A 72089-nucleotide genomic window follows, 5' to 3' on the forward strand; every position below is an offset into this window, starting at 1 on the left:
GGTCATTCTCGAAGAGTCTTGTGCAGATGGAAAATGTAAATTTTGTTTTTCTCGGAAACGACTTAACCGATTCGAAATCGGATTGATTCGTTTGAAAGCCAATAAAAATATGAGCATGTCAGCGAGACTAGAGCAGACGTGTTGTTTTTTGATAATTTATTGAGAAAAAAATTTAACAGAGAAGATGTTGCTATTACTGGCATTCCCTCCAACTAATATGTCAACAAATTATGTGGTGTAGTCTTCAAGATTGGAAAGATATTCGATGTGAATTTAGAATACAATGATTTTAACATCGTACTTAAGCGAGATATTTTGTTCAGTAAATATATGGTCAAAAAAAATGTAGCGCTTTGTCAAATTCTAGTTGTTAATGTAGATTCGAGGATTGTTATTGATGATAATTTAACTCCCCTAGTTATAAATGCCACAATTTAATAAAACATAATGTTATCAAAACCCGGCCGATACGGGATGACTATGAGCACCACTCAGGCTGGAACTTTGAGCTCCGACTTGTGTGGTGCCCATCGTTATCACGGGAAGCTTAGCTGAAAGCTACCGGGTTGCGGATGGTCGAAAGCTCCGCGTTTATGCGGAGTAGCCGCAAACGCGGCCGCGGGCAGTCAGCGATTTTCGAGAGGAGAGTCTCAGTGAGGAGTCAGGTGGCACTGGCTCTTAAATAAATACTGAGTGCCAATGATACTCGAGATGACAAGGCGAGTTATTGGCGCCTTCAAATAACCAATAGCCAACATCAGCGTCTGTTCCCAGGTTAGGGGCGGCTGGCGGCGAGCGTCGGATCTTGGATCAAGCGGTTCCCCACAATGAGGGATACGTTTGCAATCCCACAAAACCCATGCGGTTGGGGAGCTGGGCCAGTAACCCGTCCCCGTAAAACTGAGAACTACAATGAGAAACAAAGGAATAGTAAAAACGGACCCCCCAACGTTGACGACCCACGCAAACGAAAAAAGGACCATGATTTGCGGATCTGCACCTGGAATGTCCGCACTCTTTATAGAGAAGGTGCAGTATACGCGCTGGCGGATGTATTAGAGAAGTAAAAGGCAGATATTACCGCCTTACAGGAAGTGCGATGGACTGGGAATGGCGTTACTACAACACCAAACTGTGACGAACTATACTATAGCTGCCATAACAAGAGGCATGAATTTGGCTGTGGATTTGTGGTTAGTCGGAGACTGAAACACCTTCTCTCCATCTTTACTCCGGTGGATGAGAGGCTAGCCAAAATCCGTATAAAATCCAAATTCTTGAACATCAGCCTTATTTGTGTCCATGCCCCCACGGAAGACAAAGACGAGCACACCAAGGATATTTTCTGCGAGCGCCTAGAGAGAGAATATGACCGCTGCCCCGCCCATGATAATAAAATCGTTCTGGGAGATTTAAATGTGAAAATGGGGAAGGAAGAAATTTTTGGTCCAACAGTCGGAAAATTAAGCCTCCACGAGATAACGTCCAGTAATGGGTTGCCCACTCCATGGAAAATGCCGCGAAATCCGTACTTGGGTAACGGAAGCCTCCTCCAAGAAAACCATGGTCGAGAATGTCGAGATGCTACTGAAGCCAAGAATGTGGCATATAGAGCAACCCTGCATCCAGATCACGGAGAGGTATCGGGAGAAAACGAAAGAGGAGAAACGTCTATTCCGCAGAAAGAAAAAGGAAATGGAAAGACGTGAGTGTGAGCGAATTGAGATGTACAGGAGTCAGAATGAAGTCTGTCAGAATTCTACCAAAGAATTAAACATCAAACCGATGGCTTTGGTGCAGGCACATCCTGCTGCAGAGACAAAGAAGGAAATCTGGTAACTGACGCAGATAATATGCTGAGGATATGGAAAGAACATTTTACCCAACTGCTAGTGTCCAATGTTGGCGGCGAAGAGGATACCAAAGAACCAATCCCTGATGATGGTATATAATGTTTACCTCCTAGTCAGAATGAGGTCCACGAAGCAGTGACCCGACTAAAGAACAACAAGGCAGCAGGAGCCGACGGGTTACCCACTGAACTATTTAAGGCCGAAGGAGACACGTTGATAAGGCGTATGCATCAGCTTATCTGCGCAATCTGGCTAGAAGAACGCATACCCGATGATTGGAACCTCAGCATGCTATGCCCCGTACACAAGAAAGGAGACAAGATGGAATGTGGCAACTACAGAGGAATAAGTCTCCTCCCCATCGCATACAAGATACTCTCGAGCGTACTGTGTGAAAGATTAAAACCTAAAGTCAATGAGATAATTGGGCCCTATCAATGCGGCTTTAGACCTGGTAAATCCACCCTGGACCAGATATTCACACTGCGCCAAATCCTGAAAAAGACCCGAGAAGGACAATTCAACACCTTCCATCTCTTTGTTGACTACAAAGCCGCCTTCGATACTCCTTAACGTTCAAAGGTATTTGCAGGCCATGTCTGGCTTTGGTATACCTGCAACATTAATAAGGCTCGGCAGGATGACCCTTGCTGATACGCGTTCCTCAGTAAGAATAGGAAAGAATCTCTCCGCACCATTTAATACCAAACGAGGCTTCAGACAGCCTATCGTGTGATCTCCTATCGTGTGATCTCTTTAATATCCTGCTGGAGAAGATTATACGAGATGCAGATGTGAATAGATATGGCACACTAATCACAAGAGAACACATGCTACTCGCTATGTCGATGATATCGATATCATAGGTCGGTCACCGGGAGTAGTAACTGCAGCCTTTGAAAGAGTCAGTGAAAGTAGGTCTGGCAGTAAATGGAGTTAAGACGAAATGGATGGTTTCAACTCACAAAAAGCCTTGCACAACCGAGCAGATAAAGAAAATGGAGAAAGTTGGAAAACACAACTTTGAGACAGTCAGTAACTTTATCTACCTCGGTACCGCCGTAACCGAAACGAATGACACCAGTTTTGAGATTAAGCGAAGAATAATACTGACAAACAGATGCTACTTTGGACTAAGTAAGCAGTTTAGAAACAAGGCCATCTCTCGACAGACGAAGATTACACTATAAAAGACACTGATACTACTCGTGCTGTTATATGGTTCTGAAGCATGGGTACTTTTGAAAGCAGATGAGGCAGTGCTTGGAGTATTTGAGAGAAAGATTCGTAAAATATATGGACCAGTTTCAGACGGAGAATATAGGCGACGTATGAACCACGAGCTGTATGACGACGACAGCATAGTTACACGCATCAAAATACAACGCCTGCGTTGGGTACGTCATGTTGTCAGAATAGATGAAGACGCTCCAGCAAAGATGTCTTTTGAAGGCAAAAACGGTGGTACACGCAAATCGGGAAGACCAAAACCCCGATGGAAAGATCAAGTTGTGGGAGACACCTCGAAACTTGGTGTCAGAGATTTTAGAATAAGCGCAGAAGATCGAGGCGCTTGACACGGTATTCCACGTTCGGCTAGTGGAACATATATTCTGTCATAGCCAACTAAGGTAAGTAATGTTATCAAAAAATGAAGTCTAAAAAACAAGTAAAACGTGCTAAGTTCGGCCGGGCCGAATCTTATATACCCTCCACCATGGATCGCATTTGTCGAGTTCTTTTCCGGGCATCTCTTCTTTGGGAAAAAAGGATATACGAAGAGATTTCCTCTGCTATTAGAGCGATATCAAGATATGGTCCGGTTTGGACCACAATTAAATTATATGTTGGAGGCCTGTGTAAAATGTCAGCCAATTCGAATAAGAATTGCGCCCTTGGGGGGCTCAAGAAGTAAAATAGAGAGATCGATTTATATGGGAGCTGTATCGGGCTATAGACCGATTCAGACCATAATAAACACGTATGTTGATGGTCATGAGAGAATCCGTCGTACAAAATTTCAGGCAAATCGGATAATAATTGCGACCTCTACAGGCTCAAGAAGTTAAGATCCCAGATCGGTTTATATGACAGCTATATATCATATCATAACAAAACACGTCGTGCGAAATTTCATTCCAATCGGATAAGAATTGCGCACTCTAGAGGCTCAAGAAGTCAAGACCCAAGATCGGTTTATATGGCAGCTATATCAGGTTATGAACCGATTTGAACCACACTTGGCACAGTCGTTGGATATCATAACAAAACACGTCGTGCGAAATTTCATTCCAATCGGATAAGAATTGCGCACTCTAAAGGCTCTAAAAGTCAAGACCCAAGATCGGTTTATATGGCAGCTATATTAGGTTATGGACCGATTTGAACCATACTTGGCAAATTTCTTGGATATTAAAACAAAACACGTCGTGCGAAATTTCATTCCAATCGGACAAGAATTGCACACTCTAGAGGCTCAAGAAGTCAAGACCCAAGATCGGTTTATATGGCAGCTATATCAGGTTATGGACCGATTTAAACCATACTTGGCACAGTTGTTGGATATCATAACAAAACTGGTAGTGCCAAAAATTCATTCAAATCGGATAAGAATTGCGCCCTCCAGAGGCTCAAGAAGTCAAGACCCAAGATCGGTTTATATGACAGCTATATCAAAACATGGACCGATATGGCCCATTTACAATACCAACCGACCTACACTAATAAGAAGTATTTGTGCAAAATTTCAAGCGGCTAGCTTTACTCTTTCGGAAGTTAGCGTGCTTTCGACAGACAGACGGACGGACTGGCTGGATCGACATAAAATGTCACGACGATCAAGAATATATGTATATACTTTATGGGGTCTCAGACGAATATTTCGAGTAGTTACAAACAGAATAACGAAATTAGGATACCCCCCATCTTATGGTGGAGGGTATAATAAAAATGTTCCTGATGTCAAAATTGCTTACATTGATGAAAATATGCAGACACTAGACGCTGAGAAGCTTACATTGTAAGTTAAGGCATCAACTGTTGTATTAGATAAATAAACTACTGAATTGTTTTTTTATGTTTATATAAAATTTGATTTGCATGCAAATTTTAAAATTTATTTCATAATAGTAAAATGAGAAATTTTATTGAAATCCACATTCTCAGTTTTATCCTTTAGCACTGTCTACATTTTTTAAGGTGTATAGCTTATGTAACTGAATTTCAATATACTTTTTATTCTCTGCTTCGTTAAAATGTTTAGTTTTTTTGTGGATGGCAATAAATTAATATGTACATGAATTTAAGTTTAGATATATTCTTCTTAGCACAAATACGAATGAAACCTTTTTTCAAGTATAAGCCGTGGAGGAACTCAGGTTCAGCGATTAACAAAAATACTATAAGAAATCTTAGGCTTAATGATAATAATCTAAATTTATTTATTTCATTTATTTATTTATGGATTTATTGTCTACACAACAACATGATTATCTTATAGAGTGTAGGTTTATTGTTATATAATACATCCGACTAAAGTAGTTTGTTAATAAATAAACTAGGTTACAATAAAAAATAGGTTACAAAACAGTGTTTACAAATAAAAAGTGTTAAAAAAACAGCCGTATGTAACTGGGAATTTAACAAAAAGCACAAAAAAAATTATTACAAAAACAAAATAATAGTTTCTTATTTAAGTCTATAAATAATAAGTACCCTTACAGACTAATAACAAATGGATCATTATTGGTATAGTTGGTTTTATAATAAGAAATTTTTAAAAGATCAAAATATCTGGTAGGTGTGATAGGAACGTTAAAGAAATTTCGACTCAAAAGAAAGCAGGAATCTATTTGACCATGAATTAATTTAGCCAAAAACGTTATGTTTAGCATGGTTCTACGACTTTTTAATGTAGGAAGCTTTATAAGATTTAATCGGTACTCTTACGAAGGTAATGAACTTCTGTCCCACCCATTTCGACAGAGACAAATAATAGAAATTGTTTTTGAACCGATTCTATCAAATCAAAATGCATATAGTACGGATCCCATACCTCTGAACCGTACTCGAGATTACTTCTAACTAGCGACGTATATAAGTTTTTCGTCACAGAGAAATCATTAAGTTCTTTACTCCAGCGTTTCATGAAGCCAAGAGCACTACGTGCTTTGTTTACAACCATTGAGATGTGTTGACGGAAGTTTAAGTGTTGATCTAGAAGAAATGCTAGGTCTTTAAAGCTCATCTGCATACATCAAAACATTCGAGTGATTTAAAGTAAAAGGGAGATCGTTTATGAACAAACAAAACAGCACAGGGCCAAGGTGACTACCATGTGGAACACCTAAAGATACAACAATTGATTTGGAAACTGCAGTACCAAACTTAACTCTTTGTAAAGATGGACTGAAACCAATAAGATCTATTTTTCTTAACAGAAGGTTGTGGTTGACTTTATCATATGCCTTACTAAAATCGGTATATATAGTATCCGTTTGGTAGCGTTCCCTAAAGCCATCGTTGACCAAACAAGTAAATTATAAAATATTTGTTATCGTCGAATTCGATTTACGAAACCCATGTTGGTAGAAAGACAATATAGAAGAGACTTGATGTGAAATAATGTCAGTCAGAATTTTCTCTAATAGCTTCGAAATAGCATTTAAAATTTAAATGTCCCTGTAATTAGAAAACTCATTGCGATTTCCGGCTTTAAATAACGGTCTTATATAAGATTGCTTCCACAATTCCGGCAGATATCCATGCTTTAATGAACTGTTGAAAAGTGTACAAAGCATACGGGAGCGCAATGCTTTAAAATGTTGGATGGAATTCCATCTGGACCGGGATTAAAAGTTATCTTCAGTGACCTTAAATTTTCAAGTACTACGTTTTCGCCAATCCCAGACACGTCTATAAAAGCTGAATTGTTGATTGTGTATGGATATGTTCCACATAAATCATAATAATTATTTGAGTAGGTAGTGCTTAAAAAAGTCAACAAAGATGTCGGCAATGCCTGAATCGTTATCAGCTACTTTAGCTTTATATCTAAGAAAGTTCGGTAAACTATTACAACGGCGCTTTGAATTCAGAAATTTGTAGAAGGATTTAGGATTTGATTTCAATTGATTTCTAATTTTATTCAATGATGAATACATCGAAAAGTCAGACGTTGACCCTGAGCGTTTAAACCTTTTATATAATTTATTCTTCTTGTTCTTCAGCCTAGAAAGATAGCTTGTATTCCATGGAGGACCAGATGCGAAATAAAGTCAAGTAGCACAGTATAAAAAGTTGAAATCATTTGATTGATATCTTTAGATCTGAAAATTTCATTCCAATGAAAAGATGAGAGTAGTGAATTCAGTTTGATGTAGTCAGTTTTAGCAAACACACTTTTTCAATTGGTACATCTCTTTTAACTTTAAGGGTGGCATAGGGTATAAGCAATTGGAGTATCGGATGATATCTATCCTCAGGACTCAGATGGTTGATTAACGAAAACAAGATTGAGTAATTTAGAAAATGAATTGTTTATGTACTTAATTTGAAAAAGAAAAGAAATGCCATTTGGTATCACGGTTGTTGAATCATTTGACTCGGACGAATGAATCCAGTTAATTTAGGAAGATTAAAATCACCAAGGGCAATCAATGTGTCTCTTGGTTGCGACGACTGAAATGCTGATTAGATTGCAGATACGTGTTTTAAATAAATATCTTCACATGAAGAGGGTGAGACGTAAGAACATGAAATAAATATTGAAACATTTTTCAAAAATATTTTCACGGCTACAAATCCAATATTCAAGGAAGATTCCACTATTATTTCTTCAGAAGGAAATTAAGTGGAGACCGCTATTAGCACACCACCGCCAGATTTTTTCATTTTATCGTTCCGATCATTTGATATTTGGAACGTAATATTTCAGAATCGTATGCCTTATTCTGAAGCCAAGTTTCAATAAAAGCGATGATATGATCATCGAAAATAAAGCTATCTGAGTAAAGAGACAACAGTTTTGTATTTAACCCTCTAACATTTTGATATACTAGAGATATGTGATCAGCAGCAACTGATAAATTCAGTTTTTTGGCATAATTTCAGAGTTGGAGGAGTTGGAAGGTAAACAACATCATATCGAGGCGTATCCTTAAAGATATATTCTCGGATAAATGCCTTAGCGGGCCAAAAATCAGGTTATATAACGACTTCAAAAATGTCTCCTGGAACAATGATTCGGAAAGAAGCTTTGCTACGCCTTTCATGGTATTTAAATTTGTAAACACTCAATTCGACATCAATGTCAATCTTTGATTTTATATAAAATAACATGTCATCAGTGGAAGTTTCAGCAGCGAATTTGGCTGCAAAAATCGCTTTCTTATTCGGGGCAACTTTTAGTGGTTTAGGAGTCGTAGTTGGTAGTTTGGTTGTAGCTTGTGGAGTGTAAAATGTTGTTGTTCCACAAGGTAAGGCAGAGACAATAGGAGCACTTGATGAAGCAGCTGTGTTCGATGGAGTCAATAGGCCAGAAGGCGGCAGAGTATTAAGTCTCGTGTAATCGGCGTCTAAACTGGTTGATGGTTGCTGGTCCATTGGAATTTCAATAGAAGATGGAACTGCGATTTATTAAGATTCAATGGTTTTTTTCTTTTACGCATTGAATCGACGGGTGATTGCAGAAAATTCTCCAGGCATGACGCTTTTTCAAAAACTGTTTTGTATTTGCAGCTTTTTGCATTAAGGCGACGAGTTCATTATTAATTGTTTCGAATTCACTTCGAGTATTTTTAAAAAATACATAAAACTCAACATCGAATACTTTACACTTTGCACAACACCAACGAAGTCCTTTGTCTTCTCTTATGTTATCGGCAGTTCTTGGAGAAAGTTCGACGCACTTTGCGTGATAAGTCGTATAACATAACCAGCATTTCAGCCAAATCGGATAGGAATTGCGCCCTCTAGAAGCTCAAGAAGTCAAATCCCCAGATCTGTTTATATGACAGCTATATCAGGTTATGGACCGATTTGAACCATACTTGGCACAGTTGTTGGATATCATGACGAAATACTTCGTGCAAAAACTCATTCAAATCGGATAAGAATTGTGCCCTCTAGAGGCTCAAGAAGTCAAGACCCAAGATCGGTTTATATGGCAGCTATATCAGGTTATGGACCGATTTGAACCATACTTGGCACAGTTGTTGGATATTATAAGAAAACAGGTCGTGCGAAATTCTATTCCAATCGGATAAGAATTGCGCCCTCTAGAGGCTCAAGAAGTCAAGAACCCAAGATCGGTTTATATGGCAGCTATATCAGGTTATGGACCGATTTGAACCATACTTGGCACAGTTGTTGGATATCATAACAAATCGTGAAACTGTGGGTATTAGGTAGGCAAAATAAGGCTGGATTTGTAGATGTTATTAGTGGCTTTCACACGAAAAAATCCATTTGCAAATCGGTTAAGTCGTTTCCGAGAAACACGAAAATTACATATTCCACCCGCTCAAGTCACTTCCAGAATGACCTAACATATAATTATTCTATATCTCGGAAACTGTGAGTGCTAAGTAGACAAAACAAGGATGGAGTTTTAGATATCATTATTGGCTTTCAGACGAATCAATCCGATTGCGAATCGGTTAAGTCTTTTCCGAGAAAAACGAAAATTACATATTCCATCCGCACAAGTCACTTCGAGAATGACACAACATAAAATTATTCTGTATCTCGGAAACTGTGAGTGTTAGGTAGGCAAAATAAGGCTGGAATTTGTGAGAAAAACGAAATTAACAGTTTCCATCTGCACCAGACACCACCAGACACTTCGGGAATGACCCAACATAAAATTAAAAGCTGTCATTGAGAGTGGACGTGTTCTTTAAAAGCTCGCATTAAAAACGCAATCAAAAACAAATGAGCATATAAAGTTTTTGCAAAGTTGAAAAAGAAGACTACAAACAAAACAATAACAAAAACAAGTAAAAGCGTGCTAAGTTCGGCCGGGCCGAATCTTATATACCCTCCACCATGGATCGCATTTGTCGAGTTCTTTTCCCGGCATCTCTTCTTAGGCTAAAAAGGATATAAGAAAAGAGTTGCTCTGCTATTAAAACGATATCAAGATATGGTCCGGTTCGGACCACAATTAAATTATATGTTGGAGACCTGTGTAAAATTTCAGCCAATTCGTATAAGAATTGCGCCCATTGAGGCTCACGAAGTAAAATAGAGAGAACGATTTATATGGGATCCGTATCGGGCTATAGACCGATTTAGAACATAATAAACACGTTTGTTGATGGTCATGAGAGGATCCGTCGTACAAAAATTCAGGCATATCGGATAATAATTTCGACCTCTAGGGGTCAAGAAATCAAGATCCCAGATCGGTTTATATGGCAGCTATATCAGGTTATCAACCGATTTGAACCTTATTTGACACAGTTGTTCAAAGTAAAAATAAAATACTTCGTGCAAAAACTCATTCAAATCGGACAAGAATTGTGCCCTCTAGAGGCTCAAGAAGTCAAGGCCCAAGATCGATTTATATGACAGCTATATCAGGTTATGGACCGATTTCAACCATACTTGGCACAGTTGTTGGATATCATGACGAAATACTTCGTGCAAAAACTCATTCAAATCGGATAAGAATTGTGCCCTCTAGAGGCTCAAGAAGTCAAGACCCAAGATCGGTTTATATGGCAGCTATATCAGGTTATGAATCGATTTGAACCATACTTGGCACAGTTGTTGGATATAACAACAAAACAGGTCGTGCGAAATTCCATTCCAATCGGATAAAAATTGCGCCCTCTAGATGCTCAAGAAATCAAGACTCAAGATCGGTTTATATGGCAGCTATATCAGGTTATGGACCGATTTGAACCATACTTGGCACAGTTGTTGGATATAATAACAAAACACGTCGTGCAAAATTTCATTCTGATCGGACAAGAATTGCGCACGCTAAAGGCTCAAGAAATCAAGACCCAAGATCGGTTTATATGGCAGCTATATCAGGTTATGGACCGATTTGAACTATACTTGGCACAGTTGTTGGATATCATAGCAAAACACGTCGTGCAAAATTTCATTCCAATCGGATAAGAATTGCGCACTCTAGAGGCTCAAGAAGTCAAGACCCAAGATCGGTTTATATGGCAGCTATATCAAAACATGGACCGATATGGCCCATTTACAATACCAACCGACCTACACTAATAAGAAGAATTTGTGCAAAATTTCAAGCGGCTAGCTTTACTCCTTCGGAAGTTAGCGTGCTTTCGACAGACAGACGGACGGACATGGCTAGATCGACATAAAATGTCACGACGATCAAGAATATATATACTTTATGGGGTCTCAGACGAATATTTCGAGTAGTTACAAACAGAATGACGGAATTAGTATACCCTCCATCCTATGGTGGAGGGTATAAAAATTCCGTAGTTTCATGCACAAATTGAGCTTTGGAGTGATCTAAAAGAAACAGAAAGCCAATTTTGTTCTCATCAATGTCATTTCTGATCGATTCAGCCACTTCAACCAATGCAGTAATGCAACTAAGATCAGAACGGAAGACGGACTGTCTTTCTGACAACAGGGACTCTTGGTGAAGATATACCGACATCTGTCCATGAAGAATTTACTCGAAAACCTTAGAGAAATAGCATAAAATTGATATAGGCTGATAAACAACGTTGAATTTGGGAATGGGGATAATCTTTGAATGCTTCCAAGTAATAGGATACACACTGGAGCTCAAAATTGAATTAAACAGGTACGTAAAGTACAGTAGGAGATATGGAAGTAACATTCGTACAAATCTCGGATCAACTCCGTCCAAGCCAGTTGCATTTGACTTAACACGGACAAAACTCTCATAAACTTCCTTATGGCTAACACATCTAAACTCAAAAGGGCTACGGGCATCAAAAACGAAAGCCGGCTCATCATCATCCTGCAATATCCTGTGTATTAGTCTTTCGATCCTATGTGCTTTTGTTGATGACAGACGTTGATTTTCTCTTTTTTTAATTTGTATTTGTGCAAAATTATACCAATTTTTAAGTTTTTTTTGTACTCTTGTACAGTAATACACTTATTATTTAACAAAGCTTTACAAATTCATGCATTGTTGTTTCTATTGTCGTATGTATAGAATGTTAATCTACATAATCAATTTGGTCGAGTAATAGCTCACCGATTATGTAAATAAACGAAACTAAACGAATAATAACATCTAAATTCCAGCCTTATTTTGCCTATCTAACACTCACAGTTTCCAATATATATGATAATTATATATAGAGTCATTCTTGCCAATAAAAATATCAACAAAACAGCCGCATACCAACCACAGTTTCCGAGATATAGAATAATTATATGTTGGGTCATTCTCGAAGTGGCTTGTGCGGATGAAAAATATAAATTTCGTTTTTCTCAGAAACGACTTATCCATTCACAAATGGATCCGTGATATAGGATAATTTTATGTTGGGTCATTCTGGAAGTGTCTGGTGGTGTCTGGTGCAGATGGAAACTGTTAATTTCGTTTTTCTCACAAATTCCAACCTTATTTTGCCTACCTAACACTCACAGTTTCCGAGATACAGAATAATTTTATGTTGTGTCATTCTCGAAGTGACTTGTGCGGATGGAATATGTAATTTTCGTTTTTCTCGGAAAAGACTTAACCGATTCGCAATCGGATTGATTCGTCTGAAAGCCAATAATGATATCTAAAACTCCATCCTTGTTTTGTCTACTTAGCACTCACAGTTTCCGAGATATAGAATAATTATATGTTAGGTCATTCTGGAAGTGACTTGTGCGGGTGGAATATATAATGTTCGTGTTTCTCGGAAACGACTTAACCATTCGCAAATGGATCCGTGATATAGGATAATTTTATGCTTGGTCGTTCTCGAAGTGTCTGGTGCAGATGGAAGCTTTTAATTTCGTTTTTCTCAGAAATTCCAGTCTTATTTTGCCGACCTAACACTCACAGTTTTTCGAGATATAGAATAATTTTATGTTGGGTCATTTACGAAGTGTCTTGTGCGAATGGAATATGTAATTATCGTTTTTCTCGGAAACGACTTAACCGATTCGCAAATGGATTGGTTCGTTTGAAAGCCCCTAATAATGTCTATAATTTCAGCACTATTTTACCAACCTAACACTCACAGTTTCCGAGATACAGAATAGTTTTTTGTTGTGCCATTTTTAAAGTGATTTGTGCGGATGGAATATGTAATTTCCGTTTTTTTCGTAAACGACTTAACCGATTCGCAAGAGAATTTATTCGTATGAAAGCCACTAATTACATCTACAATTCCAGCCTTATTTTGCCTACCTAACACTCGCAGTTTCCGAGATATATGTAGAATAATTTTATGTTGGGTCATTCTCGAAGTGGCTTGTGCGGATGGTATATGTAATTTTCGTTTATACCGGACACGACTTAACCGATTCGCAAATGGATTGGTTCGTTTGAAAGCCCCTAATAATCTCTACAATTTAAGCACTATTTTACCAACCTAACACTCACAGTTTCCGAGATACAGAATAGTTTTTTGTTGTGCCATTTTTAAAGTGATTTGTGCGGATGGAATATGTAATTTTCGTTTTTTCGTAAACGACTAAACCGATTCGCAATCGGATTGATTTGTTTGAAAGCTAATTATAACATCTAAATTTTCAGCCTCACTTAACACTTACAGTTTCCGAGAATTATAGTAATTTTATGTTTGTTAATTCTTGAAGTGACTTTTGCGAATGGAAAATGTAAATTTCGGTTTTCTTGGAAACGACTTAACCGATTCGCAATTGGATTGATTCGTTTGAAAGCTAAATATAACATCTACATTTTCAGCCTCACTTAACACTCACAGTTTCCGAGAATTATAGTAATTTTATGTTTGGTAATTCTTGAAGTGATTTGAGCAGATGGAATATGTAATTTTCGTTTTTTCGTAAACGACTTAAGCGATTCGCAATCGGATTGATTTGTTTGAAAGCTAATTATAACATCTACATTTTCAGCCTCACTTAATACTCACAGTTTCCGAGAATGATAGTATTGGGTTGCCCAAAAAGTAATTGCTGATTTTACATACAGTCGGCGTTGACAAATTTTAAGCATTAATCGAATTGGATCGTCATGTAAATGAGCGTGAGATAGGAGAGAAGTTAAATATACCAAAATCAACCGTTGATTATCAAATAAAAAGTCTTGGACTGGTGAAAAGGAGTGATATTTGGGTACCATATGTATTGAAAGAAATTCATTTAACAAACCGAATCAACGCTTGTGCACCTTATGCACCTTAAACGCAATGAATTCGATCCGTTTTTAAAACGAATCATAACTGGAGATGAAAAATGGATTGTTTACAATAACTGTTCACTAATAATGAACTACTTGAGTAATTTTTTCATACTAATTTTATTTTAAAACATTTTCTATAAGTACAGCAAATGAAACTCTTAAAACTAGTCTAGAACGAGATACCAACGCGGTGTTATCTCGTTCGTTTTTATCTTCTAATTTTATGACTAACCTAAATGCACTTACGCACACATATGGTTGCCACACGCACAAGCATTTAGGGTAATATTCTATTGCGATCCTAAGTAAACATATACCGCTGCGTCTTATTAGGGTCTACTTAGGAAAGAAGATCATGAAACACAAAGACACACAAGACACTGATAACAGAGACCTCCCTAAGACAACCATATGTACTTAACATACACTATGTCCTGTGGATAATGGCCAACGTGCCCTTCATGTACATTCTAGGGACATAATTATTATCCGCGAAATATCAACGACTGTGATATTCCATGTTCAAAGCATTTGCTTGAACATTCTGCCGGGGGCCTAGAGGCTAGTGAGTATAATTATGATTGATATGTTAGTGGACTGTAAACTTGGCAATTACTAGAAAGATTTCATTGATTAAAGTATCAGTGAATATTAGGTGGAGGAAAATTTAAAGCTGCTATTGCACGCATACTTATATACTTTTTAACAGAATATATCGCTAAAATTACAGTTAATAAGATAACTAAAATGAAAGCCGCATGACAGCTTATATGGTGAAACTGCAACCCCTTTAAGTCGAGATTCGCCTTCTGGACGTCTTTTAACTTTTTCATAACTTCATCGACTTTCCGATGGAAGAAATAGTCCTCTTTAACAGTATCGGCGATGTTATCAATGCGGTCACCTATACTTTTAAAATTCTTATTCACGTCATCTGTTGTTCGGCGAAGAATATTTAAGGTGGGCTCCACTACTGATGTTTGTTGCTTCACCAGATACTTCAGATTATATTGATTGTCAAGTCGATTCTTCATATTCTGCTCCAAAGCTTTTCTATCCTCAGCATCCATAGTACCGAATAGGATATGCTGAAGAGATCCGATGAACTCTCTTTTTATAGTGCGGGAAAAGGTATTGATTTTTTCTCTCCGTATTTAGTAACTGTCGTTCTATGGTATCCAGAATATGACTGCACTGAGCTTCGAACGACTGCAATTTCGTACACATCCGCCGCATACTTTTTAGAACGGGATCCGCCTTTTCAATCACGCCAAAAAAAGGTTCCATATCGAAATACACTATCAAATTCCATTTTGACGAAACTACATCCACCGAACCAATGTGATCGAGATATATTATGGCTGAGTCCTTAATGTTCTTTAGCGATGCTCCAATCGGTGGGTGACTTGATTTTACACATTCAATAAATATCAAAAGTATCGCCTAGATATAAGATATTTTAACTTTTGATCCGCTACCAAGCGTTGTACAGTTGACCCGTGTAACATTCGGTGTTTCTTGTTTTGATGACACATTCTCCAAAGGACATATCTTATTTATTGGCCTCTTTAATGAATTTGAAGCAGTTTTTACTGTGACAGTTCGCACCAAGCCGTCTTTCCCAGGATGCACATTCATAATCCGTCCTAGAGGCCACCTCGCCGGATGAGTTTCCTCGTTCTTCACAATGACCACTTGACCTTCTTGTAGATTTTGACTTGCTGTCTTCCATTTGTAGCTCTGTTGTAAATTGGTCAAATAGTCGTTTGTCCAATTGTTCCAAAAATGTTTTCTCATTTTCTGCACCAATTTCCATCGGTCTAGGCAGCCGATCGCTGCGTCGTTTACAAATTCTGGAGCATCTATCATTGGTCGGTCAATTAAGAAATGATCAGGAGTAAGAACGTCCATACTCTCATCGCCGTTACTGATGTCGCACATGGGTCTGGAATTTAAAATCGCCTCTATCTGAGCCAGAAGGGTGCTCATTTCTTCAAACGTCATCTTGTTTTCTCCAATGACCCTTTTTAAGTGGTATTTCATGGATTTAACTGCGGCCTCCCAAAATCCTCCGAAGTGAGGACTTCCCGGCGGAATAAAATGCCACTTAACCAGCTGATGTTCCAAAACATCTGCTAAATTGACATTTTGCTTTATTACCCGAGCAAACTCCTTCTCCATTGCGCCGGCGGCCCCAACAAAGTTGGTGTCATTGTCTGAATAGATATGGCCACTTTTCCCTCTTCTTGCAAAGAACCGCTTGAGTGCGGCCATAAAAGCATCTGTATCGTCGATATCACACTGCCTTGCTCTTAACGCCTGGGCGCATTCTATTGTCGTATCCAGTAATGTTTTAACTTTTTTAGGGTTTTCGCTATTAATATGGGGTTGGTCCAAAAGCCGATCCAGTGTTGTTTTGAACAAAATTCTCTTATTTCCATAGCGTTGGGTTATTATGTCTTTGGAAATCTTGGAATTCTTCTCTTGCCCGATACTTCATCCGTGCTTCCTCTCCTTTTGGCGGATGGATTTCTTGCACTTTTAAACTATTTGAAGTTCCAGCGTCCTGCAGGAGTGTCTCTTCCTCTTCCGACTTCAAAACTGCAACGATCTCTCCCACTGCAGTTTTCACCGTCAAATAATATTGGTTTTTAAAATAAGGGTCATTGTTGATCCCTAATTGCTCCAATTTGGCATGATTATTATTAAATTCCTGCCATAGTGCCTCCAACTGAAATTTGCAGGTTTCTTTTACAACACCTCGGGCTGTTTCCTTAACACAGCTTCGCTTTAAAACTTCGACCTTTTCGCCAATTTCTTGCTGGTGCTTGTAATATTGCACTTGACTCATTCTGGCTTGATTGTGGTTTTATTTGTGTATATATTTTTTTTAAATTCGTTGTCAAAGACACGAATTACGCTTTTTGCACCAATTTTTTTTTAATTGGATTTTTTTATGTATCTTCTCGTTGTCAAAAGCCACGAGGACGCTTATTCACTATTTTTATTAAGTTTTAGTGAATTATTTAAACAATTGTAATTTGTTATACCCTCCACCATAAGATAGGGGGTATACTAATTTCGTCATTCTGATTGTAACTACTCGAAATATTCGTCTGAGACCCCATAAAGTATATATATTCTTGATCGTCGTGAAATTTTATGTCGATCTAGCCATGTCCGTCCGTCTGTCCGTCCGTCCGTCTGTCTGTCGAAAGCGCGCTAACTTCCGAAGGAGTAAAGCTAGCCGCTTGAAATTTTGCACAAATACTTCTTATTAGGGTAGGTCGGTTGGTATTGTAAATGGGCCATATCGGTCCATCCGATTGGAATGAAATTTTGCACGACGTGTTTTGTTATGATATCCAACAACTGTGCCAAGTATGGTTCAAATCGGTCCATAACCTGATATAGCTGCCATATAAACCGATCTGGGGTCTTGACTTCTTGAGCCTCTAGAGTGCGCAATTCTTATCCGATTGAAATGAAATTTTGCACAACGTGTTTTGTTATTATATCCAACAACTGTGCCAAGTATGGTTCAAATCGGTCCATAACCTGATATAGCTGCCATATAAACCGATCTTGGGTCTTGACTTCTTGAGCCTCTAGAGGGCGCAATTTTTTTCCGATCGGTTTATAACCTGATATAGCTGCCATATAAACCGATCTTGGGTCTTGACTTCTTGAGCCTCTAGAGTGCGCAATTCTTATCCGATTGGAATGAAATTTTGCACGACGTGTTTTGCTATGATATCCAACAACTGTGCCAAGTATAGTTCAAATCGGTCCATAACCTGATATAGCTGCCATATAAACCGATCTTGGGTCTTGATTTCTTGAGCCTCTAGAGGGCGCAATTCTTATCCAATTTGAATGAATTTTGGCACGTAGTATTTTGTTATGATATCCAACAACTGTGCCAAATATGGTTCAAATCGGTTCATAACCTGATATAGCTGTCATATGAACAGATCTGGGGACTTGACTTCTTGAGCTTCTAGAGGGCGCAATTTCTATCCGATTTGGCTGAAATTTCGCAAGACGTTTTTTATTGTTATTTTCAACAATTACGTCAAGTAAAGTACAAGACGGTTCATAACCTGATATAGCTGCCATATAAACCGATCTGGGATTGACTTCTTGAGCCTCTAGAGGTCGTAATTATTATCCGATTTGCCTGAAATTTTGTACGACGGATTCTCTCATGACCATCAACAAACGTGTTTTTTATAGTCTGAATCGGTCTATAGCCCGATACAGATCCCATATAAATCGTTCTCTCTATTTTACTTCGTGAGCCCCAATGGGCGCAATTCTTATACGAATTGGCTGAAATTTTACACAGGTCTCCACCATATAATTTAATTGTGGTCCAAACGGGACCATATCTTGATATCGCTCTAATAGCAGAGCAAATCTTTTCTTATATCCTTTTTTTTGCCTAAGAAGAGATGCCGGGAAAAGAACTCGAAAAATGCGATCCATGGTGGAGGGTATATAAGATTCGGCCCGGCCGAACTTAGCACGCTTTTACTTGTTTTGTCTACCTAGCACTTACAGTTTCCGAGATATAGAATAATTTTATATTGGGTCATTCTGGAAGTGACTTGTGCGGATGGAATATGTAATTTTCGTTTTTCTCGTAAACGACTTAACCGATTTGCAATCGGATTGATTCGTTTGGAAGCCAATAAAATATCTACAATTGCATCCTGGTTTTGTCTACCTAACACTCACAGTTTCCGAGATATAGAATAATTTTAGGTTGGGTCATTCTGGAAGTGACTCGTGCGGATGGAATATGTAATTTTCGTGTTTCTCGAAAACGACTTAACTGATTCGTTTTATTCGTTTGAAAGCCAATAATAATATCTACATTTCTATACTTGTTTTGTCTACCTAGCGCTCACAGTTTCCGAGATATTGAATAATTTTTTGTTGGGTCCTTCTGGAAGTGACTTACGCGGATGGAATATGTAATTTTCGTGTTTCTCGAAAACGACTTAACTGATTCGTTTTATTCGTTCGAAAGCCAATAATAATATCTACAATTCTATACTTGTTTTGTCTACCTAGCGCTCACAGTTTCCGAGATATTGAATAATTTTTTGTTGGGTCCTTCTGGAAGTGACTTATGCGGATGGAATATGTAATTTTCGTGTTTCTCGGAAACGACTTAACCGATTTGCAATCGGATTGATTCGTTTGGAAGCCAATAAAATATCTACAATTGCATCCTGGTTTTGTCTACTAACACTCACAGTTTCCGAGATATAGAATAATTTTATGTTGGGTCATTCTGGAAGTGACTCGTGCGGATGGAATATGTAATTTTCGTGTTTCTCGAAAACGACTTAACTGATTCGTTTTATTCGTTTGAAAGCCAGTAATAATATCTACAATTCCATACTTGTTTTGTCTACGTAGCACTCACAGTTTCCGAGCAATAGAGTAATTTTATGTTGGGTCATTCTGGAAGTGACTTGTGCAGATGGTATATGTAATTTTCGTTTTTCTCGGAAACGATTAACCGATTCGCAATCGGATTGATTCGTTTGAAAGCCAATAATAATATCTACAATTCCATACTTGTTTTGTCTACCTAGCGCTCACAGTTTCCGAGATAAAGAATAATTTTATATTGGGTCATTCTGGAAGTGACTGGTGCGGATGGAATATATTATTTTCGTGTTTCTCGGAAACGATATAATCGATTCGCAATCGGATTGATTCGTTTGAAAACCAATAATTATATCTAAAATTCCATACTTTTTATACCCTCCACCATAAGATGGGGGGTATACTAATTTCGTCATTCTGTTTGTATCTACTTGAAATATTCGTCTGAGACCCCATAAAGTATATATATTCTTGATCGTCGTGACATTTTATGTCGATCTAGCCATGTCCGTCTGTTCGTCCGTCCGTCCGTCTGTCTGTCGAAAGCACGCTAACTTCCGAAGGAGTAAAGCTAGCCGCTTGAAATTTTGCACAAATACTTCTTATTAGTGTAGGTCGGTTGGTATTGTAAATGGGCCATATCGTATTGTAAATGGGCCATATAAACCGATCTTGGGTCTTGACTTCTTGAGCCTCTAGAGGGCGCAATTCTTATCCGATTTGAATGAATTTTTGCACTACGTGTTTTGTTATGATATCCAACAACTGTGCTAAGCATGGTTCAAATCGGTCCATAACCTGATATAGCTGCCATATAAACCGATCTTGGGTCTTGACTTCTAGAGCCTCTAGAGTGCGCAATTCTTATCCGATTGGAATGAAATTTCGCACGACGTGTTTTGTCATGATATCCAACAACTATGCCAAGAATGGTTCAAATCGGTCTATAACCTGATATAGCTGTCATATAAACCGATCTTGGGTCTTGACTTCTTGAGCCTCTAGAGGTCACAATTATTATCCGATTTGCCTGAAATTTTGTACGACGGATTCTCTCATGACCATCAATATACGTGTTTATTATGGTCTGAATCGGTCTATAGCCCGATACAGCTCCCATATAAATCGATCTCTCTATTTTAATTCTTGAGCCCCCAAAGGGCGCAATTCTTATTCGAATTGGCTTTACACAGGCCTCCAACATATAATTTAATTGTGGTCCAAACCGGACCATATCTTGATATCGCTCTAATAGCAGAGGCAATCTTTTTTATATCCTTTTTTCCCAAAAAAGAGATGCCGGGAAAAGAACTCGAAAAATGCGATCCATGGTGGAGGGTATATAAGATTCGGCCCGGCCGAACTTAGCACGCTTTTACTTGTTTTTTCTACCTAGCACTTACAGTTTCCGAGATATAGAATAATTTTATATTGGGTCATTCTGGAAGTGACTTGTGCGGATGGAATATGTAATTTTCGTTTTTCTCGGAAACGACTTAACTGATTCGTAAGGATTAATTCGTTTGAAAACCAATAATAATATCTACAATTCCACACTTGTTTTGTTTACCTAGCATTCACAGTTTCCGAGATATAGAATAATTTTGTGTTGAGTCATTCTTCAAGTGACTTGTGCGGATGGAATATGTAATTTTCGTTTTTCTCGTAAACGACTTAACCGATTCGCAATCGGATTGATTCGCTTGAAAACCAATAATAATATCTACAATTCCATACTTGTTTTGTCTACCTAGCACTCACAGTTTCCGAGATATAGAATAGTTTTTGTTGGGCCATTCTGGAAGTGACTTGTGCGGATGGAATATGTAATTTTCGTGTTTCTCGGAAATGACTTAACCGATTTGCAATCGGTTTGATTCGTTTGGAATCCAATAATAATATCTACAATTGCATCCTGGTTTTGTCTCCTAACACTCGCAGTTTCCGAGATATAGAATAATTTTATGTTGGGTCATTCTGGAAGTGACTTGTGCGGATGGAATAAGTAATTTTCGTGTTTCTCGACTTAACTGATTCGTTTTATTCGTTTGAAAGCCAGTAATAATATCTACAATTCCATACTTGTTTTGTCTACGTAGCACTCACAGTTTCCGAGCTATAGAGTAATTTTATGTTGGGTCATTCTGGAAGTGACTTGTGCAGATGGAATATGTAATTTTCGTGTTTCTCGGAAATGACTTAACCGATTCGCAATCGGATTGATTCGTTTGGAAGCCAATAATAATATCTACAATTCCATCCCCGCTTTGTCTACCTAGCACTCACAGTTTCCGAGATAAAGAACAATTTTATACTGGGTCATTCTGGAAGTGACTGGTGCGGATGGAATATGTTATTTTCGTGTTTCTCGGAAACGATTTAACCGATTCGCAATCGGATTGATTCGTTTGAAAACCAATAATAATATCTAAAATTCCATACTTTTTATACCCTCCACCAAAAGATGGGGGGTATACTAATTTCGTCATTCTGTTTTATCTACTCGAAATATTCGTTTGAGACCCCATAAAGTATATATATTCTTGATCGTCGTGACATTTTATGTCGATCTAGCCATGTCCGTCCGTCTGTCTGTCGAAAGCACGCTAACTTCCGAAGGAGTAAAGCTAGCCGCTTGAAATTTTGCACAAATACTTCTTATTAGTGTAGGTCGGTTGGTATTGTAAATGGGCCATATCGGTCCATGTTTTGATATAGCTGCCATATAAACCGATCTTGGGTCTTGACTTCTTGAGCCTCTAGAGGGCGCAATTCTTATCCGATTTGAATGAATTTTGGCACTACGTGTTTTGTTATGATATCCAACAACTGTGCTAAGTATGGTTCAAATCAGTCCATAACCTGATATAGCTGCCATATAAACCGATCTTGAGCCTCTAGAGTGCGCAATTCTTATCCGATTGGAATGAAATTTCGCACGACGTGTTTTGTCATGATATCCAACAACTATGCCAAGAATGGTTCAAATCGGTCTATAACCTGATATAGCTGTCATATAAACCGATCTTGGGTCTTGACTTCTTGAGCCTCTAGAGGGCGCAATTCTTATCCGATTTGAATGAATTTTGGCACTACGTGTTTCGTTATGATATCCAACAACTGTGCTAAGTATGGTTCAAATCGGTCCATAACCTGATATAGCTGCCATATAAACCGATCTTGGGTCTTGTATTCTTGAGCCTCTAGAGTGTGCAATTCTTGTCCGATTGGAATGGAATTTTGCACGACGTGTTTTGTTATAATATCCAACAACTGTGCTAAGTATGGTTCAAATCGGTCCATAACCTGATATAGCTGCCATATAAACCGATCTTGGGTCTTGACTTCTAGAGCCTCTAAAGTGCGCAATTCTTATCCAATTGGGATGAATTTTGGCACGACGTGTTTTGTAATGATATCCAACAACTATGCCAAGAATGGTTCAAATCGGTCTATAACCTGATATAGCTGTCATATAAACCGATCTTGGGTCTTGACTTCTAGAGCCTCTAGAGGTCACAATTATTATCCGATTTGCCTGAAATTTTGTACGACGGATTCTCTCATGACCATCAACATACGTGTTTTTTATGGTCTGAATCGGTCTATAGCCCGATACAGCTCCCATATAAATCGATCTCTCTATTTTACTTCTTGAGCCCACAAAGAGCGCAATTCTTATCCGAATTGGCTGACATTTTACACAGGTCTCCAACATGTAATTTAATTGTGGTCCAAACCGGACCATATCTTGATATCGCTCTAATAGCAGAGGAAATCTTTTTTTATATCCTTTTTTTCCCAAAAAAGAGATGCCCGGAATAGAACTCGACAAATGCGATCCATGGTGGAGGGTATATAAGATTCGGCCCGGCCGAATTTAGCACGCTTTTACTTGTTTTTTCTACCTAGCACTTACAGTTTCCGAGATATAGAATAATTTTATATTGGGTCATTCTGGAAGTGACTTGTGCGGATGGAATATGTAATTTTCGTTTTTCTCGGAAACGACTTAACTGATTCGAAATAGGATTAATTCGTTTGAAAACCAATAATAATATCTACAATTCCATACTTGTTTTGTTTACCTAGCATTCACAGTTTCCGAGATATAGAATAATTTTATGTTGAGTCATTCTGGAAGTGACTCGTGCGGATGGAATATGTAATTTTCGTGTTTCTCGAAAACGACTTAACTGATTCGTCTTCAAGTGACTTGTGCGGATGGAATATGTAATTTTCGTGTTTCTCGGAGACGATTTAACCGATTCGCTATCGGTTTGATTCGTTCGAAAGCCAATAATAATATCTACAATTCTATACTTGTTTTGTCTACCTAGCGCTCACAGTTTCCGAACTAGAGGATATTTTATGTTGGGTCATTCTGGAAGTGACTGGACTGGAACAATAATAATATCTACAATTCCATTCTTGTTTTGTTTACCTAGCATTCACAGTTTCCGAGATATAGAATAATTTTCGTGTTTCTCGGAAACGACTTAACCGATTCGTAATAGGATTAATTCGTTTGAAAACCAATAATAATATCTACAATTCCATACTTATTTTGTCTACCTAGCACTCACAGTTTCCGAGATATAGAATAGTTTTTGTTGGGCCATTCTGGAAGTGACTTGTGCGGATGGAATATGTAATTTTCGTGTTTCTCGGAAATGACTTAACCGATTTGCAATCGGTTTGATTTGTTTGGAATCCAATAATAATATCTACAATTCCATTCTTGTTTTGTCTACCTTGCACTCACAGTTTCCGAACTAGAGGATATTTTATGTTGGGTCATTCTGGAAGTGACTGGACTGGAACAATAATAATATCTACAATTCCATTCTTGTTTTGTTTACCTAGCATTCACAGTTTCCGAGATATAGGATAATTTTATGTTGGGTCATTCTGGAAGTGACTTGTGCGGATGGAATATGTAATTTTCGTGTTTCTCGGAGACGACTTAACCGATTCGCTATCGGATTGATTCGTTCGAAAGCCAATAATAATATCTACAATTCTATACTTGTTTTGTCTACCTAGCGCCCACAGTTTCCGAGATATTGAATAATTTTTTGTTGGGTCCTTCTGGAAGTGACTTATGCGGATGGAATATGTAATTTTCGTGTTTCTCGGAAACGACTTAACCGATTTGCAATCGGATTGATTCGTTTGGAAGCCAATAAAATATCTACAATTGCATCCTGGTTTTGTCTACCTAACACTCACAGTTTCCGAGATATAGAATAATTTTATGTTGGGTCATTCTGGAAGTGACTCGTGCAGATGGAATATGTTATTTTCGTGTTTCTCGTAAACGATTTAACCGATTCGCAATTGGATTGATTCGTTTGAAAACCAATAATAATATCTAAAATTCCATACTTTTTATTCCCTCCACCATGAGATGGGGGGTATACTAATTTCGTCATTCTGTTTGTATCTACTCGAAATATTCGTCTGAGACCCCATAAAGTATATATATTCTTGATCGTCGTGACATTTTATGTCGATCTAGCCATGTCCGTCTGCCCGTCCGTCCGTCTGTCTGTCGAAAGCACGCTAACTTCCGAAAGAGTAAAGCTAGCCGCTTGAAATTTTGCACAAATACTTGCACAAATACTTCTTATTAGTGTAGGTCGGTTGGTATTGTAAATGGGCCATATCGGTCCATGTTTTGATATAGCTGTCATATAAACCGATCTTGGGTCTTGACTTCTTGAGCCTCTAGAGGGCGCAATTCTTATCCGATTGGGATGAATTTTTGCACTACGTGTTTTGTTATGATATCCAACAACTGTGCTAAGCATGGTTCAAATCGGTCCACAACCTGATATAGCTGCCATATAAACCGATCTTGGGTCTTGACTTCTAGAGCCTCTAGAGGGCGCAATTCTTATCCGATTGGAATGAAATTTCGCACGACGTGTTTTGTCATGATATCCAACAACTATGCCAAGAATGGTTCAAATCGGTCTATAACCTGATATAGCTGTCATATAAACCGATCTTGGGTCTTGACTTCTTGAGCCTCTAGAGGTCGCAATTATTATCCAATTTGCCTGAAATTTTGTACGACGGATTCTCTCATGACCATCAACATACGCGTTTATTATGGTCTGAATCGTCTATAGCCCGATACAGCTCCCATATAAATCGATCTCTCTATTTTACTTCTTGAGCCCCCAAAGGGCGCAATTCTTATTCGAATTGGCTGATATTTTATACAGGCCTCCAACATATAATTTAAATGTGGTCCAAACCGGACCATATCTTGATATCGCTCTAATAGCAGAGGAAATCTTTTTTTATATCCTTTTTTCCCAAAAAAGAGATGCCCGGAAAAGAACTCGACAAATGCGATCCATGGTGGAGGGTAAATAAGATTCGGCCCGGCCGAAATTAGCACGCTTTTACTTGTTTTGTCTACCTAGCACTTACAGTTTCCGAGATATAGAATAATTTTATGTTGGGTCATTCTGGAAGTGACTTGTGCAGATGGAATATGTAATTTTGTTGTTTCTCGGAAACGACTTAACCGAGTCCCAATCGGATTGATTCGTTTGGAAGCCAATAATAATATCTACAATTCCATACTTGTTTTGTCTCCCTAGCGCTCACAGTTTCCGAGATGTTGAATAATTTTTTGTTGGGTCCTTCTGGAAGTGACTTATGCGGATGGAATATGTAATTTTCGTGTTTCTCGGAAACGACTTAACCGATTCATTCTGGAAGTGACGTGTGCGGATGGAATATGTAATTTTCATGTTTCTCGTAAACGACTTAACCGATTTGCAATCGGATTGATTCGTTCGAAAGCCAATAATAATATCTACAATTCTGTACTTGGTTCGTCTACCTAACGCACACAGTTTCCGAGATATAAAATAATTTTATGTTGGGTCATTCTGGAAGTGACTTGTGCGGATGGAATATGTAATTTTCGTTTTTCTCGGAAACGACTTAAGCGATTTGCAATCGGATTGATTCGTTTGAAAACCAATAATAATATCTACAATTCTGAATTTGTTTTGTTTACCTAGCATTCACAGTTTCCGAGATATAGAATAATTTGATGTTGAGTCATTCTTCATGTGACTTGTGCGGATGGAATATGTAATTTTCGTGTTTCTCGGAGACGACTTAACCGATTCGCTGTCGGATTGATTCGTTCGAAAGCCAATAGTAATATCTACAATTCTATACTTGTTTTGTGTACCTATCGCTCACAGTTTCCGAGATATTGAATAATTTTTTGTTGGGTCATTCTGGAAGTGACTTATGCGGATGGAATATATAATTTTCGTTTTTCTCGTAAACGACTTAACCGATTTGCAATCGGATTGATTCGTCCGAAAGCCAATAATAATATCTACAATTCTGTACTTGGTTTGACTACCTAACACATACAGTTTCCGAGATATAGAATAATTTTATGTTGGGTCATTCTGGAAGTGACTGGTGCGGATGGAATATGTAATTTTCGTGTTTCTCGGAGACGACTTAACCGATCCGCAATCGGATAGATTCGTTTGAAAACCAATAATAATATCTACAATTCCATACTTGTTTTGTCTACCTAGCGGTCACAGTTTCCGAGATATTGAATAATTTTTTGTTGGTTCATTCTGGAAGTGACGTGTGCGGATGGAATATGTAATTTTCGTGTTTCTCGGAGACGACTTAACCGATTCGAGGTCACAATTATTATCCGATTTGCCTGAAATTTTGTACGACGGATTCTCTCATGATCATCAACATGCGTGTTTATTATGGTCTGAATCGGTCTATAGCCCGATACAGCTCCCATATAAATCGATCTCTCTATTTACTTCTTGAGCCCCCAAAGGGCGCAATTCTTATTCGAATTGGCTGACATTTTACATAGGCCTCCAACATATAATTTAATTGTGGTCCAAACCGGACCATATTTTGATATCGCTCTAATAGCAGAGGAAATCTTTTCTTATATCATTTTTTTCCCAAAAAAGGGATGCCCGGAAAATAACTCGACAAATGCGATCCATGGTGGAGGGTATATAAGATTTGGCCCGGCCGAACTTAGCACGCTTTTACTTGTTTTGTCTACCTAGCACTTACAGTTTCCGAGATATAGAATAATTTTATGTTGGGTCATTCTGGAAGTGACTTGTGCGGATGGAATATGTAATTTTCGTTTTTCTCGCAAACGACTTAACCGATTCGCAATAGGATTAATTCTTTTGAAAACCAATAATAATATCTACAATTCCATACTTGTTTTGTCTACCTAACACTCACAGTTTCCGAGATATAGAATAATTTTATGTTGGGTTATTCTGGAAGTGACTTGTGCAATTGGAATATGTAATTTTCGTGTTTCTCGGAAACGACTTAACCGATTCGCAATCGGATTGATTCGTTTGAAAACCAATAATAATATCTACAATACCATACTTGTTTTGTCTACATAGCACTCACAGTTTCTGTGATATAGAATAATTTTATGTTGAGTCATTTTTCAAGTGACTTGTGCGGATGGAATATGTAATTTTCGTGTTTCTCGGAGACGACTTAACCGATTCGCAATCGGATTGATTCGTTCGAAAGCCAATAATAATATCAACAATTCTGTACTTGGTTTGTCTACCTAACACACACAGTTTCCGAGATACTTGTTTTGTCTACCTAGCACTTACAGTTTCCGAGACACAGAATAATTTTTTTGGGTCATTCAGGTAATGACTTGTGCGGATAGAATATGTAATTTTCGTGTTTCTCGTAAACGATTTAACCGATTTGCAATCGGATTGATTCGTTCGAAAGCCAATAATAATATCTACAATTCTATACTTGTTTTGTCTACCTAGCACTCACAGTTTCCGAGATATAGAATAATTTTATGTTAGGTCATTCTGGAAGTGACTTGCGCGGATGGAATATGTAATTTTCATTTTTCTCGGAAACGACTTAACCGACTTGCAATCGGATTGATTCGTTTAAGGCCAATAATAATATCTACAATTCTATACTTGTCTTGTCTACCTAGCACTCACAGTTTCCGAGATATTGAATAATTTTTTGTTGGGTCATTCTGGAAGTGACTTATGCGGATGGAATATGTAATTTTCGTGTTTCTCGTAAACGACTTAACCGATTTGCAATCGGATTGATTCGTTCGACAGCCAATAATAATATCTACAATTCTGTACTTGGTTTGTCTACCTAGCACTCACAGTTTCCGGGATATATAATAATTTTATGTTGAGTCATTCTGGAAGTGACTTGTGCGGATGGAATATGTAATTTTCGCGTTTCTCGTAAACGACTTAACCGATTCGCAATCGGATTGATTCGTTCGAAAGCCAATAATAATATCTACAATTATGTACTTGTTTTGTCTACCTAACACACACAGTTTCCGAGATATAAAATAATTTTATGTTGGGTCATTCTGGAAGTGACTTGTGCGGATGGAATATGTAATTTTCGTGTCTCTCGGAGACGACTTAACCGATTCACAATCGGATTGATTCGTTTGAAAACCAATAATATTATCTACAATTCCATACCTGTTTTGTTTACCAAGCACACATAGTTTCCGAGATATAGAATAATTTTATGTCATTCTGGAAGTGACTTGTGCAGATGGAATATGTAATTTTCGTGTTTCTCGGAAACGACTTAACCGATTCGCAATCTGATTGATTCGTTTGAAAGCCAATAATAATATCAACAATTCTGTACTTGGTTTGTCTACCTAACACACACAGTTTCCGAGATATAGAATAATTTTATGTTGGGTCATTCTGGAAGTGACTTGTGCGGATGGAATATGTAATTTTCGTGTTTCTCGGAGGCGACTTAACCGATTCGAATTCAAATTGATTCGTTTGAAAACCAATAATAATATCTACAATTCCATACTTGTTTTGTCTACCTAACACTAACAGTTTCCGAGTTACACTATAATTTTTTGTTGAGTCATTCTGGAAATGACTTGTGTGGATGGAATATGTAATTTTCGTGTTTCTCTTAAACGCCTTAACAGATTTTCAATCTGATTGATTCGTTTGAAAACCAATAATAATATCTACAATTGCATCCCAGTTTTGTCTACCTAACACTCACAGTTTCCGAGATACAGAATAATTTTATGTTGGGTCATTCTGGAAGTGACTTGTGCGGATGGAAAATATAATTTTCGTTTTTCTCGAACACGACTTAACCGATTTGCAATCGGATTGATTCGTTTGAAAACCAATAATAATATCAACAATTCTGTACTTGGTTTGTCTACCTAACACACACAGTTTCCGAGATATAGAATAATTTTATGTTGGGTCATTCTGGAAGTGACTTGTGCGGATGGAATATGTTATTTTCGTGTTTCTCGGAAACGACTTAACCGATTCGCAATCGGATTGACTCGTTTGAAAACCAATAATAATATCTACAATTCCATACTTGTTTTGTCTACCTAGCGCTCACAGTTTCCGAGATATTGAATAATTTTTTGTTGGGTCATTCTGGAAGTGACTTATGCGGATGGAGTATGTAATTTTCGTGTTTCTCGGAAACGACTAAACCGATTTGCAATCGGATTGATTCGTTTGAAACCCAGTAATAATATCTACAATTCCATACTTGTTTTGTCTACCTAGCGCTCACAGTTTCCGAGATATTGAATAATTTTTTGTTGGGTCATTCTGGAAGTGACTTATGCGGATGGAATATGTAATTTTCGTGTTTCTCGTAAACGACTTAACCGATTTGCAATCGGATTGATTTGTTCGACAGCCAATAATAATATCTACAATTCTGTACTTGGTTTGTGTACCTAACACTCACAGTTTCCGGGATATAGAATAATTTTATGTTGGGTCATTCTGGAAGTGACTTGTGCGGATGGAATATGTAATTTTCGTGTTTCTCGTAAACGACTTAACCGATTTGCAATCGGATTGAATCGTTCGAAAGCCAATAATAATATCTACAATTCCATATTTGTTTTGTCTACCTAACACTCACAGTTTCCGAGATATAGAATAATTTTATGTTGGGTCATTCTGGAAGTGACTTGTGCGGATAAAAAATGTAATTTTCGTTTTTCTCGAAAACGACTTAACCGATTTGCAATCGGATTGATTCGTTTGAAAACCAATAATAATATCTACAATTCCATACCTGTTTTGTCTTCCTAGCACTCACAGTTTCCGAGATATAGAATATTTTTTGATGGGTCATTCTGGAAGTGACTTGTGCGGATGGAATATGTAATTTTCGTGTTTCTCGGAAACGACTTAACAGATTTGCAATAGGATTGATTCGTTTGAAAGCCAATAATAATATCTATAATTCCATATTTGTTTTGTCTACCTAACACTCACAGTTTCCGAGATATAGAATAATTTTATGTTGGGCCATTTAGGTAATGACTCGTGCGGATGGAATATGTAATTTTCGTTTTTCTCGGCACTCACACAGCACTCACAGTTTCCGAGATATAGAATATTTTTATGTTGGGTCTTTCTGGAAGTGACTTGTGCAGATGGAATATAGAATTTTCGTGTTTCTCGGAAACGACATAAGCGATTCGCAATCGGATTGATTCGTTTGAAAACCAATAATAATATCTACAATTCCATACTTGTTTTGTCTACCTAGCACTCACAGTTTCCGAGATATAGAATGATTTTTTGTTGGTTCATTCTGGAAGTGACTGGTGCAGATGAAATAGGTAATTTTCGTGTTTCTCGGAGACGACTTAAGCGATTCGCAATCGGATTGATTCGTTTGAAAGCCAATAATAATATATACAATTCCATAGTTTTTTTTGTCTACCTAACACTCACAGTTTCCGAGATATAGAATAATTCTATGTTGGGTCATTGTGGAAGTGACTTGTGCGGATGGAAAATGTAATTTTCATTTTTCTCGGAAACGACTTAACCGACTTGCAATCGGATTGATTCGTTTGAAAGCCAATAATAATATCTACAATTCCATACTTGTTTTGTCTACCTAACACACAATTTCCGATATACAGAATAATTTTTTGTTGGGTCATTCTGGAAGTGACTTGTGCGGATGGAATATGTAATTTTCGTGTTTCTCGGAGACGATTTAACCGATTCGCAATCGGATTGATTCGTTTGAAAACCAATAATAATATCTACATTTCCATACCTGTTTTGTTTACCAAGCACACATAGTTTCCGAGATATAGAATAATGTTATGTCATTCTGGAAGTGGCTTGTGCAGATGGAATATGTAATTTTTGTGTTTCTCGGAAACGACTTAACCGATTCGCAATCGGATTGATTCGTTTGAAAGCCAATAATAATATCTACAATTCTGTACTTGGTTTGTCTACCTAACACTCACAGTTTCCGAGATATAGAATAATTTTATGTTGGGTCATTCTGGAAGTGACTTGTGTGGATGGAGTATGTAATTTTCGTGTTTCTCGGAGGCGACTTATCCGATTCGCAATCGGATTGATTCGTTTGAAAACTAATAACAATATCTACAATTTCATTATTGTCTTGTATACCTAGCACTCACAGTTTCCGGGATATAGAATAATTTTATGTTGGGTCATTCTGGAAGTGACTTGTGCGGATGGAAAATGTAATTTTCGTTTTTCTCGAAAACGACTTAACCGATTTGCAATCGGATTGATTCGTTTAAAAACCAATAATAATATCTACAATTCTGTACTTGTTTTGTCTACCTAGTACTCACAGTTTCCGAGATATAGAATATTTTTTGATAGGTCATTCTGGAAGTGACTTGTGCGGATGGAATATGTAATTTTCGTGTTTCTCGGAAACGACTTAACAGATATGCAATAGGACTGATTCGTTTGAAAGCCAATAATAATATCTATAATTCCATATTTGTTTTGTCTACCTAACACTCACAGTTTCCGAGATATAGAAAATTTTTATGTTGGGCCATTTAGGTAATGACTCGTGCGGATGGAATATGTTATTTTCGTTTTTCTCGGCACTCACACAGCACTCACAGTTTCCGAGATATAGAATAATTTTATGTTGGGTCTTTCTGGAAGTGACTTGTGCAGATGGAATATGTAATTTTCGTGTTTCTCGGAAACGACTTAAGCTATTCGCAATCGGATTGATTCGTTTGAAAACTAATAATAATATCTACGATTCCATACTTGTTTTGTCTACCTAGCACTCAAGTTTCCGAGATATTGAATAATTTTTTTTGGTTCATTGTGGAAGTGACTAGTGCAGATGAAATAGGTAATTTTCGTGTTTCTCGGAGACGACTTAAGCGATTCGCAATCGGATTGATTCGTTTGAAAGCCAATAATAATATATACAATTCCATAGTTTTTTTTGTCTACCTAACACTCACAGTTTCCGAGATATAGAATAATTCTATGTTGGGTCATCGTGGAAGTGACTTGTGCGGATGGAAAATGTAATTTTCATTTTTCTCGGAAACGACTTAACCGACTTGCAATCGGATTGATTCGTTTGAAAGCCAATAATAATATCTACAATTCCATACTTGTTTTGTCTACCTAACACAATTTTCGAGATACAGAATAATTTTTTGTTGGGTGATTCTGGAAGTGACTTGTGCGGATGGAATATGTAATTTTCGTGTTTCTCGGAGACGACTTAACCGATTCGCAATCGGATTGATTCGTTTGAAAACCTAGCACACGTAGTTTCCGAGATATAGAATAATTTTATGTTGGGTCATTCTGGAAGTGAATTGTGCAGATGGAATATATAATTTTCGTGTTTCTCGGAAACGACTTAACCGATTTGCAATCGGATTGATTCGTTTGAAAACCAATAATAATATCTAAAATTCCATACTTGTTTTGCCTACCTAACACTCACAGTTTCCGAGATATAGAATAATTCTCTGTTGGGTCATTGTGGAAGTAACTTGTGCGAATGGAATACATAATTTTCATTTTTCTCGGAAACGACTTAACCGATTTGCAATCGGATTGATTCGTTTGAAAGCCAATAATAATATCTACAATTCTATACTTGTTTTGTCTACGTAATACATACTCTACATGTCTACATACTCACAATTTCCGAGATACAGAATAATTTTTTGTTGGGTCATTCAGGTAATGACTCGTGCGGATGGAATATGTAATTTTCGTGTTTCTCGTAAACGACTTAACCGATTTGCAATCGGATTGATTCGTTTGAAAGCCAATAATAATATCTACAATTCCATACTTGTTTTGTCTACCTAACACTCAAGTTTCCGAGATATGGAATAATTTTATGTTGGACCATTCTGGAAGTGACTTATGCGGATGGAATATTTAATTTTCGTGTTTCTCGGAAAAGATTTAATCGATTTGCAATCGGATTGATTCGTTTGAAAACCAATAATAATATATACAATTCCATAGTTTTTTTGTGTACCTAACACTCACAGTTTCCGAGATATAGAATAATTTTTTGTTGGGTCATTCTGGAAGTGACTTATGCGGATGGAATATGTATTTTTCGTGTTTCTCGGAAACGACTTAAGCCATTCGCAATCGGATTGATTCGTTTGAAAACTAATAATAATATCTACAATTCCATACTTGTTTTGTCTACCTAGCACTCAAGTTTCCGAGATATTGAATAATTTTTTGTTGGTTCATTCTGGAAGTGACTGGAGCAGATGAAATAGGTAATTTTCGTGTTTCTCGGAGACGACTTAAGCGATTCGCAATCGGATTGATTCGTTTGAAAACTAATAATAATATCTACAATTCCATACTTGTTTTGTCTACCTAGCACTCAAGTTTCCGAGATATTGAATAATTTTTTGTTGGTTCATTCTGGAAGTGACTAGTGCGGATGGAATATGTAATTTTCGTGTTTCTCGGAGACGACTTAAGCGATTCGCAATCGGATTGATTCGTTTGAAAGCCAATAATAATATATACAATTCCATAGTTTTTTTGTCTACCTAACACTCACAGTTTCCGAGATATAGAATAATTCTATGTTGGGTCATTGTGGAAGTGACTTGTGCGGATGGAAAATGTAATTTTCATTTTTCTCGGAAACGACTTAACCGACTTGCAATCGGATTGATTCGTTTGAAAGCCAATAATAATATCTACAATTCCATACTTGTTTTGTCTACCTAACACAATTTTCGAGATACAGAATAATTTTTTGTTGGGTGATTCTGGAATTGACTTGTGCGGATGGAATATGTAATTTTCGTGTTTCTCGGAGACGACTTAACCGATTCGCAATCGGATTGATTCGTTTGAAAACCTAGCACACGTAGTTTCCGAGATATAGAATAATTTTATGTCATTCTGGAAGTGACTTGTGCAGATGGAATATATAATTTTCGTGTTTCTCGGAAACGACTTAACCGATTTGCAATCGGATTGATTCGTTTGAAAACCAATAATAATATCTAAAATTCCATACTTGTTTTGCCTACCTAACACTCACAGTTTCCGAGATATAGAATAATTCTCTGTTGGGTCATTGTGGAAGTGACTTGTGCGAATGGAATACATAATTTTCATTTTTCTCGGAAACGACTTAACCGATTTGCAATCGGATTGATTCGTTTGAAAGCCAATAATAATATCTACAATTCTATACTTGTTTTGTCTACGTAATACATACTCTACATGTCTACATACTCACAATTTCCGAGATACAGAATAATTTTTTGTTGGGTCATTCAGGTAATGACTCGTGCGGATGGAATATGTAATTTTCGTGTTTCTCGTAAACGACTTAACCGATTTGCAATCGGATTGATTCGTTTGAAAGCCAATAATAATATCTACAATTCCATACTTGTTTTGTCTACCTAACACTCAAGTTTCCGAGATATGGAATAATTTTATGTTGGACCATTCTGGAAGTGACTTATGCGGATGGAATATTTAATTTCCGTGTTTCTCGGAAAAGATTTAATCGATTTGCAATCGGATTGATTCGTTTGAAAACCAATAATAATATATACAATTCCATAGTTTTTTTTTGTGTACCTAACACTCACAGTTTCCGAGATATAGAATAATTTTTTGTTGGGTCATTCTGGAAGTGACTTATGCGGATGGAATATGTAATTTTCGTGTTTCTCGTAAACGACTTAACCGATTTGCAATCGGATTGATTCGTTCGAAAGCCAATAATAATATCTACAACTCTTTACTCGGTTTGTCTACCTAACACACACAGTTTCCGAGATATAGAATAATTTTATGTTGGGTCATTCTGGAAGTGACTTGTGCGGATGATATATGTAATTTTCGTTTTTCTCCAAAACGACTTAACCGATTTGCAATCGGATTGATTCGTTCGAAAGCCAATAATAATATCTACATTTCCATACCTGTTTCGTTTACCTAGCACACATAGTTTCCGAGATATAGAATAATTTTATGTTGGGTTATTCTGGAAGTGACTTGTGCAGATGGAATATGTAATTTTCGTGTTTCTCGGAAAGGACTTAACCGATTCGCAATCGGATTAATACGTTTGAAAGCCAATAAAAATATCTGCAATTCTGTACTTGGTTTGTCTATCTAACACACACAGTTTCCGAGATATAAAATAATTTTATGTTGGGTCATTCTGGAAGTGACTTGTGCGGATGGAATATGTAATTTTCGTGTTTCTCGTAAACGACTTAACCGATTTGCAATCGGATTGATTCGTTCGAAAGCCAATTATAATATCTACAATTCTGTACTTGGTTTGTCTACCTAACATGCACAGTTTCCGAGATATAAAATAATTTTATGTTGGGTCATTCTGGAAATGACTTGTGCGGATGGAATATGTAATTTTCGTGTTTCTCGGAGACGACTTAACCGATTCGCAATCGGATTGATTCGTTTGAAAACCAATAATAATATCTACAATTCCATACCTGTTTTGTTTACCTAGCACACATATTTTCCGAGATATAATTTTATGTAATTTTGGAAGTGACTTGTGCAGATGGAATATGTAATTTTCGTGTTTCTCGGAAACGACTTAACCGATTCGCAATCGGATTGAATAGTTTGAAAACCAATAAAATATCTATAATTTCATAATTGTCTTGTCTACCTAACACTCACAGTTTCCTGGATAAGGAATAATTTTATGTTGGGTCATTCTGGAAGTGACTTGTGCAGATGGAATATGTAATTTTCGTGTTTCTCGTAAACGACTTAACCGAGTTGCAATCGGATTGATTCGTTCGAAAGCTAATAATAATATCTACAATACTATACCTGTTTTGTTTACCTAGCACACATAGTTTTCGAGATATAGAATAATTTTATGTCATTCTGGAAGTGACTTGTGCAGATGGAATATGTAATTTTCGTGTTTCTCGGAAACGACTTAACCGATTCGCAATGGGGTTGATTCGTTTGAAAGCCAATAATAATATTTACAATTCTGTACTTAGTTTGTCTACCTAACACACAGTTTCCGAGATATAGAATAATTTTATGTTGGGTCATTCTGGAAGTAACTTGTGCGGATGGAATATGTAATTTTCGTGTTTCTCGGAGGCGACTTAACCGATTCGCAATCGGATTGATTCGTTTGAAAACCAATAATAATATCTAAAATTCCATACTTGTTTTGTCTACCTATCACTCACAGTTTCCGAGATATAGAATAAATTTTTGTTGGTTCATTCTGGAAGTGGCTGGTGCAGACGAAATAGGTAATTTTCGTGTTTCTCGTAAACGACTTAACAGATTTGAAAACCAGTAATAGTATCTACAATTCCATACTTGTTTTGTCTACCTAGCGCTCACAGTTTCCGAGATACAGAATAATTTTTTGTTGGGTCATTCTGGAAATGACTTGTGTGGACGAAATATGTAATTTTCGTGTTTCTCTAAACGCCCTAACAGATTTTTAATTTGATTGATTCGTTTGAAAACCAATAATAATATCTACAATTGCATCCTTGTTTTGTCTACCTAACACTCACAGTTTCCGAGATACAGAATAATTTTTTGTTGGGACATTCTGGATATGACTTATGTGGATGGAATATGTAATTTTCGTGTTTCTCGGAAACGACTTAACCGATTCGCAATCGGATTGACTCGTTTGAAAACCAATAATAATATCTACAATGCCAAACTTGTTTTGACTACCTAGCGCTCACATTTTCCGAGATATTGAATAATTTTTTGTTGGGTCATTCTGGAAGTGACTTATGCAGATGGAATATGTAATTTTCGTGTTTCTCGGAAACGACTTAACCGATTTGCAATCGGATTGATTCGTTTGAAAACCAGTAATAATATCTACAATTCCATACTTGTTTTGTCTACCTAGCGCTCACAGTTTCCGAGATATTGAATAATTTTTTGTTGGGTCATTCTGGAAGTGACTTATGCGGATGGAATATGTAATTTTCGTGCTTCTCGTAAACGACTTAACCGATTTGCAATCGGATTGATTCGTTCGACAGCCAATAATAATATCTACAATTCTGTACTTGGTTTGTCTACCTAGCACTCACAGTTTCCGGGATATAGAATAATTTTATGTTGGGTCATTCTGGAAGTGACTTGTGCGGATGGAATATGCAATTTTCGTGTTTCTCGTAAACGACTTAACCGATTTGCAATCGGATTGAATCGTTCGAAAGCCAATAATAATATCTACAATTCCATATTTGTTTTGTCTACCTAACACTCACAGTTTCCGAGATATAGAATAATTTTATGTTGGGTCATTCTGGAAGTGACTTGTGCGGATGGAAAATGTATTTTTCGTTTTTCTCGAAAACGCCTTAACCGATTTCCAATCGGATTGATTCGTTTGAAAACCAATAATAATATCTACAATTCCATACTTGTTTTGTCTTCCTAGCACTCACAGTTTCCGAGATATAGAACATTTTTTGATGGGTCATTCTGGAAGTGACTTGTGCGGATGGAATATGTAATTTTCGTGTTTCTCGGAAACGATTTAACAGATTTGCAATAGCATTGATTCGTTTGAAAGCCAATAATAATATCTATAATTCCATATTTGTTTTGTCTACCTAACACTCACAGTTTCCGAGATATAGAATAATTTTATGTTGGGCCATTTAGGTAATGACTCGTGCGGATGGAATACGTAATTTTCGTTTTTCTCGGCACTCACACAGCACTCACCGTTTCCGAGATATAGAATATTTTTATGTTGGGTCTTTCTGGAAGTGACTTGTGCAGATGGAATATGTAATTTTCGTGTTTCTCGGAAACGACTTAAGCGATTCGCAATCGGATTGATTCGTTTGAAAACCAATAATAATATCTACAATTCCATACTTGTTTTGTCTACCTAGCACTCACAGTTTCCGAGATATAGAATAATTTTTTGTTGGTTCATTCTGGAAGTGACTGGTGCAGATGAAGTATGTAATTTTCGTGTTTCTCGGAGACGACTTAAGCGATTCTCAATCGGATTGATTCGTTTGAAAGCCAATAATAATAATACAATTCCATAGTTTTTTTTGTCTACCTAACACTCACAGTTTCCGAGATATAGAATAATTCTATGTTGGGTCATTGTGGAAGTGACTTGTGCGGATGGAGTATGTAATTTTCGTGGTTCTCGGAGGCGACTTATTCGATTCGCAATCGGATTGATTCGTTTGAAAGCCAATTATAATATCTACAATTCTGTACTTGGTTTGTCTACCTAACATACACAGTTTCCGAGATATAAAATAATTTTATGTTGGGTCATTCTGGAAATGACTTGTGCGGATGGAATATGTAATTTTCGTGTTTCTCGGAGACGACTTAACCGATTCGCAATCGGATTGATTCGTTCGAAAGCCAATTATAATATCTACAATTCTATACTTGTTTTGTCTACATAATACATACTCTACATGTCTACATACTCACAATTTCCGAGATACAGAATAATTTTTTGTTGGGTCATTCAGGTAATGACTCGTGCGGATGGAATACGTAATTTTCGTTTTTCTCGGCACTCACACAGCACTCACAGTTTCCGAGATATAGAATATTTTTATGTTGGGTCTTTCTGGAAGTGACTTGTGCAGATGGAATATGTAATTTTCGTGTTTCTCGGAAACGACTTAAGCGATTCGCAATCGGATTGATTCGTTTGAAAACCAGTAATAGTATCTACAATTCCATACTTGTTTTGTCTACCTAGCGCTCACAGTTTCCGAGATACAGAATAATTTTTTGTTGGGTCATTCTGGAAATGACTTGTGTGGACGAAATGTGTAATTTTCGTGTTTCTCTAAACGCCCTAACAGATTTTTAATCTGATTGATTCGTTTGAAAACCAATAATAATATCTACAATTGCATCCTTGTTTTGTCTACCTAACACTCACAGTTTCCGAGATACAGAATAATTTTTTGTTGGGACATTCTGGATATGACTTATGTGGATGGAATATGTAATTTTCGTGTTTCTCGGAGACGACTTAACCGATTCGCAATCGGATTGACTCGTTTGAAAACCAATAATAATATCTACAATTCCATACTTGTTTTGTCTACCTAGCGCTCGCAGTTTCCGAGATATAGAATAATTTTTTGTTGGGTCATTCTGGAAGTGACTTATGCGGATGGAATATGTAATTTTCGTGCTTCTCGTAAACGACTTAACCGATTCGCAATCGGATTGAATCGTTCGAAAGCCAATAATAATATCTACAATTCCATATTTGTTTTGTCTACCTAACACTCACAGTTTCCGAGATATAGAATAATTTTATGTTGGGTCATTCTGGAAGTGACTTGTGCGGATGGAAAATGTAATTTTCGTTTTTCTCGAAAACGACTTAACCGATTTGCAATCGGATTGATTCGTTTGAAAACCAATAATAATATCTACAATTCCATACTTGTTTTGTCTTCCTAGCACTCACAGTTTCCGAGATATAGAATATTTTTTGATGGGTCATTCTGGAAGTGACTTGTGCGGATGGAATATGTAATTTTCGTGTTTCTCGGAAACGACTTAACAGATTTGCAATAGGATTGATTCGTTTGAAAGCCAATAATAATATCTATAATTCCATATTTGTTTTGTCTACATACCACTCACAGTTTCCGAGATATAGAATAATTTTATGTTGAGCCATTTAGGTAATGACTCGTGCGGATGGAATATGTAATTTTCGTTTTTCTCGGCACTCACACAGCACTCACAGTTTCCGAGATATAGAATATTTTTATGTTGGGTCTTTCTGGAAGTGACTTGTGCAGATGGAATATGTAATTTTCGTGTTTCTCGGAAACGACTTAACCGATTCGCAATCGGATTGATTCGTTTGAAAACCAATAATAATATCTACAATACCATACTTGTTTTGTCTACCTAGCACTCACAGTTTCCGAGATATAGAATAATTTTATGTTGGGTCATTCTGGAAGTGACTTGTGCGGATGGAGTATGTAATTTTCGTGTTTCTCGGAGGCGACTTATCCGATTCGCAATCGGATTGATTCGTTTGAAAACCAATAATAATATCTACAATTTCATTATTGTCTTGTATACCTAGCACTCACAGTTTCCGGGATATAGAATAATTTTATGTTGGGTCATTCTGGAAGTGACTTGTGCGGATGGAAAATGTAATTTTCGTTTTTCTCGAAAACGACTTCACCGATTTGCAATCGGATTGATTCGTTTAAAAACCAATAATAATATCTACAATTCCATACTTGTTTTGTCTACCTAGCACTCACAGTTTCCGAGATATAGAATATTTTTGATGGGTCATTCTGGAAGTGACTTGTGCGGATGGACTATGTAATTTTCGTGTTTCTCGAAAACGACGTAACAGATTTGCTAGGATTGATTCGTTTGAAAGCCAATAATAATATCTATAATTCCATATTTGTTTTGTCTACCTAACACTCACAGTTTCCGAGATATAGAATAATTTTATGTTGGGCCATTTAGGTAATGACTCGTGCGGATGGAATATGTAATTTTCGTTTTTCTCGGCGCTCACACAGCACTCACAGTTTCCGAGATATAGAATAATTTTATGTTGGGTCTTTCTGGAAGTGACTTGTGCAGATGGAATATGTAATTTTCGTGTTTCTCGGAAACGACTTAAGCGATTCGCAATCGGATTGATTCGTTTGAAAACTAATAATAATATCTACAATTGTCTACCTAGCACTCACAGTTTCCGAGATATAGAATAATTTTTTGTTGGTTCATTCTGGAAGTGACTGGTGCAGATGAAATAGGTAATTTTCGTGTTTCTCGGAGACGACTTAAGCGATTCGCAATCGGATTGATTCGTTTGAAAGCCAATAATAATATCTACAATTCCATACTTGTTTTGACTACCTAGCGCTCACAGTTTCCGAGATATTGAATAATTTTTTGTTGGTTCATTCTGGAAGTGACTGGTGCAGATGAAATAGGTAATTTTCGTGTTTCTCAGAGACGACTTAAGCGATTCGCAATCGGATTGATTCGTTTGAAAGCCAATAATAATATCTACAATTTCATAGTTTTTTTTGTCTACCTAACACTCACAGTTTCCGAGATATAGAATAATTCTATGTTGGGTCATTGTGGAAGTGACTTGTGCGGATGGAATATGTAATTTTCATTTTTCTCGGAAACGACTTAACCGATTCGCAATCGGATTGATTCGTTTGAAAGCCAATAATAATATACACAATTCCATACTTGTTTTGTCTACCTAACACAATTTCCGAGATACAGAATAATTTTTTGTTGGGTCATTCTGGAAGTGACTGGTGCAGATGAAATAGGTAATTTTCGTGTTTCTCGGAGACGACTTAAGCGATTCGCAATCGGATTGATTCGTTTGAAAGCCAATAATAATATATACAATTCCATAGTTTTTTTGTCTACCTAACGCTCACAGTTTCCGAGATATAGAATAATTCTATGTTGGGTCATTGTGGAAGTGACTTGTGCGGATGGAAAATGTAATTTTCATTTTTCTCGGAAACGACTTAACCGACTTGCAATCGGATTGATTCGTTTGAAAACCAATAATAATATCTACGATTCTATACCTGTTTTGTTTACCTAGCACACATAGTTTCCGAGATATAGACTAATTTTATATTGGGTCATTCTGGAAGTGACTTGTGCAGATGGAATATGTAATTTTCGTGTTTCTCGGAAACGACTTAACCGATTCGCAATCGGATTGATTCGTTTGAAAACCAATAATAATATCTACAATTCTGTACTTGGTTTGTCTACCTAACATACACAGTTTCCGAGATATTAAATAATTTTATGTTGGGTCATTCTGGAAATGACTTGTGCGGATGGAATATGTAATTTTCGTGTTTCTCGGAGACGACTTAACCGATTCGCAATCGGATTGATTCGTTCGAAAGCCAATTATAATATCTACAATTCTGTACTTGGTTTGTCTACCTAACATACACAGTTTCCGAGATATAAAATAATTTTATGTTGGGTCATTCTGGAAATGACTTGTGCGGATGGAATATGTAATTTTCGTGTTTCTCGGAGACGACTTAACCGATTCGCAATCGGATTGATTCGTTCGAAAGCCAATTATAATATCTACAATTCTGTACTTGGTTTGTCTACCTAACATACACAGTTTCCGAGATATAAAATAATTTTATGTTGGGTCATTCTGGAAATGACTTGTGCGGATGGAATATGTAATTTTCGTGTTTCTCGGAGACGACTTAACCGATTCGCAATCGGATTGATTCGTTCGAAAGCCAATTATAATATCTACAATTCTATACTTGTTTTGTCTACATAATACATACTCTACATGTCTACATACTCACAATTTCCGAGATACAGAATAATTTTTTGTTGGGTCATTCAGGTAATGACTCGTGCGGATGGAATATGTAATTTTCGTGTTTCTCGAAAAGATTTAATCGATTTGCAATCGGATTGATTCGTTTGAAAACCAATAATAATATATACAATTCCATAGTTTTTTTTCTGTACCTTTCACTCACGGTTTCCGAGATATAGAATAATTTTTTGTTGGGTCATTCTGGAAGTGACTTATGCGGATGGAATATGTAATTTTCGTGTTTCTCGTAAACGACTTAACCGATTTGCAATCGGATTGATTCGTTCGAAAGCCAATAATAATATCTACAATTATTTACTTGGTTTGTCTACCTAACACACACAGTTTCCGAGATATAGAATAATTTTATGTTGGGTCATTCTGGAAGTGACTTGTGCGGATGGAATATGTAATTTTCGTGTTTCTCGGAGACGACTTAACCTATTCGCAATCGGATTGATTCGTTCGAAAACCAATAATAATATCTACAATTCCATACCTGTTTCGTTTACCTAGCACACACAGTTTCTGAGATATAGAATAATTTTATATTGGGTCATTCTGGAAGTGACTTGTGCAGATGGAATATGTAATTTTCGTGTTTCTCGGAAACGACTTAACCGATTCGCAATCGGATTGATTCGTTCGAAAGCCAATTATAATATCTACAATTCTGTACTTGGTTTGTCTACCTAACATACACAGTTCCCGAGATATAATTTTATGTCATTTTGGAAGTGACTTGTGCAGATGGAATATGTAATTTTCGTGTTTCTCGGAAACGACTTAACCGATTCGCAATCGGATTGATTCGTTCGAAAGCCAATTATAATATCTACAATTCTGTACTTGGTTTGTCTACCTAACATACACAGTTTCCGAGATATAAAATAATTTTATGTTGGGTCATTCTGGAAATGACTTGTGCGGATGGAATACGACTTAACCGATTCGCAATCGGATTGATTCGTTTGAAAACCAATAATAATATCTACAATTCCATACCTGTTTTGTTTACCTTGCACACATATTTTCCGAGATATAATTTTATGTCATTTTGGAAGTGACTTGTGCAGATGGAATATGTAATTTTCGTGTTTCTCGGAAACGACTTAACCGATTCGCAATCGGATTGAATCGTTTGAAAACCAATAAAATATCTACAATTTCATAATTGTCTTGTCTACCTAACACTCACAGTTTCCTGGATATGGAATAATTTTATGTTGGGTCATTCTGGAAGTGACTTGTGCAGATGGAATATGTAATTTTCGAGTTTCTCATAAACGACTTAACCGATTTGCAATCGGATTGATTCGTTCGAAAACCAATAATAATATCTACAATTCCATACCTGTTTCGTTTACCTAGCACACATAGTTTCCGAGATATAGAATAATTTTTTGTTGGGTCATTCTGGAAGTGACTTGTGCAGATGGAATATGTAATTTTCGTGTTTCTCAGAAACGACTTAACCGATTCGCAATGGGGTTGATTCGCTTGAAAGCCAATAATAATATCTACAATTCTGTACTTGGTTTGTCTACCTAACACACACAGTTTCCGAGATTTAGAATAATTTTATGTTGGGTTATTCTGGAAGTGACTTGTGCAATTGGAATATGTAATTTTCGTGTTTCTCGGAAACGACTTAACCGATTCGCAATCGGATTGATTCGTTTGAAAACCAATAATAATATCTAAAATTCCATACTTGTTTTGTCTACCTAACACTCAAGTTTCCGAGATATGGAATAATTTTATATTGGACCATTCTGGAAGTGACTTATGCGGATGGAATATTTAATTTTCGTGTTTCTCGGAAAAGATTTAATCGATTTGCAATCAGATTGATTCGTTTGAAAACCAATAATAATATATACAATTCCATAGTTTTTTTTGTGTACCTAACACTCACGGTTTCCGAGATATAGAATAATTTTTTGTTGGGTCATTCTGGAAGTGACTTATGCTGATGGAATATGTAATTTTCGTGTTTCTCGTAAACGACTTAACAGATTTGCAATCGGATTGATTCGTTCGAAAGCCAATAATAGCATCTACAATTCTTTACTTGGTTTGTCTACCTAACACACACAGTTTCCGAGATATTAAATAATTTTATGTTGGGTCATTCTGGAAATGACTTGTGCGGATGGAATATGTAATTTTCGTGTTTCTCGGAGACGACTTAACCGATTCGCAATCGGATTGATTCGTTCGAAAGCCAATTATAATATCTACAATTCTGTACTTGGTTTGTCTACCTAACATACACAGTTTCCGAGATATAAAATAATTTTATGTTGGGTCATTCTGGAAGTGACTTGTGCAGATGGAATATGTAATTTTCGTGTTTCTCGGAAACGACTTAACCGATTCGCAATCGGATTGATTCGTTTGAAAACCAATAATAATATCTACAATTCTGTACTTGGTTTGTCTACCTAACATACACAGTTTCCGAGATATTAAATAATTTTATGTTGGGTCATTCTGGAAATGACTTGTGCGGATGAAATATGTAATTTTCGTGTTTCTCGGAGACGACTTAACCGATTCGCAATCGGATTGATTCGTTCGAAAGCCAATTATAATATCTACAATTCTGTACTTGGTTTGTCTACCTAACATACACAGTTTCCGAGATATAAAATAATTTTATGTTGGGTCATTCTGGAAATGACTTGTGCGGATGGAATATGTAATTTTCGTGTTTCTCGGAGACGACTTAACCGATTCGCAATCGGATTGATTCGTTCGAAAGCCAATTATAATATCTACAATTCTGTACTTGGTTTGTCTACCTAACATACACAGTTTCCGAGACATAAAATAATTTTATGTTGGGTCATTCTGGAAATGACTTGTGCGGATGGAATATGTAATTTTCGTGTTTCTCGGAGACGACTTAACCGATTCGCAATCGGATTGATTCGTTCGAAAGCCAATTATAATATCTACAATTCTATACTTGTTTTGTCTACATAATACATACTCTACATGTCTACATACTCACAATTTCCGAGATACAGAATAATTTTTTGTTGGGTCATTCAGGTAATGACTCGTGCGGATGGAATATGTAATTTTCGTGTTTCTCGAAAAGATTTAATCGATTTGCAATCGGATTGATTCGTTTGAAAACCAATAATAATATATACAATTCCATAGTTTTTTTTCTGTACCTTTCACTCACGGTTTCCGAGATATAGAATAATTTTTTGTTGGGTCATTCTGGAAGTGACTTATGCGGATGGAATATGTAATTTTCGTGTTTCTCGTAAACGACTTAACCGATTTGCAATCGGATTGATTCGTTCGAAAGCCAATAATAATATCTACAATTCTTTACTTGGTTTGTCTACCTAACACACACAGTTTCCGAGATATAGAATAATTTTATGTTGGGTCATTCTGGAAGTGACTTGTGCGGATGGAATATGTAATTTTCGTGTTTCTCGGAGACGACTTAACCGATTCGCAATCGGATTGATTCGTTCGAAAACCAATAATAATATCTACAATTCCATACCTGTTTCGTTTACCTAGCACACACAGTTTCTGAGATATAGAATAATTTTATATTGGGTCATTCTGGAAGTGACTTGTGCAGATGGAATATGTAATTTTCGTGTTTCTCGGAAACGACTTAACCGATTCGCAATCGGATTGATTCGTTCGAAAGCCAATTATAATATCTACAATTCTGTACTTGGTTTGTCTACCTAACATACACAGTTTCCGGGATATAAAATAATTTTATGTTGGGTCATTCTGGAAATGACTTGTGCGGATGGAGTACGACTTAACCGATTCGCAATCGGATTGATTCGTTTGAAAACCAATAATAATATCTACAATTCCATACCTGTTTTGTTTACCTTGCACACATATTTTCCGAGATATAATTTTATGTCATTTTGGAAGTGACTTGTGCAGATGGAATATGTAATTTTCGTGTTTCTCGGAAACGACTTAACCGATTCGCAATCGGATTGAATCGTTTGAAAACCAATAAAATATCTACAATTTCATAATTGTCTTGTCTACCTAACACTCACAGTTTCCTGGATATGGAATAATTTTATGTTGGGTCATTCTGGAAGTGACTTGTGCAGATGGAATATGTAATTTTCGAGTTTCTCATAAACGACTTAACCGATTTGCAATCGGATTGATTCGTTCGAAAACCAATAATAATATCTACAATTCCATACCTGTTTCGTTTACCTAGCACACATAGTTTCCGAGATATAGAATAATTTTTTGTTGGGTCATTCTGGAAGTGACTTGTGCAGATGGAATATGTAATTTTCGTGTTTCTCAGAAACGACTTAACCGATTGGCAATGGGGTTGATTCGTTTGAAAGCCAATAATAATATCTACAATTCTGTACTTGGTTTGTCTACCTAACACACACAGTTTCCGAGATTTAGAATAATTTTATGTTGGGTCATTCTGGAAGTAACTTGTGCGGATGGAATATGTAATTTTCGTGTTTCTCGGAGGCGACTTAACCGATTCGCAATCGGATTGATTCGTTTGAAAACCAATAATAATATCTAAAATTCCATACTTGTTTTGTCTACCTAACACTCAAGTTTCCGAGATATGGAATAATTTTATATTGGACCATTCTGGAAGTGACTTATGCGGATGGAATATTTAATTTTCGTGTTTCTCGGAAAAGATTTAATCGATTTGCAATCAGATTGATTCGTTTGAAAACCAATAATAATATATACAATTCCATAGTTTTTTTTGTGTACCTAACACTCACGGTTTCCGAGATATAGAATAATTTTTTGTTGGGTCATTCTGGAAGTGACTTATGCTGATGGAATATGTAATTTTCGTGTTTCTCGTAAACGACTTAACAGATTTGCAATCGGATTGATTCGTTCGAAAGCCAATAATAGCATCTACAATTCTTTACTTGGTTTGTCTACCTAACACACACAGTTTCCGAGATATAGAATAATTTTATGTTGGGTCATTCTGGAAGTGACTTGTGCGGATGGAATATGTAATTTTCGTGTTTCTCGGAGACGACTTAACCGATTCGCAATCGGATTGATTCGTTCGAAAACCAATAATAATATCTACAATTCCACATCTGTTTCGTTTACCTAGCACACATAGTTTCCGAGATATAGAATAATTTTATGTTGGGTCATTCTGGAAGTGACTTGTGCAGATGGAATATGTAATTTTCGTGTTTCTCGTAAACGACTTAACCGAGTTGCAATCGGATTGATTCGTTCGAAAGCTAATAATAATATCTACAATACTATACCTGTTTTGTTTACCTAGCACACATAGTTTCCGAGATATAGAATAATTTTATGTCATTCTGGAAGTGGCTTGTGCAGATGGAATATGTAATTTTCGTGTTTCTCGGAAAAGACTTAACCGATTCGCAATGGGGTTGATTCGTTTAAAAGCCAATAATAATATCTACAACTCTGTACTTGGTTTGTCTACCTAACACTCACAGTTTCCGAGATATAGAATAATTTTATGTTGGGTCATTCTGGAAGTGACTTGTGCGGATGGAATATGTAATTTTCGTGTTTCTCGGTGGCGACTTAACCGATTCGCAATCGGATTGATTCGTTTGAAAACCAATAATAATATCTACAATTCTGTACTTGTTTTGTCTGCCTATCACTCACAGTTTCCGAGATATAGAATAAATTGTTGTTGGTTCATTCTGGAAGTGGCTGGTGCAGATGAAATAGGTAAGTTTCGTGTTTCTCGTAAACGACTTAACAGATTTGAAAACCAGTAATAATATCTACAATTCCATACTTGTTTTGTCTACCTAGCGCTCACAGATTCCGAGATATTGAATAATTTTTTGTTGGGTCATTCTGGAAGTGACTTATGCGGATGGAATATTTAATTTTCGTGTTTCTCGTAAACGACTTAACCGATTTGCAATCGGATTGATTCGTTCGAAAACCAATAATAATATCTACAATTCCATACCTGTTTCGTTTACCCTGCACACATAGTTTCCGAGATATAGAATAATTTTATGTTGGGTCATTCTGGAAGTGACTTGTGCAGATGGAATATGTAATTTTCGTGTTTCTCGGAAAGGACTTAACCGATTCGCAATCGGATTAATACGTTTGAAAGCCAATAAAAATATCTGCAATTCTGTACTTGGTTTGTCTATCTAACACACACAGTTTCTGAGATATAGAATAATTTTATGTTGGGTCATTCTGGAAGTGACTTGTGCAGATGGAATACGTAATTTTCGTGTTTCTCGTAAACGACTTAACCGATTTGCAATCGGATTGATTCGTTCGAAAGCCAATTATAATATCTACAATTCTGTACTTGGTTTGTCTACCTAACATACACAGTTCCCGAGATATAATTTTATGTCATTTTGGAAGTGACTTGTGCAGATGGAATATGTAATTTTCGTGTTTCTCGGAAACGACTTAACCGATTGGCAATCGGATTGAATCGTTTGAAAACCAATAAAATATCTACAATTTCATAATTGTCTTGTCTACCTAACACTCACAGTTTCCTGGATATGGAATAATTTTATGTTGGGTCATTCTGGAAGTGACTTGTGCAGATGGAATATGTAATTTTCGTGTTTCTCGTAAACGACTTAACCGAGTTGCAATCGGATTGATTCGTTCGAAAGCTAATAATAATATCTACAATACTATACCTGTTTTGTTTACCTAGCACACATAGTTTCCGAGATATAGAATAATTTTATGTCATTCTGGAAGTGACTTGTGCAGATGGAATATGTAATTTTCGTGTTTCTCGGAAACGACTTAACCGATTCGCAATGGGGTTGATTCGTTTGAAAGCCAATAATAATATCTTCAATTCTGTACTTGGTTTGTCTACCTAACACACACAGTTTCCGAGATATAGAATAATTTTATGTTGGGTCATTCTGGAAGTAACTTGTGCGAATGGAATATGTAATTTTCGTGTTTCTCGGAGGCGACTTAACCGATTCGCAATAGGATTGATTCGTTTGAAAGCCAATAATAATATATACAATTCCATAGTTTTTTTGTCTACCTAACACTCACAGTTTCCGAGATATAGAATAATTTTATGTTGGGCCATTTAGGTAATGACTCGTGCGGATGGAATATGTAATTTTCGTTTTCTCGGCACTCACATAGCACTCACAGTTTCCGAGATATAAAATAATTTTATGTTGGGTCTTTCTGGAAGTGACTTGTGCAGATGGAATATGTAATTTTCGTGATTCTCGGAAACGACTTACCCGATTCGCAATGGGGTTGATTCGTTTGAAACCAATAATAATATCTAAAATTCTTTACTTGTTTTGCCTACCTATCACTCACAGTTTCCGAGATATAGAATAAATTTTTCTTGGTTCATTCTGGAAGTGGCTGGTGCAAATGAAATAGGTAATTTTGGTGTTTCTCGTAAACGACTTAACAGATTTTAAAACCAGTAATAATATCTACAATTCCATACTTGTTTTGTTTACCTAGCACACATAGTTTCCGAGATATAGAATAATTTTATGTCATTCTGGAAGTGACTTGTGCAGATGGAATATGTAATTTTCGTGTTTCTCGGAAACGACTTAACCGATTCGCAATGGGGTTGATTCGTTTAAAAATCAATAATAATATCTAAAATTCCATACTTGTTTTGTCTACCTATCACTCACAGTTTCCGAGATATAGAATAAATTTTTGTTGGTTCATTCTGGAAGTGGCTGGTGCAGATGAAATAGGTAATTTTCGTGTTTCTCGTAAACGACTTAACAGATTTGAAAACCAGTAATAATATCTACAATTCCATACTTGTTTTGTCTACCTAGCGCTCACAGTTTCCGAGATATTGAATAATTTTTTGTTGGGTCATTCTGGAAGTGACTTGTGCGGATGGAATATGTAATTTTCATGTTTCTCGGAGACGACTTAACCGATTTGCAATCGGATTGATTCTTTCGACAGCCAATAATAATATCTACAATTCTGTACTTGGTTTGTCTACCTAACACACACAGTTTCTGAGATATAGAATAATTTTTTGTAGGTTTATTCTGGAAGTGACTGGTGCAGATGAAATAGGTTATTTTCGTGTTTCTCGGAGACGACTTAAGCGACTCGCAATCGGATTGATTCGTTTGAAAGCCAATAATAATATATACAATTCCATAGTTTTTTTTTCTACCTAACACTCAAAGTTTCCGAGATATAGAATAATTCTATGTTGGGTCATTGTGGAAGTGACTTGTGCAGATGGAAAATGTAATTTTAATTTTTCTCGGAAACGACTTAACCGACTTGCAATCGGATTGATTCGTTTGAAAGCCAATAATAATATCTACAATTCCATACTTGTTTTGTCTACCTAACACACAATTTCCGAGATACAGAATAATTTTTTGTTGGGTCATTCTGGAAGTGACTTGTGCAGATGGAATATGTAATTTTCGTGTTTCTCGGAAACGACTTAACCGATTCGCAATCGGATTGATTCGTTTGAAAGCCAATAATAATATCTACAATTCTGTACTTGGTTTGTCTACCTAACACACAAAGTTTCCGAGATATAGAATAATTTTATGTTGGGTCATTCTGGAAGTGACTTGTGCGGATGGAATATGTAATTTTCGTGTTTCTCGGAGACGACTTAACCGATTCGCAATCGGATTGATTCGTTCGAAAACCAATAATAATATCTACAATTCTGTACTTGGTTTGTCTACCTAACACACAAAGTTTCCGAGATATAGAATAATTTTATGTTGGGTCATTCTGGAAGTGACTTGTGCGGATGGAATATGTAATTTTCGTGTTTCTCGGAGACGACTTAACCGATTCGCAATCGGATTGATTCGTTCGAAAACCAATAATAATATCTACAATTCCATACCTGTTTCGTTTACCTAGCACACATAGTTTCCGAGATATAGAATAATTTTATGTTGGGTCATTCTGGAAGTGACTTGTGCAGATGGAATATGTAATTTTCGTGTTTCTCGGAAACGACTTAACCGATTCGCAATCGGATTGATTCGTTTGAAAGCCAATAATAATATCTACAATTCTGTACTTGGTTTGTCTACCTAACACACAAAGTTTCCGAGATATAGAATAATTTTATGTTGGGTCATTCTGGAAGTGACTTGTGCGGATGGAATATGTAATTTTCGTGTTTCTCGGAGACGACTTAACCGATTCGCAATCGGATTGATTCGTTCGAAAACCAATAATAATATCTACAATTCCATACCTGTTTCGTTTACCTAGCACACATAGTTTCCGAGATATAGAATAATTTTATATTGGGTCATTCTGGAAGTGACTTGTGCAGATGGAATATGTAATTTTCGGGTTTCTCGTAAACGACTTAACCGAGTTGCAATCGGATTAATTCGTTCGAAAGCTAATAATAATATCTACAATACTATACCTGTTTTGTTTACCTAGCACACATAGTTTCCGAGATATAGAATAATTTTATGTCATTCTGGAAGTGACTTGTGCAGATGGAATATGAAATTTTCGTGTTTCTCGGAAACGACTTAACCGATTCGCAATGGGGTTGATTCGTTTAAAAGCCAATAATAATATCTACAATTCTGTACTTGGTTTTTCTACCTAACACACACAGTTTCCGAGATATAGAATAATTTTATGTTGGGTCATTCTGGAAGTGACTTGTGCGGATGGAATATGTAATTTTCGTGTTTCTCGGAGGCGACTTAACCGATTCGCAATCGGATTGATTCGTTTGAAAACCAATAATAATATCTAAAATTCCATACTTGTTTTGTCTGCCTATCACTCACAGTTTCCGAGATATAGAATAATTTTTTGTTGGGTCATTCTGGAAGTGACTTATGCGGATGGAATATTTAATTTTCGTGTTTCTCGTAAACGACTTAACCGATTTGCAATCGGATTGATTCGTTCGAAAACCAATAATAATATCTACAATTCCATACCTGTTTCGTTTACCCTGCACACATAGTTTCCGAGATATAGAATAATTTTATGTTGGGTCATTCTGGAAGTGACTTGTGCAGATGGAATATGTAATTTTCGTGTTTCTCGGAAAGGACTTAACCGATTCGCAATCGGATTAATACGTTTGAAAGCCAATAAAAATATCTGCAATTCTGTACTTGGTTTGTCTATCTAACACACACAGTTTCTGAGATACAGAATAATTTTATGTTGGGTCATTCTGGAAGTGACTTGTGCGGATGGAATATGTAATTTTCATGTTTCTCGTAAACGACTTAACCGATTTGCAATCGGATTGATTCGTTTGAAAGCCAATTATAATATCTACAATTCTGTACTTGGTTTGTCTACCTAACATACACAGTTTCCGAGATATAATTTTATGTCATTTTGGAAGTGACTCGTGCAGATGGAATATGTAATTTTCGTGTTTCTCGGAAACGACTTAACCGATTCGCAATCGGATTGAATCGTTTGAAAACCAATAAAATATCTACAATTTCATAATTGTCTTGTCTACCTAACACTCACAGTTTCCTGGATATGGAATAATTTTATGTTGGGTCATTCTGGAAGTGACTTGTGCAGATGGAATATGTAATTTTCGTGTTTCTCGTAAACGACTTAACCGAGTTGCAATCGGATTGATTCGTTCGAAAGCTAATAATAATATCTACAATACTATACCTGTTTTGTTTACCTAGCACACATAGTTTCCGAGATATAGAATAATTTTATGTCATTCTGGAAGTGACTTGTGCAGATGGAATATGTAATTTTCGTGTTTCTCGGAAACGACTTAACCGATTCGCAATGGGGTTGATTCGTTTGAAAGCCAATAATAATATCTTCAATTCTGTACTTGGTTTGTCTACCTAACACAAACAGTTTCCGAGGTATAGAATAATTTTATGTTGGCTCATTCTGGAAATAACTTGTGCGGATGGAATATGTAATTTTCGTGTTTCTCGGAGGCGACTTAACCGATTCGCAATAGGATTGATTCGTTTGAAAGCCAATAATAATATATACAATTCCATAGTTTTTTTTGTCTACCTAACACTCACAGTTTCCGAGATATAGAATAATTTTATGTTGGGCCATTTAGGTAATGACTCGTGCGGATGGAATATGTAATTTTCGTTTTTCTCGGCACTCACATAGCACTCACAGTTTCCGAGATATAGAATAATTTTATGTTGGGTCTTTCTGGAAGTGACTTGTGCAGATGGAATATGTAATTTTCGTGTTTCTCGGAAACGACTTAACCGATTCGCAATGGGGTTGATTCGTTTGAAAACCAATAATAATATCTAAAATTCTATACTTGTTTTGTCTACCTATCACTCACAGTTTCCGAGATATAGAATAAATTTTTCTTGGTTCATTCTGGAAGTGGCTGGTGCAGATGAAATAGGTAATTTTCGTGTTTCTCGTAAACGACTTAACAGATTTTAAAACCAGTAATAATATCTACAATTCCATACTTGTTTTGTTTACCTAGCACACATAGTTTCCGAGATATAGAATAATTTTATGTCATTCTGGAAGTGACTTGTGCAGATGGAATATGTAATTTTCGTGTTTCTCGGAAACGACTTAACCGATTCGCAATGGGGTTGATTCGTTTAAAAACCAATAATAATATCTAAAATTCCATACTTGTTTTGTCTACCTATCACTCACAGTTTCCGAGATATAGAATAAATTTTTGTTGGTTCATTCTGGAAGTGGCTGGTGCAGATAAAATAGGTAATTTTCGTGTTTCTCGTAAACGACTTAACAGATTTGAAAACCAGTAATAATATCTACAATTGCATACTTGTTTTGTCTACCTAGCACTCACAGTTTCTGAGATATTGAATAATTTTTTGTTGGGTCATTCTGGAAGTGACTTGTGCGGATGGAATATGTAATTTTCGTGTTTCTCGGAGACGACTTAACCGATTTGCAATCGGATTGATTCGTTTGGAAGCCAATAATAATATCTACAATTCTGTACTTGGTTTGTCTGCCTAACACACACAGTTTCTGAGATATAGAATAATTTTTTGTAGGTTTATTCTGGAAGTGACTGGTGCAGATGAAATATATAGTTTTCGTGTTTCTCGGAGACGACTTAACCGATTCGCAATCGGATTGATTCGTTTGAAAACCAATAATAATACCTACAATTCCATACCTGTTTTGTTTACCAAGCACACATAGTTTCCGAGATATAGAATAATTTTATGTTGGGTCATTGTGGAAGTGACTTGTGCGGATGGAAAATGTAATTTTAATTTTTCTCGGAAACGACTTAACCGACTTGCAATCGGATTGATTCGTTTGAAAGCCAATAATAATATCTACAATTCCATACTTGTTTTGTCTACCTAACACACAATTTCCGAGATACAGAATAATTTTTTGTTGGGTCATTCTGGAAGTGACTTGTGCGGATGGAATATATAATTTTCGTGTTTCTCGGAGACGACTTAGCCGATTCGCAATCGGATTGATTCGTTTGAAACCCAATAATAATATCTACAATTCCATACCTGTTTTGTTTACCAAGCACACATAGTTTCCGAGATATAGAATAATTTTATGTTGGGTCATTCTGGAAGTGACTGGTGCAGATGGAATATGTAATTTTCGTGTTTCTCGGAAACGACTTAACAGATTCGCAATCGGATTGATTCGTTTGAAAGCCAATAATAATATCTACAATTCTGTACTTGGTTTGTCTACCTAACACACACAGTTTCCGAGATATAGAATAATTTTATGTTGGGTCATTCTGAAAGTGACTTGTGCGGATGGAGTATGTAATTTTCGTGTTTCTCGGAGGCGACTTATCCGATTCGCAATCGGATTGATTCGTTTGAAAACCAATAATAATATCTACAATTTCATTATTGTCTTGTATACCTAGCACTTACAGTTTCCGGGATATAGAATAATTTTATGTTGGGTCATTCTGGAAGTGACTTGTGCGGATGGAAAAAGTAATTTTCGTTTTTCTCGAAAACGACTTAACCGATTTGCAATCGGATTGATTCGTTTGAAAACCAATAATAATATCTACAATTCCATACTTGTTTTGTCTACCTAGCACTCAGAGTTTCCGAGATATAGAATATTTTTTGATGGGTCATTCTGGAAGTGACTTGTGCGGATGGAATATGTAATTTTCGTGTTTCTCGGAAACGACTTAACAGATTTGCAATAGGATTGATTTGTTTGAAAGCCAATAATAATATCTATAATTCCATATTTGTTTTGTCTACCTAACACTCACAGTTTCCGAGATATAGAATAATTTTATGTTGAGCCATTTAGGTTATGACTCGTGCGGATGGAATATGTAATTTTCGTTTTTCTCGGCACTCACACAGCACTCACAGTTTCCGAGATATATAATAATTTTATGTTGGGTCTTTCTGGAAGTGACTTGTGCAGATGGAATATGTAATTTTCGTGTTTCTCGGAAACGACTTAAGCGATTCGCAATCGGATTGGTTCGTTTGAAAACCAATAATAATATCTACAATTCCATACTTGTTTTGTCTACCTAGCACACATAGTTTCCGAAATATAGAATAATTTTTTGTTGGGTCATTCTGGAAGTGACTTGTGCAGATGGAATATATAATTTTCGTGTTTCTCGGAGACGACTAAAGCGATTCGCAATCGGATTGATTCGTTTGAAAGCCAATAATAATATATACAATTCCATAGTTTTTTTTCTAGCTAACACTCACAGTTTCCGAGATATAGAATAATTCTATGTTCGGTCATTGTGGAAGTGACTTGTGCGGATGGAAAATGTAATTTTCATTTTTCTCGGAAACGACTTAACCGACTTGCAATCGGATTGATTCGTTTGAAAGCCAATAATAATATCTACAATTCTATACTTGTTTTGTCTACCTAACACACAATTTCCGAGATACAGAATAATTTTATGTTGGGTCATTCTGGAAGTGACTTGTGCGGATGGAATATATAATTTTCGTGTTTCTCGGAGACGACTTAACCGATTCGCAATCGGATTGATTCGTTTGAAAACCAATAATAATATCTACAATTCGATACCTGTTTTGTTTACCAAGCGCACATAGTTTCCGAGATATAGAATAATTTTATGTCATTCTGGAAGTGACTTGTGCAGATGGAATATGTAATTTTCGTGTTTCTCGGAAACGACTTAACCGATTCGCAATCGGATTGATTCGTTTGAAAGCCAATAATAATATCTACAATTTCATTATTGTCTTGTATACCTAGCACTCACAGTTTCCGGGATATAGAATAATTTTTTGTTGGGTCATTCTGGAAGTGACTTGTGCGGATGGAAAATGTAATTTTCGTTTTTCTCGAAAACGACTTAACCGATTTGCAATCGGATTGATTCGTTTGAAAACCAATAATAATATCTACAATTCCATACTTGTTTTGTCTACCTAGCACTCACAGTTTCCGAGATATAGAATATTTTTTGATGGGTCATTCTGGAAGTGACTTATGCGGATGGAATATATAATTTTCGTGTTTCTCGGAAACGACTTAACAGATTTGCAATAGGATTGATTCGTTTAAAAGCCAATAATAATATCTATAATTCCATATTTGTTTTGTCTACCTAACACTCACAGTTTCCGAGATATAGAATAATTTTATGTTGGGCCATTTAGGTAATGACTCGTGCGGATGGAATATGTAATTTTCGTTTTTCTCGGCACTCACACAGCACTCACAGTTTCCGAGATATAGAATAATTTTATGTTGGGTCTTTCTGGAAGTGACTTGTGCAGATGGAATATGTAATTTTCGTGTTTCTCGGAAACGACTTAAGCGATTCGCAATCGGATTGATTCGTTTGAAAACCAATAATAATATCTACAATTCCATACTTGTTTTGTCTACCTAGCACTCACAGTTTCCGAGATATAGAATAATTTTTTGTTGGTTCATTCTGGAAGTGACTGGTGCAGATGAAATAGGTAATTTTCGTGTTTCTCGGAGACGACTTAAGCGATTCGCAATCGGATTGATTCGTTTGAAAGCCAATAATAATATATACAATTCCATAGTTTTTATACCCTCCACCATAAGATGGGGGGTATACTAATTTCGTCATTCTGTTTGTAACTACTCGAAATATTCGTCTGAGACCCCATTAAGTATATATATTCTTGATCGTCGTGACATTTTATGTCGATCTAGCCATGTCCGTCCGTCTGTCCGTCCGTCCGTCTGTCTGTCGAAAGCACGCTAACTTCCGAAGGAGTAAAGCTAGCCGCTTGAAATTTTGCACAAATACTTATTATTATTGTGGGTCGGTTGGTATTGTAAATGGGCCATATCGGTCCATATTTTGATATAGCTGCCATATAAACCGATCTTGGGTCTTGACTTCTTGAGCCTCTAGAGTGCGCAATTCTTATCCGATTGAAATGAAATTTTGCACGACGTGTTTTGTTATGATATCCAACAACTGTGCCAAGTATGGTTCAAATCGGTCTATAACCTGATATAGCTGCCATACAAATTGCTCTTGGGTCTTGACTTCTTGAGCCTCTAGAGGGCGCAATTCTTATCCGATTGGAATGAAATTTTGCACGTGTTTCGTTATGATATCCAACAACTGTGCTAAGTATGATTCAAATCCGTTTATAAACTGATATAGCTGCCATATAAACCGATCTTGGGTCTTGACTTCTTGAGCCTCTAGACTGCGCAATTCTTATCCGATTGAAATGAAATTTTGCACGACGTGTTTTGTTATGATATCCAACAACTGTGCCAAGTATGGTTACAATCGGTCCATAACCTAATATAGCTGCCATATAAATTGATCTTGGGTCTTGACTTCTTGAGACTCTAGAGGGCGCAATTCTTATCCGAATGGAATGGAATTTCGCACGACGTGTTTTGTTATGATACCCAACAACGATGCCAAGCATGGTTTAAATCGGTCCATAACCTGATATAGCTGCCATATAAACCGATCTTGGGTCTTGATTTCTTCAACCTCTAGAGGGCACAATTCTTATCCGATTTGAATAAATTTTTGCACGAGGTATTTCGTTATGATATTCAACAACTGTGCCAAGTATGGTTGAAATCGGTCCATAACCTAATATAGCTGCCATATAAATTGATCTTGGGTCTTGACTTCTTGAGACTCTAGAGGGCGCAATTCTTATCCGAATGGAATGGAATTTCGCACGACGTGTTTTGTTATGATACCCAACAACGATGCCAAGCATGGTTTAAATCGGTCCATAACCTGATATAGCTGCCATATAAACCGATCTTGGGTCTTGATTTCTTCAACCTCTAGAGGGCACAATTCTTATCCGATTTGAATAAATTTTTGCACGAGGTATTTCGTTATGATATTCAACAACTGTGCCAAGTATGGTTGAAATCGGTCGATAACCTGATATAGCTGTCATATAAACAGTTCTGGGGATTTGACTTCTTGAGCTTCTAGAGGGCGCAATTCCTATCCGATTTGGCTGAAATTTTGCATGACGTATTTTATTTATTTATTTTATTATTTTCAACAACTGTGTCAAATAAGGTTCAAATCGGTTCATAACCTGATATAGCTGCCATATAAACCGATCTGGGATCTTGACTTCTTGACCCGTAGAGGTCGCAATTAAAGGGTGATTTTTTTGAGGTTAGGATTTTCATGCATTAGTATTTGACAGATCACGTGGGATTTCAGACATGGTGTCAAAGAGAAAGATGCTCAGTATGCTTTGACATTTCATCATGAATAGACTTACTAACGAGCAACGCTTGCAAATCATTGAATTTTATTACCAAAATCAGTGTTCGGTTCGAAATGTGTTCATTCACCGTAACGTTGCGTCCAACAGCATCTTTGAAAAAATACGGTCCAATGATTCCACCAGCGTACAAACCACACCAAACAGTGCATTTTTCGGGATGCATGGGCAGTTCTTGAACGGCTTCTGGTTGCTCTTCACTCCAAATGCGGCAATTTTGCTTATTTACGTAGCCATTCAACCAGAAATGAGCCTCATCGCTGAACACAATTTGTCAAAATTTGAACACATTTCGAACCGAACACTGATTTTGGTAATAAAATTCAATGATTTGCAAGCGTTGCTCGTTAGTAAGTCTATTCATGATGAAATGTCAAAGCATACTGAGCATCTTTCTCTTTGACACCATGTCTGAAATCCCACGTGATCTGTCAAATACTAATGCATGAAAATCCTAACCTCAAAAAAATCACCCTTTATTATCCGATATGCCTGAAATTTTGTACGACGGATCCTCTCATGACCATCAACAAACGTGTTTATTATGGTCTGAATCGGTCTATAGCCCGATACAGATCCCATATAAATCGTTCTGTCTATTTTACTTCGTGAGCCCCAATGGGCGCAATTTTTATACGAATTGGCTGAAATATTACACAGGTCTCCAACATATAATATAATTGTGATCCGAACCGGACCATATCTTGATATCGTTTTAATAGCAGAGCAACTCTTTTCTTATATCCTTTTTTGCCTAAGAAGAGATGCCGGGAAAAGAACTCGACAAATGCGATCCATGGTGGAGGGGATATAAGATTCGGCCCGGTCGAACTTAGCACGCTTTTACTTGTTTTTGTCTACCTAACACTCACCGTTTCCGAGATATAGAATAATTCTATATTGGGTCATTGTGGAAGTGACTTGTGCGGATGGAAAATGTAATTTTCATTTTTCTCGGAAACGACTTAACCGACTTGCAATCGGATTGATTAGTTTGAAAGCCAATAATAATATCTACAATTCCATACTTGTTTTGTCTACCTAACACACAATTTCCGAGATACAGAATAATTTTTTGTTGGGTCATTTTGGAAGTGACTTGTGCGGATGGAATATGTAATTTTCGTGTTTCTCGGAGACGACTTAACCGATTCGCAATCGGATTGATTCGTTTGAAAACCAATAATGATATCTACAATTCCTTACCTGTTTTGTTTACCTAGCACACATAGTTTCCGAGATATAGAATAATTTTATGTCATTCTGGAAGTGACTTGTGCAGATGGAATATATAATTTTCGTGTTTCTCGGAAACAAATTAACCGATTCGAAATCGGATTGATTCGTTTGAAAGCCAATAATAATATCTACAATTCTGTACTTGGTTTGTCTACCTAACACACACAGTTTCCGAGATATAGAATAATTTTATGTTGGGTCATTCTGAAAGTGACTTGTGCGGATGGAATATGTAATTTTCGTGTTTCTCGGAGGCGACTTAACCGATTCGCGATCGGATTGATTCGTTTGAAAGCCAATAATAATATATACAATTTCATAGTTTTTTTTCTACCTATCACTCACAGGTTCCGAGATATAGAATAATTCTCTGTTGGGTCATTGTGGAAGTGACTTGTGCGGATGGAATACATAATTTTCATTTTTCTCGGAAACGACTTAACCGATTTGCAATCGGATTGATTCGTTTGAAATCCAATAATAATATCTACAATTCCATACTTGTTTTGTCTACATAACACTCACAATTTCCGAGATACGGAATAATTTTTTGTTGGGTCATTCAGGTAATGACTCGTGCGGATGGAATATGTAATTTTCGTGTTTCTCGTAAACGATTTAACCGATTTGCAATCGGATTGATTCGTTTGAAAGCCAATAATAATATCTACAATTCCATACTTGTTTTGTCTACCTAACACTCAAGTTTCCGAGATATGGAATAATTTTATGTTGGACCATTCTGGAAGTGACCTATGCGGATGGAATATTTAATTTTCGTGTTTCTCGGAAAAGATTTAATCGATTTGCAATCGGATTGATTCGTTTGAAAACCAATAATAATATATACAATTCCATAATTTTTTTTGTGTACCTAACACTCACAGTTTCCGAGATATAGAATAATTTTTTGTTGGGTCATTCTGGAAGTGACTTATGCGGATGGAATATGTAATTTTCGTGTTTCTCGTAAACGACTTAGCCGATTTGCAATCGGATTGATTCGTTCGACAGCCAATAATAATATCTACAATTCTGTACTTGGTTTGTCTACCTAGCACTCACAGTTTCCGGGATATAGAATAATTTTATGTTGGGTCATTCTGGCAGTGACTTGTGCGGATGGAATATGTAATTTTCGTGTTTCTCGTAAACGACTTAACCGATTTGCAATCGGATTGATTCGTTCGAAAGCCAATAATAATATCTACAATTATGTACTTGGTTTGTCTACCTAACACACACAGTTTCCGAGATATAAAATAATTTTATGTTGGGTCATTCTGGAAGTGACTTGTGCGGATGGAATATGTAATTTTCGTGTCTTTTGGAGACGACTTATCCGATTCGCAAACGGATTGATTCGTTTGAAAACCAATAATAATATTTACAATTCCATACTTGTTTTGTCTACCTAGCACTCACAGTTTCCGAGATATAGAATATTTTTTGATGGGTCATTCTGGAAGTGACTTGTGCGGATGGAATATGTAATTTTCGAGTTTCACGGCAACGACTTTACAGATTTGCAATCGGATTGATTCGTTCGAAAGCCAATAATAATATCTACAATTATGTACTTGGTTTGTCTACCTAGCACTCACAGTTTCCGAGATATAGAATATTTTTTGATGGGTCATTCTGGAAATGACTGGTGCAGATGAAATAGGTAATTTTCGTGTTTCTCGGAGACGACTTAACCGATTCGCAATCGGATTGATTCGTTTGAAAGCCAATAATAATATATACAATTCCATAGTTTTTTTTTTCTACCTATCACTCACAGTTTCCGAGATATAGAATAATTCTCTGTTGGGTCATTGTGGAAGTGACTTGTGCGGATGGAATACATAATTTTCATTTTTCTCGGAAACGACTTAACCGATTTGCAATCGGATTGATTCGTTTGAAAGCCAATAATAATATCTACAATTCTATACTTGTTTTGTCTACATAACACTCACAATTTCCGAGATACAGAATATTTTTTTGTTGGGTCATTCAGGTAATGACTCGTGCGGATGGAATATGTAATTTTCGTGTTTCTTGTAAACGACTTAACCGATTTGCAATCGGATTGATTCGTTTGAAAACCAATAATAATATCTACAATTGCATCCTTGTTTTGTCTACCTAACACTCAAGTTTCCGAGATATGGAATAATTTTATGTTCGACCATTCTGGAAGTGACTTATGCGGATGGAATATTTAATTTTCGTGTTTCTCGGAAAAGATTTAATCGATTTGCAATCGGATTGATTCGTTTGAAAACCAATAATAATATATACAATTCCATAGTTTTTTTTGTGTACCTAACACTTACAGTTTCCGAGATATAAAATATTTTTTTGTTGGGTCATTCTGGAAGTGACTTATGCGAATGGAATATGTAATTTTCGTGTTTCTCGTAAACGACTTAGCCGATTTGCAATCGGATTGATTCGTTCGACAGCCAATAATAATATCTACAATTCTGTACTTGGTTTGTCTACCTAGCACTCACAGTTTCCGGGATATAGAATAATTTTATGTTGGGTCATTCTGGCAGTGACTTGTGCGGATGGAATATGTAATTTTCGTGTTTCTCGTAAACGACTTAACCGATTTGCAATCGGATTGTTTCGTTTGAAAACCAATAATAATATATACAATTCCATACTTGTTCTGTCTACCTAGCACTCACAGTTTCCGAGATATAGAATATTTTTTGATGGGTCATTCTGGAAGTGACTTGTGCGGATGGAATATGTAATTTTCGTGTTTCTCGGAAACGACTTAACAGACTTGCAATCGGATTGATTCGTTTGAAAGCCAATAATAATATCTATAATTCGATATTTGTTTTGTCTACCTAACACTCACAGTTTCCGAGATATAGAATAATTTTATGTTGGGCCATTCAGGTAATGACTCGTGCGGATGGAATATGTAATTTTCGTTTTTCTCGGCACTCACACAGCACTCACAGTTTCCGAGATATAGAATAATTTTATGTTGGGTCATTCTGGAAGTGACTTGTGCGGATGGAATATGTAATTTTCGTGTCTTTTGGAGACGACTTAGCCGATTCGCAATCGGATTGATTCGTTTGAAAACCAATAATAATATCTACAATTCCATACCTGTTTTGTTTACCAAGCACACATTGTTTCCGAGATATAGAATAATTTTATGTTGGGCCATTCTGGAAGTGACTTGTGCAGATGGAATATGTAATTTTCGTGTTTCTCGGAAACGACTTAACCGATTCGCAATCGGATTGATTCGTTTGAAAGCCAATAATAATATCTACAATTCTGTACTTGATTTGTCTACCTAACACACACAGTTTCCGAGATATAGAATAAATTTATGTTGGGTCATTCTGGAAGTGACTTGTGCGAATGGAATATGTAATTTTCGTTTTTCTCGGCACTCACACAGCACTCACAGTTTCCGAGATATAAAATAATTTTATGTTGGGTCATTCTGGAAGTGACTTGTGCGGATGGAATATGTAATTTTCGTGTTTCTCGGAAACGTCTTAACAGATTTGCAATAGGATTGATTCGTTTGAAAGCCAATAATAACATCTATAATTCCATATTTGTTTTGTCTACCTAACACTCACAGTTTCCGAGATATAGAATAATTTTATGTTGGGCCATTCAGGTAATGACTCGTGCGGATGGAATATGTAATTTTCGTTTTTTTCGGCACTCACACAGCACTCACAGTTTCCGAGTTATAGAATAATTTTATGTTGGGTCATTCTGGAAGTGACTTGTGCGGATGGAATATGTAATTTTCGTGTCTTTTGGAGACGACTTAACCGATTCGCAATCGGATTGATTCGTTTGAAAACCAATAATAATATCGACAATTCCATACCTGTTTTGTTTACCAAGCACACATAGTTTCCGCGATATAGAATAATTTTATGTTGGGCCATTCTGGAAGTGACTTGTGCAGATGGAATATGTAATTTTCGTGTTTCTCGGAAACGACTTAACCGATTTTCAATCGGATTGATTCGTTTGAAAGCCAATAATAATATCTACAATTCTGTACTTGGTTTGTCTACCTAACACACACAGTTTCCGAGATATAGAATAAATTTATGTTGGGTCATTCTGGAAGTGACTTGAGCGGATGGAATATGTAATTTTCGTGTTTCTCGGAAACGACTTAGCAGATTTGCAATAGGATTGATTCGTTTGAAAGCCAATAATAATATCTATTATTCCATATTTGTTTTGTCTACCTAACACTCACAGTTTCCGAGATATAGAATAATTTTATGTTGGGCCATTCAGGTAATGACTCGTGCGGATGGAATATGTAATTTTCGTTTTTCTCGGCACTCACGCAGCACTCACAGTTTCCGAGATATAGAATAATTTTATGTTGGGCCATTCAGGTAATGACTCGTGCGGATGGAATATGTAATTTTCGTTTTTCTCGGCACTCACACAGCACTCACAGTTTCCGAGATATAGAATAATTTTATGTTGGGCCATTCTGGAAGTGACTTGTGCAGATGGAATATGTAATTTTCGTGTTTCTCGGAAACGACTTAACCAATTCGCAATTGGATTGATTCGTTTGAAAGCCAATAATAATATCTACAATTCTGTACTTGGTTTGTCTACCTAACACACACAGTTTCCGAGATATAGAATAAATTTATGTTGGGTCATTCTGGAAGTAACTTGTGCGGATGGAATATGTAATTTTCGTGTTTCTCGGAGGCGACTTAACCGAATCGCAATCGGATTGATTCGTTTGAAAACCAATAATAATATATACAATTCCATACTTGTTTTGTCTACCTAGGGCTCACAGTTTCCGAGATATAGAATAATTTTTTGTTGGGTCATTCTGGAAGTGACTTATGCGGATGGAATATGTAATTTTCGTGTTTCTCGGAGACGACTTAACCGATTCGCAATCGGATTGTTTCCTTTGAAAACCAATAATAATATATACAATTCCATACTTGTTCTGTCTACCTAGCACTCACAGTTTCCGAGATATAGAATATTTTTTGATGGGTCTTTCTGGAAGTGACTTGTGCGGATGGAATATGTAATTTTCGTGTTTCTCGGAAACGACTTAACAGACTTGCAATAGGATTGATTCGTTTGAAAGCCAATAATAATATCTATAATTCGATATTTGTTTTGTCTACCTAGCACTCACAGTTTCCGGAATATAGTATAATTTTATGTTGGGTCATTCTGGAAGTGACTTGTGCGGATGGAAAATGTAATTTTCGTTTTTCTCCAAAACGACTTAACCGATTCGCAATCGGATTGATTTGTTTGAAAGCCAATAATAATATCTACAATTCCATACTTGTTTTGTCTACCTAGCACTCACAGTTTCCGAGATATAGCATATCTTTTGATGGGTCATTCTGGAAATGACTGGTGCAGATGAAATAGGTTATTTTCGTGTTTCTCGGAGACGACTTTAACCGATTCGCAATCGGATTGATTCGTTTGAAAGCCAATTATAATATCTACAATTCCATAGTTTTTTTTTTGTCTACCTAACACTCACAGTTTCCGAGATAAAGAATAATTCTCTGTTGGGTCATTGTGGAAGTGACTTGTGCGGATGGAATACGTAATTTTCATTTTTCTCGGAAACGACTTAACCGATTTGCTTTCGAATTGATTCGTTTGAAAACCAATAATAATATCTACAATTCTATACTTGTTTTGTTTACATAACACTCACAATTTCCGAGATACAGAATAATTTTTTGTTGGGTCATTCAGGTAATGGCTCGTGCGGATGGAATATGTAATTTTCGTGTTTGTCGTAAACGATTTAACCGATTTGCAATCGGATTGATTCGTTTGAAAGCCAATAATAATATCTACAATTCTATACTTGTTTTGTTTACATAACACTCACAATTTCCGAGATACAGAATAATTTTTTGTTGGGTCATTCAGGTAATGGCTCGTGCAGATGGAATATGTAATTTTCGTGTTTCTTGTAAACGACTTAACCGATTTGCAATCGGATTGATTCGTTTGAAAGCCAATAATAATATATAAAGGGTGATTTTTTTGAGGTTAGGATTTTCATGCATTAGTATTTGACAGATCACGTGGGATTTCAGACATGGTGTCAAAGAGAAAGATGCTCAGTATGCTTTGACATTTCATCATGAATAGACTTACTAACGAGCAACGCTTGCAAATCATTGAATTTTATTACCAAAATCAGTGTTCGGTTCGAAATGTGTTCATTCACCGTAACGTTGCGTCCAACAGCATCTTTGAAAAAATACGGTCCAATGATTCCACCAGCATACAAACCACACCAAACAGTGCATTTTTCGGGATGCATGGGCAGTTCTTGAACGGCTTCTGGTTGCTCTTCACTCCAAATGCGGCAATTTTGCTTATTTACGTAGCCATTCAACCAGAAATGAGCCTCATCGCTGAACACAATTTGTCAAAATTTGAACACATTTCGAACCGAACACTGATTTTGGTAATAAAATTCAATGATTTGCAAGCGTTGCTCGTTAGTAAGTCTATTCATGATGAAATGTCAAAGCATACTGAGCATCTTTCTCTTTGACACCATGTCTGAAATCCCACGTGATCTGTCAAATACTAATGCATGAAAATCCTAACCTCAAAAAAATCACCCTTTACAATTCCATAGTTTTTTTTTTGTCTACCTAACACTCACAGTTTCCGAGATATAGAATAATTTTTTGTTGGGTCATTCTGGAAGTGACTTATGCGGATGGAATATGTAATTTTCGTGTTTCTCGTAAACGACTTACCGATTTGCAATCGGATTGATTCGTTTGAAAGCCAATAATAATATCTACAATCCTTTACTTGGTTTGTCTACCTAACACACAAAGTTTCCGAGATATAGAATAATTTTATGTTGGGTCATTCTGGAAGTGACTTGTGCGGATGGAATATGTAATTTTCGTGTTTCTCGGAGACGACTTAACAGATTCGCAATCGGATTGATTCGTTCGAAAACCAATAAGAATATCTACAATTCCATACCTGTTTTGTTTACCTAGCACACATAGTTTCCGAGATATAGAATAATTTTATGTTGGGTCATTCTGGAAGTGACTTGTGCAGATGGAATATGTAATTTTGGTGTTTCTCGGAAACGAGTTAACCGATTTGCAATCGGATTAATTCGTTTGAAAACCAATAAAAATATTTACAATTCTGTACTTGGCTTGTCTATCTAACACACACAGTTTCCGACATATAGAATAATTTTATGTTGGGTCATTCTGGAAGTGACTTGTGCGGATGGAATATGTAATTTTCGTGTTTCTCGGAGACGACTTAACCGATTCGCAATCGGATTGATTCGTTTGAAAACCAATAATAATATCTACAATTCCATACCAGTTTTGTTTACCTAGCACACATATTTTCCGAGACATAATTCTATGTCATTTTGGAAGTGACTTGTGCAGATGGAATATGTAATTTTCGTGTTTCTCGGAAACGACTTAACCGATTCGCAATCGGATTGATTCGTTTGAAAGCCAATAATAATATCTACAATTCTGTTCTTGGTTTGTCTACCTAACACACACAGTTTCCGAGATATAGAATAAATTTATGTTGGGTCATTGTGGAAGTAACTTGTGGGGATGGAATATGTAATTTTCGTGTTTCTCGAAGGCGACTTAACCGAATCGCAATCGGATTGATTCGTTTGAAAACCAATAATAATATCTACAATTTCATAACTGTCTTGTATACCTAGCACTCACAGTTTCCGGAATATAGTATAATTTTATGTTGGGTCATTCTGGAAGTGACTTGTGCGGATGGAATATGTAATTTTCGTTTTTCTCCAAAACGACTTAACCGATTCGCAATCGGATTGATTTGTTTGAAAGCCAATAATCATATCTACAATTCCATACCTACCTAGCACTCACAGTTTTGTCTACCTAGCACTCACAGTTTCCGAGATATAGCATATTTTTTTGATGGGTCATTCTGGAAATGACTGGTGCAGATGAAATAGGTAATTTTCGTGTTTCTCGGAGACGACTTTAACCGATTCGCAATCGGATTGATTCGTTTGAAAGCCAATTATAATATCTACAATTTCATAGTTTTTTTTTGTCTACCTAACACTCACAGTTTCCGAGATATAGAATAATTCTCTGTTGGGTCATTGTGGAAGTGACTTGTGCGGATGGGATACGTAATTTTCATTTTTCTCGGAAACGACTTAACCGATTTGCAATCGGATTGATTCGTTTGAAAGCCAATAATAATATCTACAATTCTATACTTGTTTTGTTTACATAACACTCACAATTTCCGAGGTACAGAATAATTTTTTGTTGGGTCATTCAAGTAATGGCTCGTGCGGATGGAATATGTAATTTTCGTGTTTCTCGTAAACGACTTAACCGATTTGCAATCGGATTGATTCGTTTTAAAGCCAATAATAATATCTACAATTCCATACTTGTTTTGTCTACCTAACACTCAAGTTTCCGAGATATGGAATAATTTTATGAAAGCCAATAATAATATCTACAATTCTGTACTTGGTTTGTCTACCTAACACACACAGTTTCCGAGATATAGAATAAATTTATGTTGGGTCATTGTAGAAGTAACTTGTGCGGATGGAATATGTAATTTTCGTGTTTCTCGAAGGCGACTTAACCGAATCGCAATCGGATTGATTCGTTTGAAAACCAATAATAATATCTACAATTTCATAATTGTCTTGTATACCTAGAACTCACAGTTTCGGAATATAGTATAATTTTATGTTGGGTCATTCTGGAAGTGACTTGTGCGGATGGAAAATGTAATTTTCGTTTTTCTCGGAAACGACTTAACCGATTCGCAATCGGATTGATTCGTTTGAAAGCCAATAATAATATCTACAATTCCATGCCTACCTAGCACTCACAGTTTTGTCTACCTAGCACTCACAGTTTCCGAGATATAGCATATTTTTTTGATGGATCATTCTGGAAATGACTGGTGCAGATGAAATAGGTAATTTTCGTGTTTCTCGGAGACGACTTTAACCGATTCGCAATCGGATTGATTCGTTTGAAAGCCAATTATAATATCTACAATTCCATAGTTTTTTTTTGTCTACCTAACACTCACAGTTTCCGAGATATAGAATAATTCTCTGTTGGGTCATTGTGGAAGTGACTTGTGCGGATGGAATACGTAATTTTCATTTTTCTCGGAAACGACTTAACCGATTTGCAATCGGATTGATTCGTTTGAAAGCCAATAATAATATCTACAATTCTATACTTGTTTTGTTTACATAACACTCACAATTTCCGAGATACAGAATAATTTTTTGTTGGGTCATTCAGGTAATGGCTCGTGCGGATGGAATATGTAATTTTCGTGTTTCTCGGAAACGATTTAATCGATTTGCAATCGGATTGATTCGTTTGAAAACCAATAATAATATATACAATTCCATAGTTTTTTTTTGTCTACCTAACACTCACAGTTTCCGAGATATAGAATAATTTTTTGTTGGGTCATTCTGGAAGTGACTTATGCGGATGGAATATGTAATTTTCGTGTTTCTCGTAAACGACTTACCGATTTGGAATCGGATTGACTCGTTCGAAAGCCAATAATAATATCTACAATCCTTTACTTGGTTTGTCTACCTAACACACACAGTTTACGAGATATAGAATAATTTTATGTTGGGTCATTCTGGAAGTGACTTGTGCGGATGGAATATGTAATTTTCGTGTTTCTCGGAGGCGACTTAACCGAATCGCAATCGGATTGATTCGTTTGAAAACCAATAATAATATCTACAATTTCATAATTGTCTTGTGTACCTAGCACTCACAGTTTCCGGAATATAGTATAATTTTATGTTGGGTCATTCTGGAAGTGACTTGTGCGGATGGAAAATGTAATTTTCGTTTTTCTCCAAAACGACTTAACCGATTCGCAATCGGATAGATTTGTTTGAAAGCCAATAATAATATCTACAATTCCATACTTGTTTTGTCTACCTAGCACTCACAGTTTCCGAGATATAGCATCGTTTTTCTCGGCACTCACGCAGCACTCACAGTTTCCGAGATATAGAATAATTTTATGTTGGGCCATTCAGGTAATGACTCGTGCGGATGGAATATGTAATTTTCGTTTTTCTCGGCACTCACACAGCACTCACAGTTTCCGAGATATAGAATAATTTTATGTTGGGCCATTCTGGAAGTGACTTGTGCAGATGGAATATGTAATTTTCGTGTTGCTCTGAAACGACTTAACCGATTCGCAATTGGATTGATTCGTTTGAAAACCAATAATAATATCTACAATTCCATACCTGTTTTGTTTACCAAGCACACATTGTTTCCGAGATATAGAATAATTTTATGTTGGGCCATTCTGGAAGTGACTTGTGCAGATGGAATATGTAATTTTCGTGTTTCTCGGAAACGACTTAACCGATTCGCAATCGGATTGATTCGTTTGAAAGCCAATAATAATATCTACAATTCTGTACTTGATTTGTCTACCTAACACACACAGTTTCCGAGATATAGAATAAATTTATGTTGGGTCATTCTGGAAGTGACTTGTGCGAATGGAATATGTAAT

At 36.5% G+C, this 72089-nt stretch overlaps 1 protein-coding gene across 1 annotated transcript; it reads right to left on the reverse strand.

Annotated features, from left to right (window-relative positions):
• Window positions 1-15651: 15651 nt before the first annotated feature.
• On the reverse strand, window positions 15652-16389 carry LOC131996964 (uncharacterized). Its single transcript, XM_059367175.1, has one exon. The coding sequence runs from the start codon at window positions 16387-16389 to the stop codon at window positions 15652-15654; it is 738 nt and encodes a 245-aa protein (XP_059223158.1).
• Window positions 16390-72089: the final 55700 nt, after the last annotated feature.

This window comes from Stomoxys calcitrans, chromosome 1 (assembly GCF_963082655.1).
Source record: "Stomoxys calcitrans chromosome 1, idStoCalc2.1, whole genome shotgun sequence".
Lineage (NCBI taxonomy): Eukaryota > Metazoa > Arthropoda > Insecta > Diptera > Muscidae > Stomoxys > Stomoxys calcitrans.

Bases quoted from the DNA above. Each gene is read 5' to 3' on its own strand.
- LOC131996964 (XM_059367175.1), bottom strand. From the start codon at position 16,389: ATGGAGAAGGAGTTTGCTCGGGTAATAAAGCAAAATGTCAATTTAGCA.